General features: G+C 39.3%; 1 protein-coding gene and 1 pseudogene across 1 annotated transcript; one reads left to right on the top strand and one right to left on the bottom strand.

The window, feature by feature from the left end:
* The first annotated feature begins 27,169 nt into the window (after positions 1–27,169).
* LRRC58 (leucine rich repeat containing 58) lies at positions 27,170–50,759 on the top strand. The gene is made up of 4 exons (XM_023214322.3): positions 27,170–27,795; positions 40,180–40,308; positions 40,993–41,270; positions 44,282–50,759. The coding sequence occupies exons 1-4, from the start codon at positions 27,296–27,298 to the stop codon at positions 44,488–44,490; spliced, it is 1,116 nt and encodes a 371-aa protein (XP_023070090.2). The 5' UTR covers positions 27,170–27,295; the 3' UTR covers positions 44,491–50,759.
* Positions 50,760–58,190: 7,431 nt separating this feature from the next.
* LOC111542287 lies at positions 58,191–59,414 on the bottom strand (annotated as a pseudogene).
* Between the last annotated feature and the right edge of the window lie 12,675 nt (positions 59,415–72,089).

Raw genomic sequence — 72,089 nt, 5'->3', positions numbered from 1 at the left:
GGTGCTCCTGTATTGAGTGCGTATATATTTAGGATAGTTAGCTCTTCTTGTTGAATTGATCCCTTTACCATTATGTAATGGCCTTCTTTGTGTCTTCTGATCTTTTTTGGTTTAAAGTCTGTTTTATCAGAGACTAGGATTGCAACCCCTGCTTTTTTTGTTTTCCATATGCTTGGTAGATCTTCCTCCATCCCATTATTTTGAGCCTATGTGTGTCTCTGCATGTGAGATGGGCCTCCTGAATACAGCACACTGACAGGTCTTGACTCGTTATCCAATTTGCCAGTCTGTGTCTTTTAATTGGAGCATTTAGCCCATTTACATTTAAGGTTAATATTGTTTTATGTGAATTTGATCCCGTCATTATGATGTCAGCTGGTTATTTTGCTCGTTAGTTGATGCAGTTTCTTCCTAGCATTGATGGTCTTTACAATTTGGCATGTTTTTGCAGTGGCTGGTACTGGTTGTTCCTTTCCATGTTTAGTTCCTCCTTCAGGAGCTCTTGTAAGGCAGGCCTGGTGGTGACAAAATCTCTCAGCATTTGCTTGTCTGTAAAGGATTTTATTTCTCCTTCACTTACGAAGCTTAGTTTGGCTGGATATGAAATTCTGGGTTGAAAATTCTTTTCTTTAAAAGAGAAGGAAAAATGACACAGTATAACTTCTCCAGTTAATACACATTTCTCTGCGGCCCCTCTTGGAAGCAAATTGTCCTCAGTGTTAGCATTCCATTAATCTGTTCTCAGTGCCCAAAAGTTGCCTATATTCCTTCATTCAAATGATCTATTCTCAGTCTTCATCTTACTTGACCTATCAGTAGTCTTCAACACAGTCAAACACTCCTTCCTTCCTGAAATGCTCTCTTCATTTGCTTTCAGGTCATGACACTTCTCCTAGTTTTTCTTCTACTTTACGGTCAACTCCTCAATCTTCTTCACTGGTTTCTCTTTGTGTCTCTGACTATAAATGTTGAAGGGTCCCAGGGCTCAGTTCCTGAACCTCTACTCTTCTTCATCTATGTCTACTCTCTTGATAAGCCCATCTAGTCTCATAATTTGAAAAACCACCTATAGGTTGACATCTCCCAGGTTTATGTTTCAAGCTTAGACCTCTCTCCTAAACTCCAGTTTTATATCTAACTACCCACTCAGCATTTCCTCTCAAATGTTTCAAATGGGCATCTCTAATGTAATATGTCCCAAACCAAGTTCCAGGACTTCTTAATCAGAATAAATGGTGGTTCTATTCTTCCAGTGGCTCAGGGCAAAAGCTTTAGTCATCACTTGACTTCTCTCCCTTATACCCATCATCTAATTTGTCAGCAAATCATATTTGCTCTACCTTCAAAAATGTATACATAATCCAATCTCTTCTCACTAGTTCCACTACTAACACATTGAACCAAGACACCATCCTCTCAAAAGCACCCATTAGGATCCTTATAAAATATAAGTCACATCATTTCACTCCTCTGTTCAAAACCCTCCAATGGCTTTCTTCCATCTCTTCCCACAGTATGAGCAAAAGCCAAAACCCTTACAATGGCCTTTATGATGCCACGCAATCTAGCCTCCTGTTATCTTTCTGATCTGAACTCCTGTACTGTCTCATGAACTCTCTTCATTGCAGCCACTGGCCTCCTGGCTGTTCCTCAAATCCACCAGCCCTTGCCCAAAATCCACCAGCCATTGCCCACCTCAAGGCCCAGCTCCCTCACCTCCTTCAAATCTTTGTTAAAATTTAACCTCAATGAGCTTTCTCTGGACAGTCTATTTAAAATTACAACTCTCAGGCTGGGTGCAGTAGCTCATGCCTGTAATCCCAGCACTTTGGGAGATCAAGGCGGTGGATCACTTGAGGTCAGGAGTTCAAGGCCAGCCCGTCCAACATGGTGAAACCATGTCTCTACTGAAAATACAAAAATTAGCCAGGCATGGTAGCAGATACCTGTAATCCCAGCAACTTGGAAGGCTGAGGCATGAGAATCATTTAAATCCAGGAGGTGGATATTGCAGTAAGCCAAGATCATGCCACCACACTCCAGCCTGGGTGACAGAGCAAGACTCTGTCTCAAAAATAAAATAAAATAAAATAAAAATTACAACCCTCCCTACCCCACTCCCCTCTTTCTATTCTGCCTTCTGTGCTTTATTTTCCTCTGCATGACTATTCATCATCTGATATACGAAATATGTTTTACTTTATAATATACATGCAGAAAAGTATACTTAAGTGTCTAGCCCAATTAATTTTCACAAACTGAATACAACCATGTAACCAGCATCCAGATCAAGAAACAGAATATTACCATCACCCCAGGAGTCCCTTCGTGCTATCTTCCAGTTTCTGTCCTCCTCCCATACTCCAAGGGTAACCACCATCCTGACTTCTAACAGCATAGATTAATTTTTTCTGTTTTTCTATTTCATGTAAATGGATGCATACAGTGACATACTGTATATTTTAATTATCTTTTGATTGGCTGCCTATTTCTCCCCACTACTAGGATGTAAGCTTCTTGAGGGCAGAAATTTGTTTTGTTCGCTGCTGCATCTCCAGTGCCTAAGAGAGTATCTAGCACAGTTTGAGTATCATAAAAAAGTATTTGATGAGTGAATGAATGAAATATTGAATAAATGGAAATGTGACAGAGACGGAGTTAAGACACAACCTACCAAATAAATAGAAAGACATTACATGTTCATGGGTCAAAAGACTTAATATTGTTAGGATGACTAATATAGTTTGGATGTTTGTCCTCTCCAAATCTCACGTTGAACTGTGACCCCCAATGTTGAAGGTGGGCCTAATGGAAGGTGTTGGATCATGGAGGCAGATGTCTCATGAATGACTTGGTGCCCTCATGGCTATAATGAATGAGTTCTTGTTCTACTCATTAATGTGACCGCTGGTTTTTTAAAAGAGCATGGCACCCCTCCCTCTCATTCCTTCTCTCACCATGTGACATGCCTGCTCCCCCTTTGCCTTCTGCCACAAATAAAAGCTTCCTGAGGCCTCACCAGAGCTGAGCAAATGCTGGTGCCACGCTTGTACAGTCTACAAAACCTTGAGCCAAATAAACCTCTTTTCTTTATAAGTAATCCAGCCTCAGGTATTCCTTTATAACAATGCAAAACAGACTAACCCAATGACAGTACTATCTAAATTGGTCTGCAGATTCAACATGATACCTGTTAAAATCCCAGTTTGCTTTTGACCAGAAGTTGAAAAAGCTGACCATAAAATTCATCTGAAAATGCAAAAGATACAGAATATTCAGAAAATTTTTGAGAAATAACAAAGTTGAAGAATTCACACTTCCAATTTTCAAAAATGAGATGAAATTTGAAATTAATAACAATGAAATTTAGGAAATGCACAGATATGTGGAAGTTAAATAATACACTCCTAAGTAACCAATGGGCCAAAGAAGAAATCTCAAAAGAAATTAGAAAATATTTTGCAATGATTGAAAATGAAAACACAACATACCAACATACCAAAACTTATGGATACAACTAAACTAGTGCTCGGGGGAAATTTACAGCTGGAAATGGCTATATTAAAAAAGAAGAAAGATCTCAAAGCAATAACCTAATCTTTCAAATGAAATTACTAGAAAAAGAAAATAAAACTAAACCAAAGGCAAGTAGAAGGAAGGAAATAACAAAGGCTAGAATGGAAATAAATGAAATAGAGAATAGAAAAATAGGGAAAATAAAACCAAAAGTTAAAGAATTAAAAGAAAAATTAACACCAATCCTGCACAACCTTTTCCAAAAAACAGAAGATAAGGGACATATTTCAACTCACCCTATGAGGCCAATATTATCCTCATACCAAAACCAGACCAAGACATCACAAGAAAAGAAAACTACAGACCAATATCTCTTACAAATGAATACAGATGCAAAAAGCTTCAACAAAATACTACCAAACTGAATCTACCAACATAGAAAAAGGCTTACATACCATGACCAAGTAGGGTTTATCCCAGGAACACAAAGTTGGCTCAATATATAAAAATTAATTAGTGCAATATATCATATTAATAGAATAAAGGATAAAGCCCACATGATCATCTCAACAGACACAGAAAATGCATTTGGCAAAATCCTAAATTTATTCACGATAAAAACACTCAGAAAACAAGCAACAGAAGAGAACTTTCTCAACCTGATATTGTCCATTTACAGTAACAACAACCTACAGCTAACATCATACTTAATGATGAAAGATGAAATGCTTTCTCCCAGAGATCTACTCTTACTTTTTCTATTCAGCATTGTACTGGAGGTTCTAGCCAGGGCAATTAGAAAGAAAATTAAATACAAGCAACCAAGATTGGAAAGGAAGAAGTAAAACTATTTCTATTCATAGATAACATGGTCTTCTATATAGAAAATACGAAGGAATCCACAAAAATCTACATATTTCTTTATATTAGCAATAAACATTCTAAAATGAAATTAAGAAAACAATTACATTTCCAAAGCATGAAAAAGAATAAAATACTTAGGAATAAATTTAACAAAAGAATTATAAGACTTATGCATCAAAAACTGCCAAACATCACTGAAGATAAGTTAAAAAGACCTAAACAAATGGAAAAACATCTGTGTTCATAGATGGAAGACTTAAAATTATTAAAATGCCAATACTCCCAAAAGGAATCTACAGATTCCATACATTCCTTATTGAAACCCCAAATGCCTTTTCGGCAGAAATTGACAAGTTCATCCTAAAATTCATATGAAAATACCAAAATATGAATAGTCAAAGCAATCTTCAAAAAGAAGAACAAAGTTAAAAGAACACACTCCTCTGTGACAAAACTTACTAAAAAGCTATAGTAGTCAAGACAGTGTGGTACTGGCATAAGTACAGATACATAGATCAATGGAATACAATTGAAAGCCCAGAAATAAACCTTTACATTTATAGTAATTTGATTTTCAATAAGGCCATCAAGACAATTCCATGGGGGAAAGAATAGCCTTTTGAACAAATGGTCCTGGGATGTTGGACACCTATCTCATGCCACATAAAAAATTAATTTAAAGGGATCATAAGCCTGAAGGTAAGAACTAACATTATAAAACTCTTGGAAGAAAACATACAAGTAAATCTTTGTGACCTTAGATTAGGCAATAATTTTTTAGATATAACACCAAAAGCACAAGTGACAAAAAAAAGATAAATTGGACTTTATCAAAATCAGAAAATTTACTGCTTCAAATGACATCATCCAGAAGTGAAAAGACAACTCAAAAGGGGAGGAAATTTCTGCAAGTCAAATATTTGATAAGGGATTGGTATTCAAAATATATCAACTCTTACACCTCGATAATAAAAAGATAAATAATCAATTTTTAATGGACAAAGAATTTGAATAGACATTTCTCCAAAGAAGATGTTACTGGGAGATCCAGGATTGCAACAGTAATCATATTAAAAGATGCCCAAGATTAGCCACCAGAGAGATACAAATCAAAACCTCAAATGTCACTCACTAGAATGACTAGAATAAAAAAGATCATGAGTGCTGGCAAGGATGTTGACAAATCAGTAACCTCACACATTGCTGGTAGGAATGTAAAATTGTGCAGCCACTTTGGAAAATAGTCTGGTGGTTCCTCAAAGGGTTAAAAAATAGTTTCCATATGACCCAACAATTCCACTCCTAGGTATATACCCAAGATAAATGAAATTTAACATAGATTTCCACATAAAAACGTATGTGTGAATGTTCGCAGCAACATCATTCATCAGAGCCAAAAAGTGAAATCAACCCAAATCTTCATCAACTGATGAATGGATAAATAAAATGTGGTAATAGCCATACAATGGAATAAACTATTATCCAGAAATAAAAAGAAATGAAGTGCTGACATATGCTACAACATGGATGAACCTTTAAAACATTACGCCAAGTAAAAGAAGCCAGTTTAAAAAGACCACATATTGTATAATTTCAGTTATATGAAAGATGTAAAATAGGCAAATCAGAAAGTAGGTTAGTGGTTGCCTAGGACTGGGAGATACTGGGAATGAGCATGGGGTTTATTTTTAGGGCAATTAAAATGTTCTAAATGGGCCGGGCGCGGTGGCTCAAGCCTGTAATCCCAGCACTTTGGGAGGCCGAGACAGGCGGATCACGAGGTCAGGAGATCGAGACCATCCTGGCTAACACAGTGAAACCCCGCCTCTACTAAAAAAAAAATACAAAAACCTAGCTGGGTGAGGTGGCGGGCGCCTGTGGTCCCAGCTACTTCGGAGGCTGAGGCAAGAAAATGGCGTAAACCTGGGAGGCAGAGCTTGCAGTGAGCTGAGATCCGGCCACTGCACTCCAGCCTGGGCGACAGAGTGCAACTCCATCTCAACAAAAAAAAAAAAAAAAAAAAAAATGTTCTAAATGGTGATGATTTCACAATTTTATGAATATACTAAAACAATTAAATTGTACACTTCAAATGGGTGACTTTTATGGCATGTAAACCATTTTTCATAAAGACATTTTTTAAATATTTAAAAATATAGCTTTTTGGACTAAAAATAATGTATGTTCATTATAGAATGTTGCATAAAACACAAGTACAAAAGAGAAAACAAAAAATGCCTACAATCCTATCATGCAGAGGTTACCAGTAATTACTGTTCATATTATGATAATAATAATAATAATACATCCTATCATTTACATCTCCATATAGTTAAACAACTTGGGCTCATGCTACACATACAAGCTACTATTTTGCTTTTTAAAATTTTAACATAATAGTGTGGGTATTTTCCCAAGTCACTAAAAATTTAAATAAATACTCTTAATGGTTGTAAATATTTACGGCTAGTTACTGGGAGATCCAGGATTGCAATAGTGTTTTGAATGCTTAGATTAGTTGCCAGGCCCATACAGACTAGACCTGAAAGGTAACTGCCCTACCTTTGCATGAAGTCAGACTCCCTTAATACTTCTTGTATAGAGGCTGTATTACCTTGGCCAATTATTCACCTCTCTGGACTTCTGTTTCCTCACCCCTACATGCTGTGATTGGTAGATGATGGCTAAAGTCCCTGCCAGAGCTAACCCTCCAAAGAAGTCTTAGTAAGGGTCTCTAAGTCAGAGATACAGGTAAGTAGACACAATTAGCTCACCATGCAAGTTTATTCATCACCATCCCTTCCTTCTTGATGGAGAGGCAGGTGAGGTCACATGTGGCAGAATAAATCAATGACCTCTGCCTGAAGCTACGGATACTTTAACATGAGGAACTTAAGGCCCACGAGTCAACCACACAGTGGAATGTGCCCAAGCCTTTGTTAATAATTAGACCAGAGTTCAAGTCCTGGGTTCTAAGACTGCCAGCTGTGTAGCCTTTGGTAAATACTTTAACCTTCTCTCAGCCTTGGTTTCCTTCTCTGCTAAATAGTGTAATATTAGTATCTAACTCACAGGTCATTGTGGGGTTAAATACCTTATGCAAAAGTACCTGGGTCCCCCCAGCATATGGTATGTGTTCAGCTGTTCAGCAAGTACCTGTTCTTTTTTTAACATGCTTTTTTTTTTTTTTTTTTTTTGAAATTCCTGACTTGAAAAAGTTTAGCTGGTTTAGAAGTAACAGAATAGCTACACAAAAATGTATCCATCAGATTTTCTCTGGAGGACTCTATTAAGGTTCCCCAGAATGTAGATAGCCTTTGATATGGCAACTTAAAGACTGCCCAGGATTTATGAGTGGGAGCAGTGACTCCATTTCTTGCTTCCTTGCTTATTACACAGGGACTCCCTTTCTCTGAACTTACATGACTTAGATCTATTCATGCAGTCTATAGTCTGAGATCTGTAAGTGCAGTGTGGTATATGTATAAGAAAAATGAAGTGCATGAACTTTAGATTTAGAAAGAATGGGTTTGAATCCTGATACTTGTGCTTGTTATCTATGTCCTTAGTCAAATTATTTAACTTGTTGGTTTTCTCCTATAGAAGGGGGACAGTAATAATAATTAAAATGGAGGTAAAGATTAAAGTGACATGTGTAAAGTGCCAGGCACACAGTGAGAGGCTAATAAATGGGCACTATGACTACTCAGCCTGCCGTGTCATAAAGCTGATGCTCTGTGCAGAGGAAAAGAAGCCTCATCAATAGTAAGAGTGACATCTATCAGGAGAAAGCTGTCAGTCCCTGAAGCATGTTCTTTTTTCAAACCCAAAGAGACTCCACTTCACCACCTTATCTTGCCCAAGGCTCCAAGCGTATGTTCCTGATGCTTCTTTAAATCCCCAAAGTGCCAAGGCATGCCTGATATATTTGACATTCAGTAAATATTAATGAATGGTAACTTTTTTGTGGTGAAATGCACCCCACTTTCACTGTTCCTTTCAGATTTGCACTTACCTGGGTACTTGTGGATGATTCTGAGGAGCTGGTTGTTCACATCTGTCTCTGTTACGTGACAGACATATTTCTCATTTAACTTGACAGGGTATTTCAGGATGGGGAACACCCTGCAGAAGCCATTCATCTGCTCCTCCAGGATTTCCATGATGCTGTGGTTGCTCAGGTCCCTCCCTGCCCGGTCCAGCCATGTCACAATGGGCGTGAGGTACCAGTCCTTTTGAGATGCATGTGGCCACATCCTCATCATCAATCCTGTCAAACTGCACCTGGGGCATTTCAGAGTCTGATTGGAAAAAATAACAGAACAATTAGTTCCTCTTTTATTTCAGCCCCAAGAGGCTCAGGCTAGCAGAAAACGTGCTCTCGCGTTTTACATGAACCCCTTAAGTAGGCAACATACCTTGAGGTTCACTGTAGTTAAAATTTTGATCCAAGTATAGTAAGAGAAGAACAGGATACATGTATGCTCCTGCCTTTCAGTTCTTATCTATCAATGCTGTCTTTATTTTTTGGAAACTTCCCCTCTTTGAGTGGATTCATTCCAGATTCTCCACTGAACTCCAGATACCCTGCTGAGAAACACAGAAGATAACGAATTATTCTTACCACCACCACCTTCTCATGTCTTCCAACTCTTATCCTGGAGGAATTCTGCCATGCTTTCCCCAGTCCTCGAAAGTCTCTGGTGGGGAAAAAGCTCTTCATGCAATCCTGTGAAGGGTACTGACCCCTGGATCACTACGGAGATCCACTGATCCAGTCCAACCTACATTTTAATAGTGAGAAAAAGTGAAGCCTAGAAACGCTCAATAAGTTGCCCAAAGTCATCCAAAATTAGAATATGGGTCTCCTGACTCCCAAGGCAGGGCTCTTCTCACTAAACCACCTGTCATATCTCAGTGTTTTCATGTAAGACTGTTATGTTATATCATATTTTGATTTTTCAGTGTTACAACTTGTTTGTAGAGTTTTTGGTAGACCAGTGCTTCTTGTTGTTGTTGTAGTTGTTGTTGTTGTTAATGTTTTGTTTGTTTGTGTGAATGAATGATGTATATAGGTATAGATACGGCTCTTTTGCTCAGGGCAATATTTTTAGCTAAGATGAATTGACATGATAGGAATAAGAAGAGGTTATAATAATTTGAGTAAAAGGGGAAAAGTGAGGGAACTAGGTAAGTTGTTGCTGCTATAACTTATGAAGAGAAACAGAGCTTGAAATCAAGTTCATTCAATAAATTCCCTTACCTTCTACCATTAGCCTAACTGTACTTTCACCTCTTTCATCTGGTGTGATGGCTGAGCACTTGTAGATAGCTTCATCCATGAAATCCACATTTATTAGTAAAAGTGATAGAGCCCCCTCAGAAATTTCAGCCTGATCCACAGATACTCTTCCCTCATACAAGGAGTTTTGATCTTCCAGTTGCTCTGTGTTATTGTAAAACTGGTAAACCAACTTCGAGAAAACGTAAAAAAAACATAGTACTTGAAAAAGAGGTAATTTTCTTTATCATCCTCTACCTCATATTCCTCTTTGATGTCTTCTCTTTCTCAAGAAAACTCAAGATTTTCGGTGCCCTTCACAAAGGAGAAATGACAGGAGAGGGTAACATCAGTGAATGGATGGGCCTGCAGCTCCTCTGTAGACACTGAGAATGTCAAAGAAATGAAGTTAGTAAAGACCAATGAGCACTGCATCTGGTGAGATTTAGTAAGCGATAAAAGACATCACTCTAGCTATTTCATGCAGAAGGGATTTAGTACGGAGAACTAGACGTTTACAAAATCATTGGAAGGCTGAAGAAATGAGCCCAAAGAAGGGTATGGAAGGTGAGACGTGTAATATGTGTGTCTGTCCTCCCCGACATTATGCTAGACTCAACAACACTGCAGTACTGGTCTTCCAGAAGGACAGTTGCCTCTGCCTTAACAAGAAGCTGGTGATGCAGGAAGTCATCACCACAGGTGTTGCCTCCACAGCCAATCTGCACTGCTAGACTGCACTGGCCAAAGAAAGGATGCCTCATGCACTATCACCTTTCTCCCCACTTCAATCAGTTGCCATTTAATTCTTGAGAAAATGTATCTGATTGGCACACTCTAAGTCATTCCCGGAACCCTAACTGCAAAGGAATCTTGGAAATATGTTTTACTCTCCAGTATCAGCAATCCAGGAATGCACATTAGAAAGGCAGAAAAAGATGTTCAGTGAGTGAGTGTATTCTACCAGCCACAAATATCTGGGTAGAACTATCAATAGCAGGACCTAAGGGCTATAGGTAATATAGCCACGCACTATGTATATTCATAGAATAATGACATGGAATAGAATGCTGGTGTGTTATATTTGCAAGAAAGCTTACAAATTCTCTGATTCAATGTTTTTGAACTATTTTCCCCAAGCCCACCTCATAGGTTGCCACTGATGACCAGGTGAAGACCAAATCAGTGAGATCTCCATTCCCTTAACACTTCAATCAGAACAATCCCTCTCTAAATTACTTTATGAATTAGGCTTCCAAATCGAATTCTTCTGTAAAATGTCTCTGCTACTAAAAGACAAAACTGATTCCCAGGAAGCAAAATTGCTTAAGATCACAAAGTAAGATACTAGTACCACTGCAGAAAGAAATAAGACCTCTGAGAGTTTAAAAAGGACCATTAGGGTCATGGTTACCAAACCTTTGAACATAAAAGACTAATCAAATTTTCAGCTTGAGTAAGAGAGAATAATAAGACTTAAACATTGTGAAAATAGGGACTCCAATAAGAAGGTAATTTTTTTCCTCCTAGAGATACTATGCAGGTAACAAACAAGCAGTGGAAAGACAGAAGAGTTGGTCAGTGTGAGCCTAAATAAGAATACTGTTTGATATTTCATCTCACTTCATTACATTAAATGATATAATGATATAATTTCGTCAAGGTGAGATGAAATAGAAGACAAAATAGGTTATGCACCAAGAGCAAATTCAAAAGTTAGTAGACAAGGAAGCTTCCAAGCCATCAGCCCAGCAAAGAGCAGCCCAAGAGACATGTAGTGGGAACATTCCAGATGAATGATAGATACAATCTGCTCATTCCAGTAGTGACAACCACGTGGCTGTTGATGGAGGTGCCCAGATATTTGGTCAAACATTATTCTGAATGTGTCTATGAGGGTGTTTCTGGATAAGATTAACATTTGAATGGACAGACTGAGTAAAGCAGATTGTCTTCCCTAATGTAGGTGCCCTCATCTAATCAGGTGAAGTCCTATATAGAACAAAAAAGCCAACCCTCCTTCAAATAAGAGGGGAGTCCTGCTTTTACTGCTTGACCAGTCTTTTCTTGCCTTCAGATTCAGACTAGAACTGTACCATAGGCTGTTCTGCACCTCCAGCTCGCTGACTGCAGATCTTGGGACTTCTCAACCTCCACAGCAGAGCTGCATGACCCAATTCCTTAAAAAAAAAAATCAGGCTCTCTCTCTCTCTCTTTCTCTCTCTCTCTCTCCCCCCCCCCCCCCCCGCCCCGCTTTCTCCAGTTTGTTCTGTTTCTCTGGAGAACTCTGACTATATCAGGTAGCATTTATCAAGTATTTACAATGTTCTAAACATATTCTAGCTTTTCTGGCATTAATTCATTTATTCTGATACTAACACTGAGGCAGGTAGTGTTATTATCCCCAATTTACTACTGAAAAAACCAAGGCACAGTGGGTGAAGTAAGTTACTCAAGGATACACAGATAGTGAGTAGTAGAGCTATCATTCAATGCCAGGCAGTCTGACTCCAAAGCTCTCCACTTGAAATGTGCTCTTTTGTCTACTAATAGTAGGCACTGGTTCAAAGTTTGATGAATGGATCAGTGACAAATTAAATGAATGAATGACTACAAGACAGGATGGAAAGGAGGCAAAGAGAAATAACCTGCATAACCTTTAGAAGGATTGATTTGCAAGTAAAAACACGAAGTGCTTTCTTGCTCAAATTATTTTTCTGAAGTGGTAATCACCAAAAAGCGGTGTTTAATTATAGTTTTTGAGGGATTTTTTTTTTTTTTTTTGTAAAATCCTGGTCTGACCAATTGTAAATCCAAGTTCTAGTTCTAAGTATCCCCTTACTAATCATTTGGCATCAGGAAAGGCACTTAATCTCTCTGAGTTATAGTTTCCTTGTGTATAATTAGAATGATAACACCTGCCCCAGGTGTTAATGAAATACCATGGGATCTTAGGGACTGTTTTTATATGACATGGCTCAGTCATTTTCCAGAGGAACAGGAGTATGGTAGATGAGTGGACACTTTAGTAAGCTGTTCCCCCACCCCAGTGTCTCTCACAAGAATATGTAGTTTACCCATGAGTGGTCCTTGATTCTAGCTTCTCTGGTTATACTCAGGAGTTCTTGCTATAGCTGTACCCTTTCTGGCCCAGGGGAAGGGGTCTCAAACTCAGGAATTCAAAGGCTCTAGCCAATGCATCATGAAACACAACTTCCTGCTAATATGACTGGTATAAAAGACAATTTCTAACTGATATGTCTGCAGATGGCCCTGCTCGAATCTGAGTAACTCCTTTGTCTATTTCAATCTATGTTATTTCTAGACCATGTGTCTTTAGCTTCTCAAGGCTTAAGAGGTTGAGGCAAAAGCTCAGAAAAAGGCTAATAATGTGGGAAAACACTTACAAAAATGTAGAAAGATACTGTCTAAAGCACCTGCCATGGTACCTAGCACATAGTATTAAGTTCTTAATATTACTATAAAATGTGAGATTAGAACCAACAGATCGTTCCCTTTCTTGCCTACATACATACCTATTCCTTTATTTGGTTGAGTTTTTCATAACTATGAGTGGATTACTACCTTACTCTGCTTACTGCTCTCCCCTACCCGCGTGCACACACACACACACACACACACATCCAGGCACCCCTGCCCTCCTCCCCACCACATACACACACTCACACACACAGAATAATCAAACATCAAGAGAAAGCCAGCAAATGTAACCTGGGTTGACCAGGCCCTGTACTAACTCCTGAGTTGAACTCTGGAGCCTGAGGATGCCTTCAAGTTGCTGCCACCTTTAAGGGACTGACAGAACTGCTGCAGGTCTCTGGAAGATGGCATAAGCCTGAAGACTGTAAATGTGTTTGATCACTTTACGAAGTAGTTATACAGCCAGGTTTGGAATACACGGTATTTTTTTTTTTAAACTTTTGCTTATGGACTTTTGGTTAGCTGAAACATATTAACATTTCCAACATCTGTATATTGTTTGTCACCAAGAGATTTGAAGATTTGAGTACAAAAAGAGTTACATAAACCCTTTGTTGACTGCCCATCCAGATTTTTCAGGACAGACCTGATTTCAAGTATTTTGGATACTACACTTTATATAAATTGGCACTTGTCAGAGTCACTTGAAAGTGGGCGTCTAGCATTGTTTGGTTTGGTTTGGTTGGGAGGTTCATACTATAGATATGAATGAGATTCAGATACAGCTTCAAATGGACAAACCAAATTGGAGGGTGGGGTGGAAGTTTTTCTCATTAAAAAAAGAAAGCAGAGTAAACAATAATGATTTACAATATGTGTCTGTTATTTTCTCCCATCTGCTCTTAACCATTTCCTGTGAAGTAAATATAGATTTTTAAAATAAATACAATTTTTTCCTGTAAAAACTAAATTTGTTATTTTCATTTAACAAATGAAAAGAATGAGGTTCAGAGAGATTATGTCGTTTGTTTATCTCCAAACAACTGTTTTCCTCACTATCCCCAAAGCTATTTCATAAAAGCCCACCAAGTTTTTTGAAAAATGACTCACCTGCACTGTGAAGAAGTATGTTAGCAGTCACCAAAAGGAAGGACATTCTGTAAGGAACAAAATGAAAGGCAGAAAATTTGCTTCAGCCAAGAAAGTGTGGGGCAGCATAACCATGGAGCCACCTGCTGCTGGGACCCAGGATGGCCCTCACAGACACCCCTTTAGATTCCATGCCCACCAGTGCAACTTTAGTAGACAGGCTTCCAGCACCTCAGTACCCCATGTGGGAATGTCTGCTGAGTCAAGTTCACACAGGCTAATCCTGTGCAGGTTTGTTTGTTTTGCTGCATGAACCAGGAACTTTCTATAATATGAAAATCTGCCTCTCTAAGTGAGTCACAATTGAAGTCATTTGGATCTGAAGTCAGCCCTGAAGATATATGAGAGACAAAAGACCGTTTCCCATGCTTCCCAAGCCATGCTTACTGGCCTTTCTGGATGTTGCTGGTGCAAGTCCAAAGTGGAGGACATTTAACTAGCAGATATACAAGTGTATCTTAGAAGTCCTGGTGCAATGCTTCCCAAATGGAGAAAAATAACCAAGAGACAGCACTAAATGAGTCTGCCCAGCCAGGGCCGCAGTTTAATAGGAATGGCATTAACAAGCTTAGGATAGCTTTGGAAGGGGTGTAATAAAGGAATTAGGAACACTCAGCCCTTTCGAGAAACTCTGACATAAATGCACATCTACATACAGGTAAAGCCACTGATTCTCACAGACAGAATCCGGCCTCCCTTTCTGACCTCATCTCTCACTATTCCCCTGTACTTTACGTTCCACCTACTATCCCAAAGTTATGGCGCTGTCCAAATCCTCCGTGCTTGGCATATCCCTTATCACCACTGCCCTCATCCACTCCCCAACTACTCACTTATTCAAAACTCTGCCTAAGGCTGGGCTCAGTGGCTCATGCCTGTAATCCCAGCATTTTGGAAGGCCAAAGCAGGCAGATCACTTGAGGCCAGGAATCTGAGACCAGTCTAGCCAACATAGCAAAACCCCATCTCTAATAAAAATACAAAAAATTAGCTGGGCCGTGGTGGTGCACGCCTGTAATCCCAGCTACTCAGGAGGCTGAAGCATGAAAATCGCTGGAACCCAGTAGGCAGAGGTTGCAGTCAGCTGAGATCGCGCCACTGCACTCCATCGTGGGTGACACAGCGAGACCCTGTCTCAAAACAAAACAAAACAAAACAAAACAAAACAAAACAAAAAATCAACTCTGCCCAAGTAGCACTTCTCAAAGCCTTCCCGGACCCATATGCAGTTCATCATTTCTTCTTCATTTTGAACACTTTTATTGCTGCGTGATTTACACTGCATGGCAATTATTTCTTTACTTGTTCTTTGGCCCCTCACTATTTCCAAGAAAACAAAGATAACATAATTGTACTCGCTCAGCATATGTTCGTTTCTCCTCTTCTTCCTGTTATCTATTTAGTATAAAAAAATAAAATTCTACTACCGTCCTTCAAATCTATCTATGATACATCATCATCATCATAGCAACTTTACATCAAACGTTTACAAATGTCAAATTTAATCTATAAAATGAGCCTATAAAGTAGGTACTATTATTATCTTCATTTTATAAGTGAGAAACTAAGGCAGAGGGAAAATAAATAATTCATCCAGGTTACACAGAAACAAGACTCTCACTCTGTAGGTTAGCTGAGGCCTGTACATTCCACCTAAACTCTGATCTGACAAACCTCTGCTATGTCACCTGCACACCATGGGAAGCCACGTCACCCAGGGCATCCACCAAAACAGGATGCTCATGGGCTGATGAAGCAGATGACTTGCAGAATATTTAGGAACTCTTTCTAGAGCCTATTAGACACTGAAAAATATGCGCTCTGTGGGTTGAACAGTAACAGATACAGAAATCTGAAATACAGAAGAAAAGGAGGACAAAGGAGTAGCCATTCCAGCCAATGACCAAATAAAGCATTTCTGGGTTCAGTGGAACAAGTAGTAAGATTATTTGCCAATTCTATATACTCTATAAATCTGATTAGTGATTGACATCATCTTCTGATTTAGAAAATATCTCTTTATGGTACGTGGTAAAATATTTTAAAGACATATCTAAAATAATATAAATTTTAAAAGACACTATGGCAGATAGCACCTACTAGAGCTATAGGTTTTGTTGTTGTTGTTGTTGTTGTTGTTGTTTGAGACAGAGTCTTGCTCTGTTGCCCAGGCTGGAGTGCAGTGGCACAATTGTGGCTCACTGCAACCTCCACCTCCAGGATTCAAGCAATTCTCCTGCCTCGGCCTCCCCAGTAGCAGGGATTACAGGTGCATGCCACCACACCCAGCTAATTTTTGTAATTTTTAGTAGAGATGGGGTTTCACCATATTGTCCAGGCTGGTCTTGAACTCCTGGCTCAAGTGATCTGCCCACCTCAGCCTCCCAAAGTGCTGGGATTACAGGCATGAACCACCACACCCAGCCTATCATTAATGGAGACAGAGACTATAGCCAAATGTCATGGGAAAAAAATTGTAGAAATATAATGTCTTTTCAATTCAGTAAAACTTTATTACTATTTCTAAGATATAGAAGCTTTTCGGCCAGGCGCAGTGACTCACGCCTATAATCCCAACACTTCAGGAGGCCGAGGTGGGTGGATCACCCGATGTCAGGAGTTCGAGACCAGCCTGGTCAACATGGTGAAACCGCATCTCTACTAAAAATACAAAAAATTAGCCAGGCGTGGTGGCGCACGCCTGTAATCCCAGCTACTCAGGAGGCTGAGAGAGGAGAATCACTTGAACCCAGGAGGCAGAGGTTGCAGTGAGCCAAGATCATGCCATTGCACTTCCGCCTGGGCAACAAGAGCAAAACTCTGTCTCAAAAAAAGAAAACAAACAAGCGAAAAAAAACAGGCCATGCGTGGTGGCTCACGCCTGTAATCCCAGCACTTTGGGAGGCCAAGGCAGGTGGATCACGAGGTCAAGAGATCGAGACCATCCTGGCCAACATGGTAAAACCCCATCTCTACTAAAAACGCAAAAATTAGCTGGGAGTGGTGGCACGTGCCTGTAATCCCAGCTACTTGGGAAGCTGAGGCAGGAGAATCACTTGAACCAGGGAGGCGGAGGTTGCAGTGAGCTGAGATCCGTGCCACTGCACTCCAGCCTGGTGACAGAGGGAGACTAAAAAAAAAAAAAAAAAAAAAGTTTCTCATCATTATGAGATATAAATCCTAAAGCCTTTCTAATTCCGCCACCCCAGTCAGTTATAATCTTTGCTCCTCAGCACTTGCACTATATTTTCTACTGTTACATAACACTCTCACTTAGTAAAGCTTATTTTTAATTATCCTAATAGTAGCACAGTTTCCCTGTAAATGATTTTTTGAAAAAATAGAAAAGAATAAAGAACATTAACATCACTTTTAATTCATCACCCAGACAGCCACTACTACCATTTTAGAGTATTTCAGTTTTTTATATGTGTAGTTTTTCAGAAAACTCAATTTGCATATACAGTTTAGTGACTAGTTTAATTTTCCTCATGACACTATTTTGTGAGTATTTCTCCTTCATTAAATATTCTTATAGCCTGGTCTTCTTTGTCTTGCAGTTATTTATATGCCTATCTAATCAGCCCTGCTAGACTGTAAGTTTCCTAAGCGCATGGCTCGTCCTCTTTGTCTTTCATATATCCATCATGGTGTTCTACAAGTTGTAGGCACTCAGTAAGTATTTGTTGAATTAACTGAATTGAATTGAATTTGGTGTAAGATTCTTACAAAGTTTCACTTTATAACAGGAACAAGAGTCCGGGCATGGTGGCTCACGCCTGTAATCCCAGCACTTTGGGAGGCCGAGGCAGATGGATCTCCTGAGGTCAGGAGTTTGAGACCAGCCTGGCCAACATAGTGAAACTCCATCTCTACTAAAAATACAAAAAATTAGCCAGGTGTGCATGGTGGCGGGCACCTGTAATACCAACTACTCAGGAGGCTGAGGCAGGAGAATTGCTTGAACCCGGGAGGTGGAGGTTGCAGTAAGCCGAGATTGCACCATTGCACTCCAGCCGGGGCAACAAGAATGAAACTCCATCTAAAAAAACCAAACAAACTAATAAGACAAAATAAAACAAAACAAAAACCAGGAAGAAGAAAAAAGAAAAACAAAGACAGAAAAAAAAAAAATCATATACTACTAAAGACAAATATAAACTATCCCAAAACAGAAAATTCTAACAGTGCACACAGATTTTGCATTGTACCCTTTTCACCTCTGGTTTGTAGAAGAACAATGAGAACTCTAATGAAGCAGCTCTAGGTGTCAACAAAGTGTCAAGGGAATGTAGATACCTCAACACTTCAGTCACATTATCCGTCATTTGACTCTGCAGTTTACAAACACAGTCAACAATTTCTCCCAAATAGTCTCTTTATCAAAAGAGCTTACCTGTATTACAGCTGGTTCCTCTGATCAACCAGGTGAGAAGCAAGTGAGGTGGAGTCAGCATGTCTTTGAAGCAACACTTGTTGCTGTCCCCAGGGAACATGCTTGGTGATACTGTTATTACCAAACTGTTGCTACAAAAGCTCAGCAAAGAGCTCCATGAGACTTAATATTTCAATGGCTGTATTTGTTAGCTAAAAAAAAAACTGTTTGCAAGCTATTATTGTAGAAGAGTGGATCAAAAGGAACTTCATAATTTTTCAATGTTGGGGAATTATTCTGCAACCTATTTGTTCCAAGTAACATGTTTGAAGAATAATTAAATAACATGGGAATAATGCTTACTATTCAACTGTTGGTAAAAAATAAAAATAAAAATATAAAACTTAATATACATATACATATATGTATGATTTCAACTTTCTGGGAAGAAATATGTACATATAGGAAAAGAAAGAAATACACCAAAATGTAAACCATAGTTGTTTCTGGATGATGAGATTGTGTGTGATTTCAGTTGTTTTCCTTTCATATCTCTGAATTTTCTAAAGTGACCTTTTACATTACAATAAATACTTTATAATTGAAAAAATTAAGAAATGAAGAGACTGACTTTATACACACAATGTGGTACAGTGAGTGACAGTACAGGAAGGAGAGAGTGAGATTTGTTCTTTACTCTCCACCTCTTAGGCATAAGCATGGTTTGTATCTCCTGTTTGAAGCCTTTTCCATTACCCTTGAGGCTCAAGTTCAGTACTGGCCAATTCTTTGTTAGGGAACCCTTATCTCTCCAACCCCACAGCACATGGGTTACATCTGGGTCTGAGCTGGGTTGACCTAGTCCTGACATTCAGCACAGTCCAGGTAAACGATAGAGAAGGGTTTGAAGGAACACTTCCCTTGGTAAATATACTTATTACAACAGGGTAAATAAGAAGAAGACAAGAATAGGAGGCCTGTTGCTGGGAATGGGTGCAAGAGGCAGCTTCTCCCTAAGTTCCTCGCCCCATCAGACTATGAATGAAGCAGTTAGTTCCTGGTTTTGCGTCTCCAGAACCTCTCACTTTCTCTAATCAGTTGCTGAGTGAAGGAAACACCTATGCAGTTTCAAAATAAAGCTATATCCATTAACACAAACTGTTGAGGAATTTTTGTTTCGGTTTTGTTTTTGTTTAGCCCCAACAGCATCTACTACATTTTTTTTTAACATAGTAGGCTCTCAAGAAAACAACTGGAATGTAATGGAATGAAATAATTATGATCAGTTTGTGTCACTTCTCGAATTCATGCTATGGGGGCTGAGGCTTGACTTACATTTGACTTTCACCTGAAGCAGAGGAGGAATATCTTGATTCCTCCTCTGTAGCACAGTATTGAGAAACCATGAGGAATACTTTGTATTCAGATATAAGACCATTTCTACAGGTGCCACAATCCACAGACTCTCCAAAGACTGCAAGGCTAATAAGGAAACATGAGCTAATAAGGAAATGGGATCTGGAGCTTCCAGTGAGGACAGAATCAGAGGTGATCTCCTACCTAGTATTCATACCTCTTTCTCCAAGGCCTAGACAAACCTATCATTTCAAAGTCTACTACTCTTCCTCTGTACTGTATCTTGACAACACACCTTAGATTTTGAGGGGCAAAGTTAAAATTTTAAATATTTTCTTCCATAATTATCTAAAGCATATCAATACTTGTCTATTCTAACCACCAGCACTAAGCATGCCAGCCAAACCAGACCCCTTACCATTTCCCAAATATATGCTGTAATTTTTTTCCTTCTTTTTGCTGTGCTTTTAAGAAATATTTTTCTTCTTTCCTTCAATTTTGTATATTTCATCCCAGCTCCATCCAAATCCCATTGTCTTCTGAAGGCTACCCTAACTGTGGTAGCCTAAATGGTCTTTTTCCTCTGAACTTTGATAGCTTTTGGTTATGTTTCCGTATAAGTTACTAAATGCTACTTTATATTTTAGTTACTTTGGGTTCATGTTTTTAAAAATAACTTTATTGATATATACTTCATATATTTTCCTATCATTCAATTTACTGACTTAAAGTGTATAGTTCAATGGCTTTTTAGTAGTATATTCATAGTTGTACAACCATCATCACAATGAATTTTAGAACGATTTCATCCTGCCAAAAAGAAACCCTGTACTCATTAGCAACCACTACCCATTCCCCCTTCCCTCTAGCTCTTGGCAACCACAAATCTACTTTCTATTTCTACAGATTTGCCTATTTTGGAGGATTTCATAGCAATAGAATCATACAGTAGGTGTTCTTTTATGACTGGTTTCCTTCACTTATGTGTCAGAATAACTTTTCCAAGATTCAGCCATGTCGTAACATGTATCAGCACTTCATTTCTTTTTGTTGCTGAATAATGTTCTATTGTATGTAAATATTACATTTTATTTATCCTTTGTCAGTTGGTAGAGATTTGGTTTGATTCTACTTTTTGGTTATGATGTTAAGAACAGTCATGTGTAAGTTTTCATGAGGACGTATGTTTTCATTTCTCTTGGGTGTATACCTGGGAGTAGAACTGCTGGGTCATATGTTAACTATTTTTTTTAACCTTTTGAAGAACAGCCAGACTATTTTCCAAAGTGGCTGCACCACTTTTTCATCACCAGTGTTGGTCTATAAGGGTTCCCATTTCTCTACATCTGCACCATCACTTATTAGCTGTCTTTTATATTTTAGCCGTCTTAGTGGGTATGCCACAGTAGCTCACTGTGATTTTAATTTGTATTTCCCTGGATGGCTAATGATGTTGATCATCTTTTCATGTGCTTATCAGTGATTTTTATATCTTTTTTGAAGAAATGTCTACTCAGATCTTTTGCCCTTTTTAACTTGGATTTTTTATAGGTTCATGTTTAATCTCTGTTACCATACAGTAAATCTCTTGAAGGCAGTGATTGCATGTGAACAAAATCATGAACATTCTACTATGTTGTTATCCAGCACACCATAAATACGTGACTTGGCAAGTTAATTTTCCCACATCTCAGTTTTCTTGTCTGAAGAATGATGATAACAATATGTACCTTATAGAAGGGATGTGAGGATTAAATAAAAATAATGACTACAGAGCCCCTAGGACAGTGCCTGGCACTTATAAAATAACCAATAAACATTATCTATTATTCTTACTAATTTTTATGCCTTGCAATATATAGTACAGTTTCTTACATACAGTAGGGACTCAGTGTCTATTTGTGAATGAATTAACTAGGGATTAAAATTATTTTAGCTCATTTATAGTTGTAGTTATGACTAGCTATCTATGAAAAGGTCAAACAAGCCAATATGGAACCAACATAGGCTGAGCAAGTGGAAAAAATTTAAAAGGTAGTCACTCCAACTCCCAAAACAATCAATAAGGAAAACACCGCACCAGGTCTAAGATAAACCCCTGAATGGAGTGAATTCAATGGGATGCTTTTGAAGATGCTTTTATAGCTCTAAAAATGCTTAGTCAAAGACTCCAAAGATGTCATGTCATTATTTGAATCTTCAAAATAAAAGGGCCTAAACTTCAATAAAGAAGCCTGGAGACATATTTAAGGAGGCATTTTAATCTATCAATTCTACAGCAAGAGCAAACTGTGGCAGAGGAAGAACTGCTGAAAATCAAACTGCTAGAACTTATACCACAAAACTGGCTGAAGACTTACTCTTGGCTCCTATAAATATAGAAGCCAACTCCTCCTCAGGATCGACTGAAAGACTATAGCTCCCTCTACTTTCAATGCTGCCCTAAACATAGAGTAACTGGTTTTTTGAGATTCGGACAACTGGCAGGAAGATGGCAGAACTTTAAACCATCCTAGGCCAATATGGATAAACCAGACTGAGAGGGATTTAGCAGTGGAAATAAATCAAAACCTTGCATGCTAGCCTAAGCAACTGGCCTTCATCTGATAAGCAATGAGGAAACATGGGGTAAAGGCAGGAGGAGAAGAGATGGATTGAAATCATGAGAGCAGTGCTTTAGAAAGGATAGTCTGAATCATAGGTGGCTAAAATAAAGGTAGGAGTGGGTTTAGGAGGCATGAGGTCCTGATATACCTTGAAGACAAAAAAGACAATAAGCATAAATCTTGGGCAATAGAGTTCAGACCAACCTCCCAAATCCTAATCCCTAAGACATGGAATGGCCCAGAGCAGAGGACCATGGTTTATGTAGGAAATTGTGAAATCATGAGTAAAGACCGTTCTCAATTTTGTTTTTCTACCCTAATTATGATATAACAAGTGGCAGAGAGCAATAGTTATAATAACAACTATTACAGCTAATAATAATAATTGCCACTACTTACAGAGTATTGACTTTGTGCTAGGTACTATGCTAAGCACTTTAGATTTACACCTTACAAAGACCCTATGAAACAGACAATATACTTTATAACACAGATGATAAAATCAAGCCTTACAGAAATTAAGTAACAAAATCAAGATTAAGTAAGAGAAATCTGATTTCTAGAGGTGGGTTTTGAAACCTATATCTGATAAAAACCAAAGCCCACTCTTTTAACTGCATCAGTATGCTGCCTCCTAAGTGGAATGGCTTATGAAAGGATTCTCTACTTAGACTATTTGTTTTTTTCTGCAGTCAGTAGGTCAACAGGGCCTATCTAAGTCAGGTATGTCAAAAACTATTCATGCATTTATTTCATTCACTCACTATTTACTACCTATGATGTCTTGGGGGATACCATGGTAAACAGATGCAATGCAGTTCCTACCTTCAGGAAGCCTAGACAAGGAAGCTGAAGGAGGAGGACAAGTCATTTGGTCTCCTAAATGTCCAATACTATTCCAGTCAAGAGACTCATCCTGAAATGTATTCAATTTGACCAAGCATGACATAATGGTGAAGTTCTGGTAAGTGGACAAACAGGCCATGTACTTTCCCAGTTCCCTGTAACCCATGTTCCTTTCCCTATGTAACATATTCTGTTGTCTCCTCTGTCCTTTACTTTCTCCAGTGCCCCCACTCCTCTCTCAGGCATCTCTTTCAGCTAGCCACAGATGAACCCCATCACTGTGGGGGGCTCACAAGCCACCATAGCTCTTTTACCTCCCAGAAAGTTTTCGGTATTCTCCAGGCTGATTGGATGGTTTCAAGAGCCACTGTAGGATTGGGGGATGCTGCTTCATTTAAACTCATCTGGCTGCAGTGAAAAGAGATACATCCACATCATCTAAGATAGAGAAGGGTTATTATACTGGGCAGTAATGAGATGCTCACATTTAATCCAGCTGTTAACAAGTTGGCCTCAGTGAAGCTGCACCTGGTGCGTTACTCTGGATAAAAGGCGGTCCTAGATTTCAGCAGCAGTATTTTATGAATCTTTGCACTTATGTTCCACAATTGACAAAAAATTAGCAACACTCCCCATGTCTGCTTCTTTCTGATTCAACTGTGATTTCTTTCTCATCTGCCACCAACTGCAATTCCCCTCTGGGTTCTTTGGATTAAATTCCTGGGAGAGTGAGAAAAAAAATCTTGTCTGCTTCTGTTTGGGCAGTGCCTTATAAGTGATAGGCCACCAGGTAGTCTGTTGATGGGCTTACCTTGGTCAGATGTCCACTTTGGCTCTAATCAACATAGGTTCTGAAGCAAGGTCATATGATACAAGGATGGCAACCCAAATTATGTTTGGTTCAGGTGCTTCTGCTCCAGTTTTGTGTATGAAGCCCACTAAACCCCCAACCCTTAAGACAAGCGCCGTATAATTCCAATAATCACAATATTTCAAAGTACCATCAATGGATAAATGCCACTTGTAATACTGACACTATTTGCAAGATCTTATTGCTTTGAATCATTAAAAAAAAAAAAAAAAAAAAAGCTAAACTAAGCTCAAGAGAGCAGTGTAGTGTAATGGAAAGAATGTGGACTTTGGAGCCACACAGCGCTAAGGCTGACTGATTTCTAATTAGTCTTTCACTCTCTGTGCTAGCAAACTTTACTCATCATTTTTGAGCTTGAGTTCCCTCATTTCTAAAATGAGGATAAACATTATTTTTTATAAATGTGACCATAAGTAGAATTACATTTTTTAAGGTTTGTGATAAAAGTAGGTGTTTGATAAATAAAAGTTCCTTTTCAACTAAAACTTAATATTTACAAATATATTCAGTGTTTCAAAAGATACAGAGTACCTGTACCTACTATGGACCAGGCACTGTTAGGGGATGAGTATATAATAATAAGATAGTTTTTTTCAAGGACTTTACAATTTAATCTAATTATTCAAAAAATAAGTCCACTAACTAAGAGATATATCCAACTCAATCAATCCAAATTATTTGCAAGAAATCATGCTAGGCAATGGGGGATGGTGGTGGTGTGAGGGAGAATCCAAAGATGAATAAAGATAGTCATTCTATGTAAGTAGGAACCTACTCTAATTGGACATGAGATATGCATTTTACACTGAAATTTACAGTTTCCTTGCCAATAGCTTCAAGGAGGCAGAAACACAATTTTCAACTTTTAGAAAACAGTTTCTCAGTTATCTCAGCTGCTCAATGGTCTGGTTACATTTATCCTAAATTCAACTACCAAGTATTTGGAGACTTTATTAAATTAAAATAGCCCCCAGTACAGCATTGCAAGCAGGTTTTCAAAATTTGTCAGGTTACTCATTTCTTTACCTACACCACTGTTTTTCTACTTCCTTTCCTTTATTCTATACAATGTGGAGTTCCCATCCTAAGTATTTTTTTCCCAAACTTTCTACTAGGAAGCCTCATTTGCTATTATTGAGGGAAAGTCTTTTTCCCTTTAATTCCACTGATTTGTAATCTTACCTCTTATTTTATTTTTCTTGAGACCAAAAAAAAAAAAAAAAGTGCAGGGCAGTGGCACAATCATGGCTCTCTGCAACGTCTACCACTTATGCTGCAGCAATCCTCCCAGTAGCCTGTGCAGTAGTTGGGAACACAGGTGAGCGCCACTAGGCCCGGCTAATTTTTGTATTTTTTGTGGAGATGGGGTTTCCCCATGTTGGCCAGGCTGGTCTGGAACTCTGACCTCAGCGATCTGCTGATCTGGGCCGAAGCGCTGGGATTACAGGCATGAGCCATGGCACCTGGCCAACTCTTATTTCTGAATTATGTTTGCATCCTTTCTTTTTCCCATTTTACATTACATTCTTATCACTTTTTAAACTCCCAGATAAATATTTTAAAGCAAAAAAACCTATTATTTTAAATATTTGTAATTTTCAGATATTAGGACTACTGTTAGAATGCTGGCTTGACCCAAAATAAGGTCTGTTCTTAAAAGGCCTCTTTCAAAACATATGACTCATCAGTTTTACAAAACATTCCACCATCGGGTTAAACATACAAAGTACGTCCTTCTATAATTACAACTCAATCAGAAATTACAGTTTGACTGCAGAGTAAAGGCATAGTTTCTCATACAGATAAATGGCAAGAAAAAAACGACTTTCCTCTTTTTCAAAGGAGGAAAGCAATTTAATGTCGTTGGTTATACATGACCACTTAACTTTCTTATGTATAAGCTTTGTTAAAAAAAAAAAAGCTAAGCATTTCTTCTCATTTCTATTCATAACTTTTCAAAATCATAAAAAGTAATTTCAGAAGATTGAGTTTGGGACAAGGATGAAAAATATGTTAATTAGAATTACTAAATTAGTACCAGATCAGGATTTTCCCAAACTGTAGTTTTGACCTGCAGTACAAACTCAATGCTTTCTGAGTTTTTAAACTAACTCATTAATTTGAGCTATCTCAAGTCATGGATCCCCCTCCACGACTTCCAACTTCACTCCTAGACACAACTTAGACCAAAAACCACGTATGTGCTTCTGTAATTAAAACCGGCAAAACGTCCTTACTTGATATACATTTATGCTTTAAAAAAGAAAAAAATAATTCTGTGGGGCAAGTAGTGCAGGTATTACCCATATTTTATGCATGGGGCAACTGAAATCAAATCCCTGCCCTAGGCTATTTAACAGCGGAACCCCCAGTAAGGATCGGAGGTTCTGATGTCTAGTCCAGCTGCTTTCACACTTCGAAGTCGGTTTTGTTAATTCTCGGACTTTAAATTCCTGGGGTTTTCTGTAATGGACATAAATCATCACTAAATTACTGTGTGCTCACAGAGTCCTGCAGACACTGGCACCACTTTTAAACTGAAAAACAAGCGGGGGGCGGGGAGGGGGCACGTGACGCGCGAACCCTCAAGGCCAGATAACCGAACATCCTTGAGCTGTTGCCGAGGCAGTCTTGGAGCCCTGGAATAGGTCACCAGGCTCCAGCGACTAAAGCGCGGCCGCCGAAACCCGACCCGGCTCTGATGACAATTTGGCAGCCTCTGGGTCTCGGCCTCAGCTCCGCGCAGCCCACGCTACGCTCTCGCCACTCCGCGCCCCGCGCCTCGTGAGGCGGAGCCCGTCCCGGAGCGGCGCGCGCACCCTAGGGCCTCGCGTCGCGTGACTCGGCCGAAGCGCGCAGGGTTAGCGCCGGCCCGCGCCACTTCCGACTCAGCTCTTAGTTCAGGTTCCGGGGCGCCGCGGAGCTGCCGGCCTGTGGACGGCGTGCGGCGCTCTGGGGAATCCAGCGCCAAGCGCCGTGTGGTGGCTAGGATGGAGGAGGCCGGAGCGTCGGTGGTCACGGCTGGGGAGGCCGAACTGAACTGGTCCCGCCTCAGCGTGTCCACCGAGACGCTGGAGTCTGAGCTGGAAGCGCGGGGCGAAGAGCGGCGCGGCGCGCGGGAGGCACTGCTGCGACTGCTGCTGCCTCACAATCGTCTGGTGTCGCTGCCGCGGGCGCTGGGCAGCGGCTTTCCGCACCTACAGCTGCTGGACGTGAGCGGCAACGCGTTGACCGCGCTCGGCCCGGAGCTGCTCGCGCTGCGCGGCCTGCGCACGCTGCTGGCCAAAAACAACCGGCTCGGCGGGCCCAGTGCGCTGCCCAAGGGCCTGGCCCAGTCGCCGCTCTGCCGCAGCCTCCAGGTACTCAACCTCAGCGGCAACTGTTTCCAGGAGGTGCCTGCCTCGCTCTTAGAGCTGCGTGCGCTGCAGACCCTGAGCCTGGGCGGCAACCAGCTGCAAAGCATCCCGGCTGAGATCGAGAACTTGCAGAGGTGAGCGGGTGTGTGCCGAAGGGTGGGGAGGCCTCGGGCGGTGTCCGGGAACCCTGGGGCGCCGGGCCTGGGCGCCTCACGTTTGTCACGTAACTATTTCCAAGTTTTGTCTTTAACTGTGCGGTAGTGAGTTCTGCCCAACCATCTTAGCAAGTTTTTGTAAATATCTAGCATGATCGCTTGTGTGACCGTTTGGTATGTTGTGTTTGGCCTATGCGGATTCTCGAGGCATTTTTTCTGTCTTCCTTATTGAATCTGGGGCGTGATCGGAACTGAGTGGGAACTCAAAACAGATGTAAATCAGAGGTTGTCACTTCTTTGCTCAAAAGTCTTCCGTGGTTTTCCATCTCTGTAGATCAAAGTACATGCCTTTGAGCATGGCATACAAGGTGCTCTGAGCTGACCCTTGCTTTCCACTACATTTGCAGCTTCGTCTTCTCTGTGGCAGTACCAACTACCATTTGTGGAGTTCAGTGACCTATCCATTTTCCCCATAGAGAAAGCAGCTTGGAGTTGCTGGTAGGCACTCAGTATGTGTTGAATGGATGCAGTGCCTCTGTACACTTGCTGTTTCCCTTGCTTGGAATGTTTCCTTCACCTGGCAAACGCCTATCATCCTTCAAAAGCGATCTCAAGTTATCATCTCTGTGATTCCTTTTTTACTACTCCCTGCACAAAAAAGTACAGCCTATACTATACTTTCTCTGTGCTTCATTCGTCCTGCCGTTGCATTTACCTTACTGGATATAATTCCTTGTTTACAGGAATTATCTGCTTCGCCTACTAGATTATGTAGTAAGTATGTTAAATTTAACTTTAGGAGGAAGCAGAGAAACAGGATAATAAAAGTGTCCGGTGGGGGAGTGGGAAATAGAGCGAAATGTATTGTACAAAATGAAAAAGAGGTATTTTCCATCTGTAAGATATTTTCACACTTTATTGTATTTTCAGAGATAATAGAATGTTAAAGGTAGAAGGGACCTCAGAGTTAAGTGTAGCAAAAGAATATTGGCCTGGGAAAAAAGAACTCTTGGTGCCTCAGCCTTAGGCAAGTCACTTGTATCCTAACTGTAGCATATCCTAACTGTAGCTTTCTAATCTATAAAATGAAGCATTTGGGTAAGATGTCTCTTTGTTTACTCTTAAATAGATATTTACTGAATACCTGCCCTGTGTCAGGCACTGTCCCAAGTATTGGGGATACAATGGTGAACATGATCCAGGAGACAGACATTAAACAACTAACTGTGAACCTCATTATTTAATTACAGTGGTTATGAGTTCTATGAAGACCTACAGAATGCCTTGAGACAAAATGACAGAGGCACATGGGAAAGCCCGGAGGCAAGGAGGGTAACTACTAAAATTCTGAAAGAAGGACATTGTACTGGGAAGTGAGCAAGAGGGAAAGTGGCAAATATAAATTCAGGCAAGTCAGCCCATGTCAGGTCTTGAAGGCTACGATAAAGTTTGGATTTTATTCTAAGTGCACGTGAGAGAGTTTTAAGCATGTGTCTTGTTGCTGTGCAGGAATGGAGTGAGGAGAGGGTGAAGAGATAGAGATTTTGAGGGCTGGTTTGAAGGAGGTCATTGTAGTAGGATGAGAGATGATGGTAGCTTATACCAGGGTGATACTAGGGTAAATGATAAGAAATGGAAGATATGGAGAAAAGGTTAGAGGTAAAATTGATAGCCCTTGGTTCCTTCTAATTTTAATGTTACATAATTCCAGCTTTGGAATTTTCTTAATATACTAACAGGAACCTAGGGAAAGTATTATTTCCATCGTATGGAGAGAAAAGTAGGCAAAAATCCCATTTATTTAATACTTACAATGCAGTAGATCCTGTCATAGGTGCTAAATATGCTTTTTAATTCTCACAATGATCCCATGAGATAATGTGCTCCCATTTTTCAGAGGCAGAAACTGAGGCTCAGAGAAATTAAGTCACAAGATTACAAGGCTAGTAAGGGTTGGAACTGTATTTGACCTCTGTGGTCTATGACTCCAGACCCTTGAATTCTGCACAGTGGCAGAGTACTAGAACCTGAATCTTTGTCGAGGGGTTGGAGGGTCGTGGGTGTTTTTTTTTTGTTTTGTTTTGTTTTTGTTTTTTGTTTTTTTTTGAGGCGTAGTTTCAGTCTGTTGCCCAGGCTGGAGTGCAGTGGCATGATCTGGGCTCACTGTAATCTCTGCTTCCTGGGTTCAAGTGATTCTCTTGCCTCCGCCTCCCAAGTATCTGCGACTACAGGAGCGTGCCATCACGCCAGCTAATTTTTGTATTTTTAGTAGAGACAGTTTCACCATATTGGCCAGGCTGTTCTCAAAATTCTGACTTCAAGTGATCCACCCATCTGCCTCTCAAAGTGTTGGGATTACAGGTGTGAGCCACTGCACCCACCCTAGAACTTGAATCTTTGGACTTCTGTACTGTTGGATTTGTGATCAGGAGGATTTGTCAGTGTCATTCACGTAGTTGACTGATTTTCTGACTCAGTTTTCTGGGCTAGCAACTGTGCTATCTGTGTTTATTGTTCATTGTGTCTTTGACTCCAGTAATGTCTGATATCTTTAACGTCACTGTTTTCATTTTTCAGTTGCATGCTTTATTTCTCTTTACTGCTAAGAATTGGTAAAGGTTTAGGCTATGCTCCAAATATAAACTCTGATTGAGTGTAGGTTAAAAGGGTTGTGTAGAAATATACTCTGAGCTCGAAAAAGCCTTGGCAATGACCCAATTCGTCCCCTTCTATTTACAGATGAGGAGACTGAGATTTATTATCAGTGACTTTGCTTGAGGCCAGATAGTGACAAGTAAGAGTTATGTGGTTCAGCCCTCAAACACTGCTAACTATTCACTACTAATATGATGCATTAAAGCTTCAAAAATGTAGAGGTGGAGGTTTAGTCTCTTAAACTACCTGTCCAAGAACACCATCTTCTCCTAGAAAATCTGTGGATTCTCTAGACTTCATTGGTTACCCTGATTTATATTGTATACTATGTATGCCATGCTGCTTTGTAAACCAGATCTAGTGTTTTGGCACATTAAGAAGATACGTGTCCTCTGTAAGAGCAATTATTAAAATAGTACAGACTATATAATCCATGAAAACTCCCCCACTCCTTCCACTCTTCATCATTTGAGGCAAGAATAACAAATGAATACTCATGGCTAAATTGGTGTCATTGACCTCTCCAGATTTAGCAGGGTATCTATGTTTTCTATATCCTATCGATTCTTTCCCCTAGTGGCAAAATCTTTTTTTTTTTTTTTTTTAACATTTTCTGAAGGATCACTTTCAAAGTATAACAAGTAGATATTGAAAATCTTACTTATTTTTATGATTAACTTCATTCTCCTGGAGTAAATTAGGCTATCAGTGTGAACCATGCAGTTGTGGATGTAGATACTTTCCATCAAAATGTGTTTAATCTTCAGCAAATAAATATAATTGTTTGGCTATAGTATATATAGGCAAATTTGTTTTTGTTACATAATGCTGAAAAAGTAGGTATAATTCATATTTTGACTTATTTTTCTGAATCATACCTTTTATTCTTCTCAGCTTAGACATTAATTGAAGAAGAGCTTAATAGCTTATCACTCAATGGCCAATAGACTTTATTTAAGTAAACAAAACTTCAGGATTGTTTGGCAAATCCAGTATGCTAGATATTTGGAGAGTAGGTTTGAGCACAACTGAGTTTCATTGGTACTCTTCTACAATCTTTTCTTCTTAAGTAATGCCTTCCTTTTTCTGTTCATGATGCTTCTCACCATCTGTTTGATGTGGTTTTGAAAGATTGAAATAGGAAGGTGTGACAAAACGAAAGCTAAAAGTTAATGCTCTGGAATGTTTTGAAGTTAGTGTACAATAGGTTGATATCTTAGGAAAGAGAGAGATGACTCAGCCAGATGATAGAATGCAGTAAAGTTTAAATGAAAACACTTTTCCACATTTAGAGTCACATACTGAGGTTTTCACTGGCTCTCAACATCATCCCTCTGACTTTTTTTATTGCCTTAATTTGGGGCAAGTATCAAGAGATGATGCATCTGGGATGGGGGAGGGATAGCATTAGGATATATACCTAATGTAAATGACGAGTTAATGGGCACAGCACACCATTATGGCACATGTATACATATGTAACAAACCTACATGTTGTGCACATGTACCCTAGAACTTAAAGTATAAAAAAAAAAAAAAAGAGATGATGCATCTATTTGTGTGTCTACTTTTGAACATATAGGTACCTTAAAATCCTGTGGTGTTAGTATTTGAAAATCATTTACTACAAAGATGCTACTTCAAGAAAACATTCTTTATCTACAGATATTCTTATCTTTCTGCTTCTTTTCCTTTCTGTTTTCTACCTCTTTGTACTTTCCTATCTTACTTTAAGTCCATCTCTCTTTAACCAACCATATAAGATAGGATTAATGTATATTTTTATTTTTTTGTTTTTTGGGTTTTTGTTGTTGTTGTTTATTTGGTTGTTTTTTGTTGTTGTTGTTGTTTCTCTCTTTTTTTTTTTTTTAGAGTCAGAGTCTCACCCTGTCCACCAAGCTGGAGTGCAGTGGCGCAACCTCACCCACTGCAGCCTCTGCCTCCCAGGTTCAAGTGATTCTCCTGCCTCAGCCTCCCAGGTAGCTGGGATTACAGGCACCTGCCACTACACCCGGCTAATTTTGTTTTGTTTTGTTTTGTTTTTAGTAGAGACGGGGTTTCACCATGTTGGCCAGGCTGGTCTCGAACTCCTGACCTCAAGAGATCTGCCTGCCTCAACTTCCAAAAGTGCTGGGATTAGAGACGTGAACCATTGTGCCCAGCTTAATGTATATTTTTGTGATGTTCGGTGTCATTTTTATTTGATTGGAGAAGCAGAAAGCATTTTCTAATTTTACCTGTGCTAGCCTGTTTTTTTCAGTGGGTCATTGTACTTCATAGAGAAAAGGCATCCACTGCAGTATCCCTAAGGATTGGAAATGTGACTTATTTTTCAAGAGACAATTTTAAGGTCAATACATTAATGCTAAACAGGAAAGGAATAATTCGTTCCATAAATTCAGTGAGTACTTTTCTTGTTTTCTGTATTCCTCAAGTACTGAAAGAATAGAATTGTTCCAACCCTAATTAACAGAGTTGCAGTGTTGATAACCACAAGAACTTAAACCCTACAGTTTTGCTACAAATTCAACAACAGTTTCCTTTCTTCTTACAGAAAAGTGTATTTGGAAACAGTAGAGTATGTTACAGAAATTTGATTCCCACAAATCATCAAAAGGTGTCAAGTCCCTAGAAATTTGGAAATTATTTGAGTTAGAAAGTAAAAAATAAGCCTGAAACTGTAAATTTAATATGATGGTTATGTAATTTGATTAGTGTTATTCATCAGTTGCAAAAGAGAATTTCAGTAATTGCAAAATCATGGCTTCAGTTACATTTTAGAACATCAAATCCTTTTCTGCCAAAGTTAAGGTAACTACTAATGTTTGGCATCCTTTCCCTCTGCCTTCCCCGTCCACTTCCAAAGCATTGAAAGAAGACATTGAGTAGCAAAAGCATTGAAAGAAGACATTGAGTAGCAAATAACCACCAGAGACTAGTTTTTCTTGGTTCCTGACTGTCTTAATAAGTTCAGGCTACTATAAGAAGACATAAACTGAGTGACTTATAAACAACACAAATTTATGTATCACCGTTCTGGAGGCTGGGAATTCCAAGATCAAGGTGGTGGCAGATTTGATGTCTGGTGAGGGCTTTCTTCCTGGTTCATAGACTGCAGTCTTCTGACTGTGGCCTCACATAGTTATGGGATCTCTGGGGTGTTGATTTTTCTGGCCGGAAACCTCTGTGGCCATGGCACTTTTGCCCAAGTTCTTGTCCTACATCCGGAAAGAATGAGATACACAGACAAGTGAAGGGTGAAGAAGAGTATTATTTGGTGTTAGAACAGCTCAGAGGAGTGAGTAGCTCCTCTCTGTAGGCAGGCCGTCCCTTCAAGTGTTCACCTCTCAGCAGAGAAGAGGCGCGGGAGAGGGTGGCCCCTCTCCTCAGGCAAGTCATTTGAATGTCTCTGCATGTCTCTGAAGCTCTCAGCAGAGAGGGCAGTTCCTCTCTCCTGACAGGTCGTCTCTGCAGTGCTCAGCTGAGAGGATACTTCTCTCTGCAGTTGGTCACCCCATCCCATCTTCTCTCTGTTCTCTTCCTCTTCTGCCCTGTTCTGGCTGAGCCCAGGGCTTTTGTGTACCTCAGAGGGGAGAAAGTACATGCTGATTAGTCCATGGGTGACCATGGGTGGGCGGGAAGAGGCACCAGGAGTCCCCACGCCTGTCTGCCCAACTGGCAGCTTGGCCACCAGCCTTCAGGCCCTCCCTGGCCCAAAGGTGGGGCCTTACTGGGGACCCACCCTCTTCTGCCCAGGAATCAGTCTGCATCCTGCTGCCATTCATGGCACCCCTGGCTCAGGCCCAGCTCCCACTCCCATCTTGGAGCAGGGGCTGGAGAGAGGCCAGGCAGCCGGAGAAGACACCCTTTAGTCTGCAGGGATGAGGGGGGGATCCTTCCTGGGGCCCCCAAGGGGGCAGGCTGCAGAGATACCCAGCTCCTGCACCTGGGAGGACAGCTGCAGCTGCTCGCAGGAAGGCAGATTCTGCCTGCTCCTAGCCCTCCCCCAAGAGCACAGGGAGGCTCGGATCCACAGCTGCAGTTTAGGTGGCTGTAGCCCCACCCAGGAGGGCGGGGCTTCTCCCTGCTCTGTAGAGCAGGAGGCCTGAGTCTGCAGCTGCAGGTTGGGCTGCCACAGTTGCACAGTTGGCAGGTCGCCCCCCAACTCCATGGAATGTGCAGCCCCAGCTGTGCCTCCCTGCTACATCAACATGATGGAGAGAGGAAGCAAGTTCCCTTGGGACTCTTTGAAGGACACTAATCCTATTAATGAGGGCTCCACCCTCTTGACCTTATCTAATCCTTTAGTTACCACCCAAAGACCCCACTTTTTAAATACCCTAACATTAAGGAGTTAGGGTTTCAACATGAATTTTGGGAGGGCACAGGCATTCAATCCATAATACTGACCTAAGCAAATAGAAAGGATAACATTTACACTTGCCCTCAGACTCACTCTTCCTTTTTTTCACTTTTTTCTTTTCTCCCTCTCTAAACTATATTGCAAGTTATTATTTAGCTAGCAAATCCTTTGTAAAAAGAACTTTGAAGTTTGCTCAGTTTTTTTCCCTCATAGTCTTCTCATTGAAATAGTTCCTTTTCCAGGAACCTAGTAGTTTCTGTTATTTGAACTCCAAATATTCTATTCCATTCTGTTCTGTTCTATTCTATTCGAGTAGCTATCGTCATTGAAAAATAGGGATATCTGAGTAACTGGTCAGTAACTTATGCCATACTTGGTAGAATTTTTAAAACCCTGCTTAGGAACGTTTTTCACCAATGCTTAAGCACTTGCAGTAGGAGAATTCAATTTTGTAACCAGTTGACTTTTGCTGCAAGATAATCTTAGAAAGAAAATAACATAAAATCAAAGTTATCAGCTTACTTTTTCTAAACATTTTAAGTCTAAAGAGGGAAATGGAATTTTGAAAAGCTTTACATGATCAGAAATGTGTTTTTTTTGAAGTGTCATTAATACATATATGTGTTTGTTTGTTTGTTTGAGACACAGTCTCACTTTGTCACCCAGGCTGGAGTGCAGTGGTGCGACCTCAGCTCACTGCAACCTCTGCCTCCCAGATTCAAGTGATTCTCCTGCCTCAGCCTCCTGAGTAGCTGGGATTACAGGTGCCTACCACCTCGCCTGGCTAATTTTTTTTTTGTTTTTTGTTTTTTGTTTTGAGTAGAGATGGTATTTTACCAGTTAGCCAAGCTGGTCTCGAACTCCTGACCTCAAGTAATCTGCCTGCCTCAGCCTCCCAAAGTGCTGGGATTAGGTGTAAGCCACCGCACCTGGCCTAATGTATTTTTTAAAAAGGCAAAATGTTTGATTCAAGTTGGCATTTTGAATAACCACACATCAAGGAAGGCTGAGATTATGAAAGACAGAAAAATTATATTTGAGAAAATATCTGTAATAAGGCAATCTGCAACAAATTTTTAAGTACATTTACTAATTACAGAGAGATAAAGGAAGGAACTTCATCAGTGAAGCAAGAATAGGGAGTTTTAAAACTGACAATTAGGAAAACCGCAATTGGAGTTTCTAGAAATGAAAAAATATAATTATTAACTAACTAACTAGACTAAAAGGTGAACAGAAGACAGCTGAAGAATAAATCCATAAGCTGAATGATTTTACTGAGTTATTTTCCTGGAATTCAGCTTAAAGAGATAAAGAAATAAAAAGTATGAAAGAAATATTAAGACATAGAGGATAGATCCTGAAGTTAAAACTGCTAAGAGCAGCTGGGTGCGGTGGCCCATGCCTGTAATCCCAGCACTTTGGGAGGCTGAGGCAGGCAGATCGTGAGGTCAGGAGTTTGAGACCAGCTTGGCCAACATGGTGAAACCCTGTCTCTACTAAAAATACAAAAATTAGCCAGGCCTGGTGGCAGGCGCCTGTAATCCCAACTACTCGGGAGGCTGACGCGGGAGAATTGCTTGAACCCGGGAGGCAGAGGTTGCAGTGAGTCGAGATCGTGCCACTGCACTCTAGCCTAGGTGACAGAGCAAGACTCCATCTCAAAAAATAAAAAGAAAAAAATAATAAAAGATAAACTGCCAAGAGCAATTCTAGAAAGACAATGTGTGAAGTAATAGTGACTGAAATTTCCCACAAAGAAAGGGAGCTCTCTATACTGATATCTTAACATATCATAGTAAAACTTTAGAACATTAAAGATGAATAAGAAAAAATCCTTACTCCTATTGAAGAAAGAAAAAATAAAAGATTACCTAGAAAGGAACAATAGTAATATTGGCTGTAATAAGATAATGGAGCAGCATCTTCGTAGTGCCGAGGAAAAGTAACTGCCAACCTAGAATTTTATGCCCAGCTAAACTATTACTCAAGAGTGAGGGAAAAAATTAAAATGCCAGAGACAAAGGACTCAAAGATTAACAACCGTGAGTTCTTGCTGAAAGAACTTCTAAAGGGTGCACTCCAAGAAAAACCTTAAAAGAAATAAGCCTCCAAAAAAAAAAAAAAAAGATTAACAAATTGGTAAAAACATATTGATAAATCTGAATCAATTACTGATTGGAAATAAAATAAATTGGTAGAAAATCAGGGTAGAACTGATTCTAGAAGATGATATGAAGAGAAGGACAGAAGAGAGCATGGGTATGTGTTTGAGAGTGAGAGAGAGTACAAAGAAAATTGAAGGGGGTAACTCCTAGCAAAATAGAAATAGCATATACAGTTCAAAACAGTAGAAGTAGAGGGAAAAGAACAAAAAGAAACTTGAGGAGCACAATAAGAAGCAGAACTAAAGGGTAAAAGTATGTGGAGATGCACCATGATAATAGAAAACACAAGTCTGAACATCAATCATCAAGTTATGCTCCATTTATAAAGATTTACACTTAAAATAAAAATACACCAATAAGTTATAAAGAAAGGGATAGGAAATGATGTACCAGGCAAATCTGTCATTTCTCATCTGAAGTACTGGATTAGGCTCCAATCTGCTTTTCCTCCTTCTACTCCTGCCCACAGTGCCCCCCTAACCACTTCTCCAGTTGTTTGTCACTCAAAAGCCAAAGTGATCCTTCTAAAAAGTCAAGTTAAATGACTAGGCTTTGTTCAGAACTGTTTTTTCAAAATGCTCTTACAGAGGCCCAAAGCGCATTCTGTGATGTGGCCTTCCTAGGCTACCTCTCTGATCTCTTTGATGACCACAGTCCCACCTCAGTCACTCTGATCTACTCGTCTACTCAAACTGGCTGTGTTGCTGTTTCACAACACACCAATCACTTTTCCATTGGGATTTGTACTCAGTCATTTCATTTAGATCTCGTTCAGATGTCATCTCCTAAGAGAAACTTTTTCTGACCACCCTCTCTAGAGTGTCACTTCTATCACTATCTGATTGTTCCCCCTTTTACTTTGTGACACTGAAAACTATCTGGCATAATAGACATGTTATTGATTTATTGTCTGTCTTCTAACTAAAATATAAACTTATTCAAGTCAAGAACTTGAACTTATTTGCATTCTATTCCCTAGAATGGTGCCTGGCACATTGTAGGTGTTAGTTCATATTTGTTAACTGGGCATTTTATATGATAGATAATATTATTCCATTTTTAAAAGGAAGAAACTGCAAGATTAAGTAACTGGTCCAAATTTTTATACTGGTAAGTTGTGGAGCTGGGATTGAATGAAATAAATACCAATAAAAATAAAACTAGTAAGCAGTGTTGATAATCAGAGGACATAGATTTCAGGGCAAAATGTATTTAAAAGAACAAATAGAGGCCGGGCACGGTGAATCACGCCTGTAATCCCAGCACTTTGGGAGGCTGAGATGAGCAGATCACCTAAGGTCAGGAATTCGAGACCAGCCTGGCTAACATGGCGAAACCCCGTCTCTACTAAAAATACAAAAATTAGTCAGGCGTGGTGAAAATTAGTCAGGTGTGGTGGCAGGGACCTGTAATCCCAGCTCCTCGAGAGGCTGAGGCAGGAGAATTGCTTGACCTAACTTGGGAGACGGAGGTTGCAGTGAGCTGAGATCATGCCAGTGCTATCCAGCCTGGGCGACAGAGTGAGAGTCTGTCTCAAAAAAAAAAAAAAAAAAGAACAAATAGAAATGCTTCATATGAATTAAGGCTCACTTCAGGAAGTTTTTAGCAGTCATGAGCTTGAATGTATCTGTAGTATAATTTCTGTATATTAATGGGAAAGAAAGCAAAGATTGACAGGACTCTAAGGGAAGAAGGAAAATCATGTTTATAGTAGGAGACTAACCACCAGAGCAAGAAGGCAAAATAATAAGAGAAAAAAATTTGCTCAGTTAAGAGCTCAATCATAATAGCTACATGTTCTTTTTGTACGTATAATACATGAATGAAAATAGACCATGCTCGAGGCCACAAAGGAACAAAGTTATGCAGAATATGTGTATTTAACAACAGCAGAGCTCCCAACAAATCAGTGAGATAAAGCTGTATAATTCATGAGAAAAATAGGTAAATGATATGAATAGGTAATTCTCTAAAGATATACAAATGTCTAAAACTATAAAAAGATGCTAAACTTCACTAATAGTTAGGGACCTACAGATTTGCGATTAAAAACACAGAATGGTACCGTTTTTTATACCATCAAATAGTAAATAAATAAATAAATGCTGGTGATAATACTAGGTGTTGGCAAAGTTGTAGGTTAAGGAGTGCTCTTAAATGCCAATTATGGATTTGTAAATAGCCATGACTGCACAAGGTAACTTGGCTTTATCTGTTAAAATTACACCTTATATTCTAAAATCTGCCACTTCACAGGCAATTCAATGTGTATATATACATATATATACACACACACACACACGCACATATATAGAACTGATGCTGCTACCCCCTGCAAAAATCTTTTGAAGGAAGCCTTTCAACAGTAATCATCAACGAGTACTTTTTTTCTATTTTTGGTGCAATATATGCCATGTCTAAAATGTTAACCTATTGTTAGAAAACAGTATAATTACCTGGAACTTTGATTTTATAGTAGTGGGCAATTTACACAGCCTCTGAAGTATGTAATTGCTATAATAAAAGCAAAGAAGAAATGTAGAGACTTCATAGTTTTAAAGACTGTTCAAAAACAAGGTAGTGGTTTTCCCGTTGCCTGTCAGGACATCAATCAAATCCAAGCATATTAGCATAGAATTCAGGGTTCTTGTAATTTGGTCTCTCTACAACCTTAATCTTTGATCCCTCAAGATGAATTCTCTTCTATTAAAAGGTATATTAACTGTGCCTAACAAGCCCTCTGCTCCAACCTGAAGTGTACTCTTTCTTCTCATCTAAATGGGCTAAGTCCATAGCCCAGCTGAAGTCACAGCCCTTTGGGGAAGCCTATTCCATTCAGAACTACTGTGGCCTTTTAAAAACTTTTATCTTCCTTTTCATTCAACTCCTGATGCCATTTATGGTTTGTCCTCTTATTTTGGTATTGTAATGCCTATTTTTGGCCTTGTTTTGTGTTTCATTGTAAAGTTATCTAACATTGGTCTGTCTCGTCTGCTTAGCTATAGTATAAGCTCCCGGAAAATTGCATTGTTTCTCTAGAGACTGGATAGCACATAGCAAATCTTAAGTAAAACATTTGCTGAATGAATAGGTGAAACGTGTTTATTGTAGTAGACACAATGAGGTATCTTTTTCAACTTTATTAACTTTTTTGGTTTTGTTCATTTATTTTTGCAGTTTAGAGTGCTTATATCTTGGAGGAAATTTCATTAAAGAAATCCCACCAGAATTAGGAAATCTGCCTTCTCTGAATTACTTGGTATTATGTGACAACAAAATCCAAAGTGTACCTCCTCAGCTTTCACAGTGAGTAGTTCCAGGCATTTGTATATACACAGACATCTGTGCTTAGTAATTATTGTCTTGCATTCACTCACATGTTTTATATGTAAAAAAGAATTAGATATTCTCAAAGTAAGTGATACATGTTAATTATAGTTCTGAGGTTTGCTGCGAGCTGGGTTTTTTAAATTTCACTTTTAAATGCTCTGGTTTATTCCTCAAAATATTTATTCAGTCTATTTTCTGTAATCAAAGAATTGAGCATTAGCATATATTTCCCTAGGTTTTATGGGACTTTTAGTGATTTTATATTTGATATGAAACATTTATATCCTAATTAGGCTTTATAATGTGAAGGATCTTAATTTCTGTTGCATTTGAAATCTTTCCTTTTTTAGTTATCTGAATGAAAAAGCGTGCCCACTGCCCACCCCCAATCTTCAAATCTAGCTTTTATAGCAGTTAGCACATCAGAACACTCTCTAAGTATTCTAAATTCACCAAGATTCCAAGGACAAAAGTCCTTCATGACATTTACAAATCTGCACTTTGATCTAGTTTCAGCACCTTTTTGTTTTACTTCAGTTGACCCTAATATTAATTGCTCATTCTTAAGGGGAAATCAAGTTCTGTATACACACATATATTCAATATTTTTGATAGTTATGTTGCTTACTGCCATTGGTTTTTATACTGCATTTATTCTAGGTTGCATTCACTTCGTTCCCTAAGTCTTCACAATAACTTGCTGACGTATCTGCCACGAGAGATCCTCAACCTTATTCATTTGGAAGAGTTGAGTTTACGAGGAAATCCATTGGTTGTTCGTTTTGTTAGAGATCTAACCTATGATCCTCCAACTCTCCTGGAATTAGCTGCACGGACCATTAAGATCCGAAATATTTCCTACACTCCCTATGATCTTCCTGGGAATCTTCTTAGATACTTGGGTTCAGCCAGCAATTGCCCAAACCCAAAGTGTGGAGGTAAGTTAATTCAGTATTCATGTTTCCCACTTATTTAGCTCTTTTTAAAATTAATTAAGTCTGTCAGACAAAAGCTGTCTCTATTTCTGTTCCCTTTATTTTTTCACTCATTTATGAGAAAGACATTTCACTCTGGATTTTTTTTAAGAATTATTTTTCATAATATTTTAGGATTCATACATAAGGAACATACCCAGGAAGTCTCATCCTGTCTTGTCACAAGATAATAAATCAAGATGGTAAAATGAGAGGAAACTCAAGGAAGTATAAACAGTTCTAATTGTTTAAAAACTGTTTCGAAAATGTTTGGACACCTTTTATATTTATTTGAAGGATATTTTCTTAGACTCACCATTCCCTGTATCAGATTTAATAGGGTATGATTCAAGATGTATAAGAATGGGCTGAATGTGTGCCAGTTACAGATAGTACACAAAACTTTATGTTACTTTAAGTCCATGGTTCAAAATGTCTTGAGTTCAGAGCATTTGGAGAGAATTATGCAAATGATATAAGGCAGAGTCAGGTAAGTATCCCAAGGAATTCAAAATGCTTCTAGAAATCAAAGGAGGGGGAGAGTACACTTTATTAGATCTGGAAACAATGAGCTAATTATTGAGGTATGAATTAGATTTTGACAGGGTAAGATTGAGGATAGGAAATTTTTCAGATGGAGAATACAAAGTGGAGACGGAAGAGTATGGGGCAGACTGTTGGATGAGTAGTAATTTGCCCCAAATGTAAGGTTAGGGGAGTAATGAGAGTGGAAAGCTACGTTGAGTCCAGGTTGTGAAGAGCCTGAAGTGCCAGGGTGTGTGGGTGAGAATTACTGACTGATAGTAGGTCATTTTTTATGTTGGCTCCTTCATAAAAGACTACTTTTAAAAAATCCAGTAGGTACTGAGGAAATGCTGTATAATGATGTTCAAAACCAGGTGAGACTTTCTCTGGCAGTCCGATGTTGTCTTGAAGCTATTACAACATTAAAAGGGAGAAAATTATCAAATTATTCAAAGATTGTTAAAAGATAAAAAAGACACTTTGAGTTTAAAAAAGATAATGCTCTGGGTCATTTCTGGCCACCCACTCTTAGAAGTAGAGATTGCAGCACTGTGCCAAGTTCAAAGTGCTTACACTTTTCTCTGTGATTCTCCATTCCTGAATTCGCTTTCACAGTGACAGAGGAAAACACATAGGGCAGCATTCACACCAGACCCTCAGGCCTGAAAGTCTCAATCTCTTTGAATTCATGCTTTTCTGGAAATGGACCTCTACAGGAATTCTCTTTTCTCTCTTAAATATTTCCTTAATGACTTCTTTAGTATACTAGTGTGCCATTTATCCTAAGAACAAAAATGCTTTCAAAATTACCAGCTTAAGGCCGAGTGTGGTGGCTCGTGCCTGTCCGTAATTCCATCACTTTGGGAGGCTGAGGCAGGAGGATCTCCTAAGCCCAGGAGTTTGAGACCAGCCTAGGCAGCATAACGAGACCCCGTCTCTACAAAAAATAGAAACATTAGTTGGGCATAGTGGCATGTACCTGTGGTCCCAGCTACTCAGGAGGCTAAGGTAAGAGGACGGCGTGGGTCTAGGAATTCAAGGCTCCCATGAGCTGTGATCATGTCACTGCACTCTAGCCTGGGTGACAGAGTGGAACCCTGTCTCTTAAAAAAAAAAAAAATTATCAGTTTAAAATTTGAGATAATCTGTTAGACATTTTCCCCCTCAAATTTGTTAGTTATTAAACTAACTTAAAAGTACTTTTATATTCTCAGAGATATTTTTCTCTTTGTGTAATCTGAAATCTTGTAAATCACAAGATAGTATTATACTGCTTTAGTTCATCATACCTCCCATAATGCTTTATTTTATTTCTTTCATCTGTTTTCCAGAAGCTAACACATTTTGGGGGATTTATTATCGGTTTTCGATTGACCACCTTACTGAATGTATCTCCTTTCCTAAATCATCCCAAGTAATATACCACAAATTTCCCCTTTTTTATATTTACTACAAGATCAGAAAACTACATGGTTAGTTGAGATACCAGGAAAAAAATAGAAGTAGAATTCATTGTTTTTCCTTTGCTTGGACCACATCTTTTAATTTTGGTCCCTTATGTGATAAACACAGAGTATTTGGTGCCAGAAGAAACTTAGGCAGAGTATAGAGCTTGAGATTCCTCTCCAGAGAGGGGATTGGACCAAAATTCTAGATGTTCTGGTTATACTGCAACCATTATGACAGTCTTTGTCTGTTAGATATTTGCAGTATCATTTTAAGGACCAACTAGAATCCAGAGGCACAGCAACATCTGCTTTCCTCTCGGCTCTAGCTCTGTTTTTACTTAACTGAAGGGCCACAGTCGAGGAGCACTAACCTAGGAATCAAAAGGGCCAGATATTACTTTCAGTTTACCTGAAGGTGTGTAATTGTATGAGAATCAAGTGAGATCATCAGTGAAACAGATCTGAGGCCTGAAGATTTACAGTCTTTGGAAATGTAAAATGGCATTTTATTTCTTTCAATTTTGCCTTCCCAGTACATAAGAACAGGAGTACCAAAAGTCATCCCCTTTCTGAAAAGTTTTTGTATACTAATTCTTTAAGATAATTATTAAAGGACTTTTTATGTTGTTTTGTTTTAGTCTGTGACTGTAGGGTAGTACCAAGGGGGTGGCTTGGGTAATAGAGAAAAGGCACCTCAGGTATCCTAAAATCTCCATCAGCCATTGCCCCAAGTCTCCCAGAGAAAAGAAGCTAAATACACAGTGTCCTTTCTGTACCTGCTCCCTTTAAGATAAATTTCCTGGTTACCTCTTTACACCCAGATTCTACCTTTAAGACCTTCCAGGAGGCTTGTAGACAGCTATACGAGCAAGTACTATATCTGCTTAAGATTCATAACAGAAAATGATATATGACGTTTCTCCAGAATACTGGAGAAAGGGCTGAAAAAGAAATTGGTTCCTTGCTTTGTAATGATTACTTTGTATTCCTTTTTCTCTTTAGGAGTCTACTTTGACTGCTGTGTCAGACAAATTAAATTTGTGGACTTCTGTGGGAAGTATCGCCTCCCACTGATGCACTACTTGTGTTCCCCAGAATGCTCTTCCCCTTGCAGTTCTGCCTCTCACAGCTCCACATCCCAGAGTGAATCTGACTCAGAAGATGAAGCTAGTGTTGCTGCACGCAGAATGCAGAAAGTTCTTCTTGGTTGAATAGGAGTGCACACTGGTGTGAAATACTTTAAAAACTGAGCAAAGGTGGTTAGATAAGAAAATAGAGCTTGAAGTTCACTAGAAACCTCATCTTCATCTTAAGTGTTCATGAAAGAGTCTGGGATGATATAAAACATTTTGTGTTTCATCTACCCATTCAGCAGGAATGAGTCCAGTCCCATGTTTAGATTCTTTTAACATAATTTATTGTGAATGATAGTTCCACATTTGGCTGATGGTTTGCAGTTTTCACTCAAGTTTTGCCTGAATCACAAAGCAGAATGGTACCTTTTGAAGAGCAGTTCTACAATAAACCATAAGTAGTATACCTTTTGGCAGTTGAGATGGAGAAAGTGAGAAATAATCAAAGCTATAATTGCCAGAGTTGCCCTTGGGTTTAGGTAGAACACTATATACCATATATACTATATGTGCGATATATATATGTATTATATGCCATAAACAGGATTCACCCTCCCTTTTTTATTGCCCGTATGTCTGGATTAGTTCAGAGAAGCTCACAAATGGTTACATAGGACGTAAACCTTTCTGACAAACTAACTGGTGACATAAGGCATATAACGGTTAAGTGGGATCTTAAAACTTTTTCGTTCTTTTCATTTGTTCTATAGGATTGCTATTAACCTTATGTAATCTAGCAATGATTGTTATAGTGCCTTAATCCAGCAAGGATATAAAAATGTATTCAAGAAATAATACCAGAGCAACATATAACCTGACATACCATGCAGAACATTTTAAAATATTCTTTAGCAGAACTAGGTAAATAACTGTATATCTGATATCCATGGCCCTCTTAATTTTTTTTTTGTTTAAATGTGCACTCATCCCTTATAAGCACATTACTTTTATACTTAATGGTAGGCCATAGTCTTGATCAATCTGTTCATCATAAGACAGAGTAAGAATTTTTAACAAAAAATTCTAAAAGAGATATAAGCTAGGAAAGCTTCTTTAGGGAAAAAATATGACTCTTGCCCATGTCACGTACTGGACCATCTTTCTCTACTTTTTAAAGAAAAACTAATAAAACTAGAAAAACATCACAACAAGCCAAACAAAAATGGGGAAAAGGTGTCATTGTCCTTATACCTAATAAAACAGTTTCCAGAGCTACTTTAACTATGGAAGCATTTTCAAAAATAAAGTATTAATAAAATAGAAAAAACTTATTAATATATCCTTAATGTATAGCAGGAAAATAGTTTCACAAATTAATTGCTATTAGAAATTACCAAATTTTTAACTAGTTTAACATGCAATACAAATTGAATTTTAAGTACAATATAAGTTGATATAAAGTAAATGCTTACTGGTAATCATTAAATAACTAATAACATCACTTGTTAAATGTTAAACATGCAGTAAGAAATGTCAAATATACAGGTCAGATAGGCGTTAGAACATCAGGTGATACCTTTTCTGATTTCTGGCATTCATGGCACAGCATTTCTTAAAAGCAGATTGTTGTATAATAACATATACATGTATTAGAGTTTTTTTCATATATATATATATTTTTTATTTTAGAAGAAACTAGCATAATTCAGGATTTATGTGTTTATTTGTATATTAATTCATGAAACATGAGAGTTTCATGAACTGCAGATGTGAAACGCTGCTATAGAATGAATCCCTTCACCTTTACCCTGTTATAATGTAGTAAGATTTTGTTTACCTTTTGATTGATAAATTTTCTGTGTCTATAGAAGTAATCTAATATGTTCCTACTGGCTAGAAGAGTAATACATGGGTGATTATATCATAAAATAGAGGCATAAAGTCTTTGCTTACTTCTCCATGTGAGCCACAGCAAACTGCAGAGTGTACAATTATGAAAGGTAAAGATGACTTAGACTGTGCCTAAGTGACAAATGTAAAATGTTTTGTAAATAAGTGACTTAGCTAAGATACATAAGATATTTTCATAGAAAATCACGTATTCATAGTAAAATACTCAAATTGATAGGACCAATTTTTTTTGGCCTGAATGCTTATGCCTACTTCCTAATCAATTACCAGCTTGACTTGAGCAACTGCTTGAGTAGTCTTCTAAGAGTTAGTCTTCGTAAAATAAATGGATAGGTATGTAAATACATAATCTTACGTAGCCTTTCCAACTTCCTAGAAAGAAGGTCTACTGCTTCATCTTTTACAGATGTAAATAGGTCCAACCAGAGAGTTTCTGGCCTTTGCATATAAGAATATAGATGTATATCACAGTATTATTTCAACAAAATGTTATGGTTCTATGTATAGTTGAAAAATCTATGATCAGTGTACCGTTGTCTTTTGGTAATTTTTAATGAAGTATATACATTTAGCTGTCGGTTTTATCTTTCATAAGTCTTTGACCTAACGTTTTATAAGAGCAGCTAATAATTTCTAAGATTCTCCCTGTTTCTTTATCCTACCTTTCCTTTTCTCGTAACTGATTAGGGAAATTAACCACAAGTCAGATACAAGGGACTTGATAATCTAGAAACCAGATAATCAGCTCCCAAGTCATATAGCTAACTATGTATTTAAAATAACAGTCTGTCGCTTTAGTTCCTAAGTCATATACTTATGTTTAATTACAATAAATAATCTTTAATTGGGGTTTTTAAAAGACAGAATTAGCGAAGTCTGATTTTTATAATGAAATAAGTTTTTGACATTGCTCTACTTGGACAATTTTAGTGACCAAATCTACAGATAAAACTGCTTAAGCATAACATTAACATATTTAGAATGGCATTCTTCAATGCTAGTATTTTAAATTGGAATTAGTACACTGTGCGTTCTTAGTAGTCTTTATCCCTAGAATCAATTGTCTCAGCATCACCAAACTGAGTTGGTGAAATAAGTGCTAAGATTCTGGGCAATAGGAAGATTAGTGAATGTGATACATGGATTCCAGGGTGCCAGGGATTGGCTGACTAATATTAAGGACCAGCTGGCCAGGGTCCTCAGTATTCTAATATTTGAGTAGTGGAGGTAAATCCAAAGGCGACTGGTCATATTTTACTTCTGAGTGTGTGCTGAAGTGTCTTTTGTTCAAAAATTCTTGATATTTAGGACTTCAGGTTACCACATTTAAAAGTAAAGACTTGGCTGGACACAGTGGCACACACCTGTAATCTTAGCACTTTGGGAGGCTGAAGTGGGTGGATCATATGCAGTCAGGAATTTGAGACCAGCCTGACCAGCATGGTGAAACCTCATCTTTACTAAAAATACAAAAATTAGCCGGGCATGGTGACGCATGCCCATAGTCCCAGCTAACTCTGGAGGCTAATGCAAGAGAATCACTTGAACTTGGAAGACAGAGGTTGCAGTGATCTGAGATCACTCTGCTGCACTCCAGCCTGGGTGAGAGTGAGACTCTGTCTCAAACAAACAAAAAACAAGATTTGCATTGTAAATTGTACCTCAATTTGAGAAGTTTTTGTGTTTGTGTAAATAAAAGTAAAAAGGAATCCACAATAATGTTTTGTAATAGTGCACACCAGTTTTACCAGATTTTGTAACTATCAGATTTAAACAAAAAAAGAGAAGAAAGAGGCTGATTGCTGGAGTGTTTTAGAAGCCACAGGGCTAGAAGAGAAGTCACCACACACCTAGGGACAGTCCTAGGCCAAGAAAGCCCTTTAAAGTAATAGTGAATTGTTTTAAAATGAAGTTATTGAGTGGCCTACTGACTACCATCCAAAAACCTTTATCACCAAATTTGTTCAGTGTTTGCTATTGGGAGATCATCCATATCCCTCCATAATTAAGGGCCAGCAAGTAATAGGATCTTCTTAAAGCCAACCTTGCTGTTCCCAAAGGGAGAAAGTAATATGTCATTAACCTGGAATTGTGGTATAACAGGTAGCCTTGGTTAATGTTTTACCTTTTCACTATGTAAAAAAGAAAAAACAGTAAGCAAATAGTGCAAATAAAACTTGACCTTTTAAAGCATTTTAGCAGTTGCTATTTATGTAAAAAGTTAATGGTTATTATTCCTAAATTTTCATAAGACCCTTGGTAGACAAAACTATCAGTTTTAGTATGTATATATAAGGTTAGTTAAGCTGCATTTAGTTAGGAACATTTAGTTTTTACCTAAATGATTCTTTTTTTATCCAAAAGTAGAGATTTTATTATGTCATTATAAATATTACTCTCCATTTAGTCCAAAATAGTGGGCTTTTTAAGTTGTGCCAGGTACTTAACAATAGTAAAAGCTACTGTATAGATTTTTATGCAGTGTGACCTATAAGGCATAGTTCTGATTCCTTCTATATTGAATGTCCCTGTTTCCATATTAAGTGTTATGCCCTGTATAACATTAATGAATTTAATAGTGTACAATTTGGGGCCAGGCGTGGTGGCTCACACCTGTAATCCTGGCACTTTGGGAGGCAGAGGCAGGCAGATCACCTGAAGTCAGGAGTTTGAGATCAGCCTGGCCAACATGGCAAAATCATGTCTCTACTAAAAATACAAAAATTAGCCGGGTGTGGTGGCGCATGCCTCTAGTCACAGCTACTCAGGAGCCTGAGGCAGGAGAATTGCTTGAACCCAGGAGGCGGAGGTTGCGGTGAGCCAAGATTGCGCCATTGCACTCCAGCCTGGGTGACAGAGCAAGACTCGATATCCAAAAAAAATAAAAAATAAAAAATTATGTGCAATTTTGTATTTTCATAGTCATATCTTTTTAAAGGTATCAGTGATTTCAGTTGTGGTCAGGAAGTATGTGCCTTAAATCCTCTACTCTAGACCCAAAGTTTGGAGATCTATATTATTTGATAAGTTGTTTGTGACAACATTGTTACCTTTTTCATTTGACTTGAGGGAAAAAGACTGTGATCCTGAAAGATTCCTTCTCATAAAATGGCCTAATGTGTATCAGTCTAGGATTTCTGGGGAGGGAACCTCTACCATGCATTCTGTCCCAGAATGTCAAAGCCATAAGAATCAGTGTCCCCTGAAAGAAAATCACTGAAAAGATACGTTCTCTTATATATTATTTTAAAAATTTATCTGGTGCCACCAAAGAATGACAGCAGTTTCCAACCAACTTCATATTTATAGCATCATATGAAGATACTGTAAGGCTTAGCATATTTTGCCACTGGTTTTCTTTGTAATATAGGTTGAAAGTGAGACATGTTTGAATACTTTTGTATGTGAATATCTCCCATTCTTTTTCTATCTCCCTTGGTCTATATTTACTAGTAATTGTTACTAAAAAAACAGTTCACTAATGAACTCTTTATATTATTGAACACTCATAGGGCAATATTGATTTGGGTGCTACCAGACTTTTACCTAACATTAGTCTTTCTCAATAGTTGTTGTAAAGGACAGTATTCAGTCTAGTAAATATTAAAGTGTATTATATTAGTTTAATGAAGGTTATTTATATACTGTCATACCACAAAACTATGGTGGAAAGAGCATCTGCATTCACCAGAATGTACTTGTTCCTTTGACTGTCAATAAATTGGATAAGACTTTTTTATTGTAAGTTCCAGCTATTGGTAGATGTGGGGATAAGATTGACATTGCTGTTCAGTATTGCAAAAACGACTAAATTGGTTAATTATGTCTACCACTTATGTTTAAGAGAATCCTTTCACTAACTTAAATTGTTAACATTGTGATATTGAGAAAGAATATTAACCTAAACAGTCACTTCACAACAATCATGTAAAGACGTGTGTGCTTGCAGTTGAGGTTTTTTTGCATTTCTGAGCCCACTTTGTATTCATGAGAAACAAACATAACGGGAGAAAAGTTTTTAATAACCAGCATTGTAAGTTTTTGTAAAGTTTGGGATGTCAAAGTATTAATGAAGGATACTGAAAACATACTTTTACTTTGGTCAAATTACTTTTTATGATCTGATTTCTTAATTTTCTGTATTTGAAATCTTGCAAATTTGGAGTATCTACATCTATAGATAAATAGATAACTAAAACTTAATGGTAGAAATAAGTGTAATTCAGCAACATGATTCAACAGTTTTTATTTTTAGGATAAGTTACCGTTTATTATATTAATATCAAATTTGTGTATTGCCTTGTAATGCTAAATGTTCTTAAAAGAATATTTGCGCTACTTCAGTTCTACCACCTACTTTCCCCTCCCCCAGGACATACAAAAGATCTTATATTAGCCAATCCTCTGTGTGAATTTTGCCATATCAAGCATTGTGCCTTATTTTAATAAAACTGTTTTGTTGAAATCCATTTCTATATTAAAGTCTCTATATTGTTGATATTTGCCTGATTACGTGTTATATCATTGAATACATACATTAAGTATGTACTAACATTGACTCTGTGTTCTAGATGCAATGGATAAGATAAATTAGACTTGTCTACTAGTCTTCCTTCTGCTTCCACAGTCTCAATAGACTTACGGATGCATGCTCTAATAAGAAATTGGTGAGATCATCCTGCTAAGGCCAGTTATTTCTTGCATTTAGTACAGAATCACACAGTCTTAACCCAGAGTAATATAGTTCTAACTGAGCACATTGACGTAGCACTTCATATCAGTATTTTATAGTGCCATTATTTTGGTGACATTAGAACACCTAACATTTTTCTAGATTCCAGGATATGGAAAAATGCTGTGGTTATGAGTTGGTGTAAATAGAGTGGATAGCAAGGACATGTACTTTGTAAAATAGCTAATGTTTCAAATGTGCTAAGATGGAAGAAACTCAGCATTTCCCTGGTTAATACATAGGATGGTTTGGCTGTGCCACCACCCAAATCTCATCTTGAATTGTAGCTTCCATAATCCCACATGTGGTGGGAGGGACCCAGTGGGAGGTAATGAATCATGGGGTGGGTTTTCCCATGCTATTCTTGTATGGTGAAGAAGTCTCATGAGACCTGATGGTTGTAAAAAGGGCAGTTCTCCAGCACAAGCCTGCTGCCACATAAGACATGCCTTTCCTCCTCCTCTGCTTTCCACCGTGATTGTGAGGCCTCCCCAGCCATGTGGAACTGTGAGTCCATGAAACCTCTTTTTCTTTATAAATTACTCAGTCTTGGGTATTTCTTCATAGCAGTATGAAAATGGACTAACACAGATGACTTCTGGGCAAAGACAGGCCCAAGAAATTTGAGGGAGAAGAGAAAACACATAGAATGTAATTCTGATCTCTTTCCTTTTTTTTTTTTTTTTGAGACGGAGTTTAGCTCTTGTTGCCCAGGCTGGAGTGCAATCGTCTGATCTTGGCTCACTGCAACCTCTGCCTCCCAGGTTCAAGTGATTCTTCTGCCTCAGCCTCCTGAGCAGCTGGGATTAGAGGCATGCACCACCACGTCCAGCTACTTTTGTATTTTTAGTAGAGATGGGGTTTCTCCATGTTGGTCAGGCTGGTGTTGGACTCCTGACCTCAGGTGATCCACCCACCTCAGCCGCCAGGCTGAGTGCAGTGGTGCAATCTGCCACCTCGGCCTCCCAAAGTGCTAGGATTACAGGCATGAGCCACCATGCCCAGCTGAAGGAAGTATTTTCTAAGGTTCTGGTGATTTGTGCTAGCCATATTAGACGTGCAGATAACTTTTAAATTGTTTATGTCAGCAGAGAAACATAGTGACATTAAGACATGTACGCTCATTACCCATTATATTATTTTTGTACCTTGGTCTGGCTCTAAAATCTTGCTGCTCTCACTTTCTCCCAATCCACAGTTCTTCCCACGACTATAAACATCAAGGCACACAGGAGTTGTTAGGGACAAACTTCCCCAAGAAAGCTTCTTGGTGCTGCCCACCCTTCCCCGCAAGTCTCTTTACATTTCTAAGCCCTTGTCTAGGTGCCACGGTGAAGCCAGCAGACTTCACTTATCAGACCTTGCTGCAATAAGCAAATCCCAATTACAAACCATCTGGACCGCACAGGGCGAAGTCGTGGGAAGCATAAGTTATGTACACCCTCCTGTAATAAACGTCACAAGGTGATATGTGGCAAAATTAACCAGCAAACAACCCCAGGATGTGGCTGTAGCAAAGAGCTCCCTCAAACTCCCCTCCCCAATATAAACCCCTCATTCTGTAAGCTTGGGGCTGCCTCCTCTGTCTGTGGTGGAGCAGCCAGCAGGTTAATAAACTTCCTTGCCTGACTTTAAGTCTCTCTCTCATCCTTTCTCTCGGCTAACCTTACAGGAGTCACACTTCCAATAGTTCCTACCTTTTAAGTGTTTGTGCAACAACCATGAAGAGAAAGTGAGAGAACAACAGAATCAGCTTTATGTAATTGAAACATAAATCCAATAATATAAGGAATGGATATTAAGCTGTGATAAGTTGGGAAAATGGAATTCTTGACTTTCAACTTTGTGAAGCTTTCAACTTCAACACTAAGAAGCAGCCAGACCAGTGTAGTTGATGTATCCCAGAGGTGGAAAGAAAGGGTGCTTCCCAGCCATTCTTGGCTGAGTGTACCATGGTTGCCCCAGCGAGGAAGGTTGGTGACTAATACCTGAACCACAGTGAAGTTATATATGTATATGATTGTAAATTGCCACATAAATGTATGCATACATGTTAATTATAAACTTACCCAAAGAGAAGATTCACTCTTTTATTTATTCTTTGTGATCTTTATGAATTCTCAGGTAATATAATCTTTTCAAGGTACTACTAAGGAAAGGAACTTGAACTGGGTCAAATCAATATTTACATTAAGATAAAACCAAATCATTTATGCAGTCCATGAGCACATACTACACACATACATACTACACACAGAAAGTATGACCAAAGATTGATGTTTGGTCATTGTACATAAAATTAATGAGCCTGTTACCCTGATGGGGATGATTTTCTGTACATGTCCTTTAGCCCCAGGTAGCCAGCATCTAATCTCTTTTGTTATGTAACAGTGAGCACCAAGACAAGATGAAGTAATCATATGCTAACAGATCCAGAAATACCAGCCCTACAGGTGCACAACCCAATAAAACTAGGCTGTTAGAAAGGTTAGAAGGTCATGTTAGATGCAGATGCTGATTAAAGGAAATCCTTTGGTACTAAAAACCAATCTTTAAAAGACAGCAGCATCACTGAAGATTTTTGGTACTGTTCTCTTGATTTCCTGCATTTTCTTCTTCTTCTCTTATTTTCTGTCCCCTCTCACTCTGCCTTTTTTTAATCTTCTTTTCCTCTTACTTCTTTATTATGATAATGATGTATAAGTGACAGAATCAAACATAGAGGACACAAGAAGCAGTCTTGTCTTCCAAGGGCTTAGTAAGTAGTTGAGAACTTGAACACTAAGAAGACAGCAATTTAAGCATAGTTTCCTTCCCTCCAACTAGTGACTCCAATCTTTAATCAAAAGACAGCTAAGACCTGTGGATTTATGAATAAATATAAGGCTGTGGGCTTTCAATGAGTCCTGGAGGAAAGGGTACCAGGATCCCCCACCAAAGCCTACAACATACACCATCATTGGAAATCAGGGCAAGAACAAACCAATAAATCCAGGGAAAACTTGGCTCTCTAAGATCTTACGGATTCTAAGGGTAAAGGTTGATTTCACCCCCACATGAATATGTGACTTCTGGTTCTAAAAAGACAAAAGGAACTGAATGGTGGCCCTTGTTCTCCCTACCTCTGAGAGGATTTACGAAGAGCAGGGAGCAGGATGTCTTCCTCCCAGCTTCAGTAGAAGACTGAAGCTTATCTCCGCACAATGAGTTCAAACAGGAGACCACTTTGCCTTCCATCACATCTATTGTAGTAGGACGAGCAGCAGACAAAACCCCTCAGACACTGAGTTGAGGAAGGAAAGGGCTTTATTCAGCTGGGAGTGTCAGCAGACTTACATCTCAAAAAACCAAGCTCCCCAAATGAGCAATTCCTGTCCCTTTTAAGGGCTTACAACTCTAAAGGGGTCTGAGTGAGAAGGTCGTGATCGATTGAGCAAGCAGAGCGTATGTGACTGGGGGCTACATGCACCAGGAATCAGAATGGAACGGAACAGAACAGTACAGGGATTTTCACGATGCTTTTCCATACAATGTCTGGAATCTGTAGATAACACAAGCAGTTAAGTCAGGAGTTGATTTTTAACTACTAGGTCCAGGGCGTGGTGCTGGGCTGTCTGCCTGTGGATTTCATTTCTGCCTTTTAGTTTTTACTTCTTTTTTCTTTGGAGGCAGAAATTAGGCATAAGACAATATGAAGGGTGGTCTCCTCCCTTACTATGACTCCTGCTTCTCAGGATACTCCACAACGAATCCTGAGCCCGACTGAGTCAACAAAGGATAAAACAATATATTAATATCTAAAGGAAAAAAAAAAGAAATAAAATATTTTCCAACTTAAAATTCCTTACATCAGTGAAGGGAGATGATCACTGTTGAGACCCAAATCAGTGGGCTAGACGATCAAATGGGGAAAATAGCTTAGAACAAGGAGGAAAGATATAAAGTATAAAAGGAAAATATCTTGGGCCCCCAAAATCACTAAGGAAAACTCAAGCTGGAAACTGCTTAGGGCAAACCTGCCTCCCATTTTATTCAAAGTCACTCATCTGCTCACTGAGATAGATGCATATCTGACTTACCTCCTTTGGAAAGGCTAATCAGAAACTCAGAAAAATGTAACTATTTGTGCATCACCTATCTGTGACCTGGAAGCTCCCTTCCCTGCTTCCTGCCTTTAGTTCAAGTTGTCCTGCCTTTCCAGACTGAACCAATGTATTTCTTACCTACATTGATTGATGTCTCATGTCTCCCCAAATGTATGAAACCAACCTTTACCCTGACCACTGTGGGCACGTGTCACCAGGACTTCCTGAGGCTGTGTCATGGCACATCCTCAACTTTGGCAAAGTAAATTTTCTAAATTAACTGAGACCTGTCTCAGATTTTCTGGGTTCACAAAAGCAATTAAAATTGTGAGAGAAAGGATATGACATTTTGAGGATAGATCCAAGAAGTTTAGTATATTATATTGGGAGATCCAGATGGGGAAAAAGGCACATAGAAGGAAAGGCAACATAAGAAAGGAGAAAAATTTTTGGACCAAGAAATACTTGAATCTACAGATTGAATGGATTCACCAAGTTCCAGGCTTGATTGATAAATTCACACATACACATACCCTTAGCAATACCCTTGAAAGATTCTGGAACTCCAAGGAAAAAAAGAAGTCTTTACAAACTTTTCCACTCAGAAAAAGTAAATTGCCTTATTAATTATAATGCAAACAGAATCAGACCTCTTGTGCATCAGCAGCAGCTGGAAGTTAGTGGAATATCCGCAGACTTCTGAAATGCATGGACTCCAACTCAAGAATTTCTTGACCAGCCAAAGAATCATTTGGTTGTCAGAGTGAGGAAGAAATTATTTGTAGGTATGTAAGAAGTCAAAGACTAATGCCTACATTTTCCCACCTTAAGAAAATACTTAAGAAGTGACTCCAGATGATAGATTAACCATAAGAGAAACTACAAGATGATAAAGAAGGGAAGAAATGGTAGTGATACAGGAGCTGAAAAGAAATTATTTAGGCAGTTAGTGAGGGTAAGAGAGTCCTTGGTGAGGCTTCACTTTTAATAAAAAACAGCCCCCAAACCATTTCTTTTCTAACAAACAGCAGCCAGTAAAATCGAGCTGCAGACGTAGATAAGCAAGCTGGAAGCTTGCACAGGTGAATGATGGCAGCTGTGTCAATAGGAAAAGGCTACCTGGGGGCCAGGCATGTTCAACATGGAAGCTCCATCTTCCATTTTCTTTGTCACCACATGTACAGTAAAGAAACAGGGAACATGGTGCCAGCCAGGTAGATAACTCATTTGCATAATAAAAGATTAGGGTGCAGTGGCCACCCTCTTCAGATGCTATGCAAATGGCACACTGGTCCAACCAATTCTCTGCACCCTATGTAAATCAGACACCACCTTCTCAAGCCCATCTGTAAAACCAGCCGCATCTTGCCAGGTACCAGGAGATCCATTTGGAACCCCCTCCTGCTGCACAAGGGAGCTTTTCTCTTTTGCCTATTAAACTTTCACTCTTAAACTCACTCCTTGTTAGTCTGTTTCCTTGATTTCCTTGGTGTGAGGCAATGAACCTGGGGTATTACCCCAGACAAACAACACTGCTTCAGTAGTGAGCAACAAAATGTAGAACAAATAAGTCAATATAAAGACATATATAGATGACATATGTCTAGATAATCACAGACTGAGAATGTATAAGTGCAGATATGAAACAGCATAATAGCTAAATATATGAAGCAAAACCTGTAAGAAATACAAGAAGAATTTTATTAAATAAAATTATATTGGAAAACTTAAATTTTTTTTCAGAACTGGATAAATTTGGTATATAGCAAATGTGGAATGGCATAGGAATTAAGTAATACAATTAATAAATGATGTGGTATCTATGTGTAAGGTCTAACATCCCTCAAACAACAAGAAATATGTTCTTGTACTGATAGAATATTTACAAAAGTCAGTCATATTTGACCAAGAAGAAAACCTTAACAGACTCTAAAAACCACATTCCTTGATTTCAAGCCAACAGATTGAAAACAAATAATGTAAAGATAGCAAGAAACCATACACAGAAAAAAATGTTTTAAGTTATAAAATATCTATAAAGCAATGAAAAAGAGAACACTTTTTACCAAAATCCAAATGACACAGTGGAAACTACTCAGAAGAAAATGTGTACCTTAATGTTTTCATAAAATAATATAAAAATAATGTTAGATTTCATTTCAAGAAATTAAAAAAAAAAAAAGAGCAACAAAGTCAATTTTTAAAAATTAGAAAGACGGCCGGGCACAGTGGCTCATGCCTGTTATCCCAGCACTTTGAGAGGCCAAGGTGGGCAGATCACGAGGTCAAGAGTTTGAGGCCACCCTGGCCAACATGGTGAAACCCCATCTCTACTAAAAAAAAATACAAAAATTAGCTGGGCATGGTGGCGGGTGCTTGTAGTCCCAGCTACTCTGGAGGCTGAGGCAGAAGAATCACTTGAACCTGGGAGGTGCAGGTTGCAGTGAGCCGAGATCGCGCCACTGCACTCCAGCCTGGGCGACAGTGAGACTCTGTCTCAAAAAAAATAAAAATAAAAATAAAAATAAAAATTAGAAAGAGGATTTATAAAGACAAAAGCTAAAATTAATTTAATAGAAAACAGTAGACAAATAAATACAAAATCCTTTGCAAAAGATGAAAAAGATCTATTCTGATTAAGAAAAAAGACTGAGCAAAAGGAAAAAAATTAAGAAATCTGTAGAAAACTACAAATGAGGAGAAATTAAAATTATAATAAGAGAAACCCATGGCAACAAACTGGAATCCTAAAGAAAACAGCTGATTTCCTAGTAAAAATACAAATTACCAAAATTGACTCTGAAATAAGGATGGTATAAATAGATCAATTAGCACAGAAAAGTTTGGAATTGTCCTTAAAAGTCTTGCATTGGGAAAGATCCCACGATTACATGGGTTCACAGCTGAGTGTTAGTTGACTTTTTACTGAATTCTTTTTTTCTTGGTTTTTAAAAGGCTTTATTGGAGAAACGTACAGGGGTGAAGACCGTCCTTGGAGGCCTCAGGATGCCATCCTCCATGTTGCTGGGCAGTCGAAGTCCCCCGGGGCTCCTGCTCAGAAGCGTGTCACCAGTCTCTGCGGGAGCCTAGTCTGTGACTCCTGAAGGGGTTCATCCAGGGTAGCCACTACCCCCCATTCCTTGCTGCTGCTGCTCCTGCTCCAGGTTCCACTGCAGGACCTGCGCTGGTTGGCAATGACTTGCAGTATGCCGTTGAGGAAGTTGCCCTGGGGGATGAGGCCGATGAAGATTTTCTTCTCAGAGGAGTACAGGAGCATGAGCACACGGATCTTGCACAACGCTTTGTAGGAAAAGTGCACTCAGCCGGTGAAGCCATTGTCCATGATCCGGCACAGGCTCTTCAGCGTCTCCAGGTCCTTGGTGAAGTGGAACTGCACCAGGCGCTAGTTCTGCAACAGCAGCACCAGGGTGGTCAGCAGCTGCTGCGGAATGAGCTGCATGTACAGCTTCCTCGGCCACTGCTCGGTCCTCAGGATCTCCCCTGGTTCACGTAGACGTGGGACCGCAGCCACCTCTTGGACCGACTGTTGGGATCAGGCCTGGGTTCCTGCCACTCCATGACGCCGCTCCACGCCAGGAACTTGTTGACGATCTGGACTGGGCCTAAGTTGACATCACCAGGTCCCATTGCCTGCTTGCGGGTAGTGATGACCTGCCGGATGGCGCTGACGAAGCCGCTCTTCGTCCTGGAAGAGTACAGGAACATGAGCACGCACTTCTCGCAGGGGCAGATGTGGCGAAACGGCATGCAGCCCGCGAAGCCGTTGCTCATGATGCTGCAGAGCCTGTTGAGCAAGCCGCAGTCTCTGTTGGTGAAGTGGAACTGTGCCAGCTGGGAGTTGCGGAACAGGGGTCTCAGCATGGCCATCAGCTGCTGCGGGATCAGCAGCATGATCAGCTTCAGCTGCCACTGGTTGGTCTCCAGGTTCTCGCCTTGGTTCACGTAGGCTTGGCAGAGCAGGGCGCGCTTCAACTTTATAGTGGAGTCGGAGTAGAGTCTGCGCTTCTCCTGTCACTCGAGGACGCCGCTCCAGGCCAGCAGCTTGTTGCTGAGCCGGTGCTCGCTCACAGTCAGACCCCCGAGGGTGAGCCCAGGTGAGGAGGGACCGATGGGACCCAGCGCCCCGAAGACCCGAGCACCTTTCATGGGAGGGGCCGAGCAGGCCCGGAGTTGCAGAGGCTGTGGGCTTCGGGGGCTGGCCGGCCAGGAGCGCTAGCGGACAGCGCGCACTGCGAGGGGCCGCGCGGGCGGCCGTGACCCCCTAGGGGGCCCCTGGCTCCGGAGCGGTACGGGACCCGGCGCGGACTGACCATGGCCGGCGCGGGCGCGGGCCGAGCCGGCGGGGAGCTGCCGCGGGCCACACAGGGGGCTGCGGGCTTGCGGCTTGGGGGAGACGGGCTGAGCTGTACCAAACGCGGGAGATGAGCCGCCGGAGAGGGGTAGCTGCGACCCAACCACTGCAACTTTTACTGAATTATAATGTTATTTTAAATGGTCAAGGCCTACAAAAAGAAAAGGGACTTTCCTCGATTCATTTCATAGTTTAAAATTAATATAGTTAACATAGTTCATCTAATCTGCCAATGATTATAACATTCACATTATGTACCATTACACTTCTTAGCACTTAGAATATTTATTTTAAGTTTACCGAAAGCACTGCTTTGGGCTTTTTTTGAGACAAAGTCTCTTTCTGTTGCCCAGGCTGGAGTGCAGTGGTGCGATCTCAGCTCACTGCAAGCTCCGCCTCCCGGGTTCACGCCATTCTCCTGCCTCAGCCTCCTGAGTAGCTGGGACTACAGGCACCCGCCACCATGCCTGGCTAATTTTTTGTATTTTTAGTGAAGACGGGATTTCACTGTGTTAGACAGGATGGTCTCGATCTCCTGACCTCATGATCCGCCTGCCTGGGATTACAGGCGTGAGCCACCGCGCCCGGCCTGCTTTGGGCTTATTTTAAGAGATTTTTGAACATCTATCATTCCTCAGCATTTTTTATTTTTTTATTTTTTTGAGACAGAGTCTCACTCCAGTCATCCAGGCTGGAGTGCAGTGGCATGGTCTCGGCTTACTGCAACCTCTGCCTCCCGGTTCAAGCAATTCTCTTGCCTCAGCTGGGATTACAGGAATGTGCCACCATGTCTGGCTAATTTTTTTTTATTTTTATATTTTTATTTTAAGCAGAGACGGGGTTTCATCATGTTGGCCAGGCTGGTCTCGAACTCCTGGCCTTGGGTGATGCGCCCGCCTCGGCCTCCCAAAGTGCTGGGATTACAGGTGTGAGCCACCACGCCCGGCCTCATTCTTCTGCATTTATAAAAAAGGAAATAGCTTCATGCTCAGAGTTTTGTTCTTTTGGATCACTTTTCAAGTCAAAGCTGCTGATGTCAGCGTTTCTCTATGTAATACTGTCCTCTGCACCAAAAAGCATGAGTAATATGACCTTTTCCAAAAGAAGCGTCCCTTATTGTCTCTGTGATTTTTTCCAAACTTCTGACATTCTGTTGGCAAGTTTTGATGCCATAGCTTTCTTGTTATTGCCAGCAGGTGTCAATGGAAGGTTCCAGGCAAGTTCACACAGGCACAGGTACAGGCACAGTTGATGATAACTGTCATGACGGCCCTGGCCAACGGCAATCATCCACCTTTTCCTGATTTCAGAGATGTTAAAATGTGAAAAAAATATGCATCATGGAATCAGTGAAATATAGTAGTACACTACCAGGAAATTATAGATTAACCTCACACATAGAATACAGGCACAATCATCCTAGATAAGATGTTAGCAACTGGAACCCTGCAATGTGTCTAAAAAATAATGACCAAATACCCAGACCTTGGTATCTGAGAAGCAGTTGGACAGTTAACAGGAAGAGAAATTGAGTGAAAGTAATGAAGCCATGCCTAGAACATTGCTGGTGGTGTCACCTTTTTTTTTTTTTTTTTTTTTTTTAAGAAAACAGTATTTGCCTGGAGACCTGAGTTACAATCCTGGCTTAGTCAGGTACCATCCATGTGACTTGGACCAGTACAAGTCATTCCTTGGTCCTGTGTCTTCAAGTAAAAGGAGAGCCTCCCCAAGGTTCTTTTCAGCTCTGATATTCAAGGAGTCCATGAGTCTAGGACAGTTTCTCAGCTACCAAGAAGAATCCATCTCAGGTTTTATATAGGATCTGTACAAGTCAAACCTTGGTTACTCAGGTAGAAAACTGGTCACACTGCCCAATAAATCCTCCTGCTCTCTAATTTCACACAGTGCAGAGTCTAATCAACAGCTTGAATAGAAATAAAACATTACCAGGTTCCCCTCCCCAACCTATTCAGACAAATATGCATGTCCCAGCTCCTTTCTGAACCCAAGCCTAGGTAGGCCTCCTACGCAAATCGCCTTCAGGGAGTCAACAGGCAGAGCCTTGAGCCTGTTTCTACTGCCACCCCAGCTTCTCACGCACTCAGACACTCTGTTCCCGTGACTTCTTGATTCCCCTCTTGATATTTCTTTTATTTAAAATAAATTTACATATATTTGTTTACTAAAAAAATTAAATGGAAAAATATACATAACCTCAAATTTACCATTTTAACCATTTTTAAGTGTCCAGTTCAGTGGCATTAAGCACTTTCACATTGGTGTGCAACCTATTTACTTTTCCCATTAAAAAAATTATATGCCCTTAGTAACAAATGCAAATATTTTCTAAAGGTATCAAATGAAAACTGAAGGTCTCCCAGTCGTTCTTTCCTAAGGAAATTATTCAAGTTTCTTGTGGATCCTTCCAGCAATTAATATATATGTGTGTGCTGTTTTGTATTTACACAGGCAGTTTTCATTTTTAAAGATTTATACACATTGTGTTGCCTCTTGCTTTTTACGTTTAATAAAATATTTTGGAGCTGTTTCTATGTCAACATACACGGCTCTATCTCATTCTTTTTGTTGTTTTTAAATGTGTGATTATGAGATAATTTAACAGGTATCCTATTGTGTTATGTTGTTTCCAGTTTTTCTGTGGCTATTTTTTTTTTTTTTTTGCTACATTTGATTTTGCTATTACAAATACCATCCTTGAAAATACAATTTGTCATATATTAGCTATTACATTTGCAGTCTCAATTCTTAACTGTGGGATTGCAAGAATAAAGGAGACGTGCATTTGTGTCCTTTTGCTATAATACAACTGTAATTGTAAGTAGAGTGCTTTCCTGAATTCTTTGTAGCCAACTGGTCAGAGGTGATGGATACTGCCTGAAGTGAGGGCAGTTTGGCCTAACTCTGGTAGTTGGTGTTAGAACTCATAGGGAAGGAGAATCTCTAGGCAGAAGTTGGGACTGTGAGGTCTAGTCACCCCTACCTTTGGGGAGAGTCTAGTTCTATAACACAAAGGGTTAAGAAAATTAATTTCCATTCATGCTCATTACTAAAGACTTGAGCAACTCTGTGAATTAGCAAATGGACTGTTCTTCTGGAATGTTCTTTGATATCTCTGTTCTAAAGACTTGGCCTGATAGGCTACTTCTATAGGCCAAGGGAAGATAATAGTTTCATCAAGGGTTGTAAGTTATTCAACTTTTTGTCCCTCTCTGAGAACCTACAAGAGTGCTTCCCTATGATAGATAATTAAAATAATAATAGTAGTAGTAATAATTATTTTATTTTATTTTCTTACAGAGATGGTGTCTCACTTTGTCACCCAGCCTGGAGTGCAGTGGTGCAATCTCAGCTCTCTGCAGCAATGACCCCCCAGGCTCAAGTTATCCTCCTGCCTCAGCCCCCCAAGTAGCTGGGACTACAGGCATGCACCACCACACCCAGCTGTTGTTTTTTGTTTTGTTTTGCTTTGTTTTGTTTCAGAGATTGGGTTTTGCCATGTTGCCCAGGCTGGTCTCAAACTCCTGAGCTCAGGCCATCTGCCCTCCTTGGCCTCCGAAAGTGTTGAGATTACAAGCGTGAGCCACCACGCCTGGCCAGTAACAATAATTTAATAGAACTCAGGAAGGTCCACTTATGGTCAAAGGGCTTGAGAATCACCTATCTTATGGGTTAAAAAAGAAAAGGTAAAGCCAAAGCAATAAAGATGGAAAGGAAATGTGATGACAGTTTATGAAATCATGGAAAGTGTAACGGAGGCAACACAGAGAATGCTCAAATTCCCAAATATTTAAACATTGAAGCTGGAAAATTTAACGCAAGCAGTATACACAGTGGATAACAGACTGTGAAATAGTGCAAACAGCAAATATCAAAAGGGTTTAAAGGAAACTCAAGAAATACAAACTAAAATAGATAATTTATTAAGGAAAAATAAAGATTCAGGAAATTTATCATAACTTTCTGAGGTCATGGAGCAGAATCAAGCATTTGTACAATATGTGCTTAGGATTCACTCCAGAAGTAGAGGCCTCAGAGGAGATAAATGGCAATGACTCAGTCTCATCTCCTAAAAGGAGATTACATCAGACTTGGCTCAGCCTGCTTAGGATACGCTGAGGCTCATTCAGTTGCCCAGTCATGTTGGAACTCTTTGACCTGCCCTCAGTTGTCAGTTTACACACCCCAAAAGAAATCATTTTAGTCTTTTCTCTGGGATCCCTGACACATTTCCATTTCTACTGGCACTGTTGTGTACTGTGGTAGGGAGGGAGACTGAACAAGTCTTGGCAATTTGTTATTATTTATTAAGGAGTCCAGCTCCAGGTCAAAATCCTATGTGTGATCTTTCAGGCCTGATCATAAGCAATTACTGGGCTTTGTCTGGCAGGCCTGATTGAGGAGAAGCTGCCTCCCCATACCACACTTGCACTGTCAGTGCATTGTAACTTTCTGAAGGGAGTTGCAGTCAAGAACTCAGCCCTTCTTCTCCCCACCCCAACCAGCCATGCATATTCACAATCCTGGCCCTGGTGCCTTCATTCACTGGCCTCCTTACTGGGGGCCTTGCTGAGGCACTTTTTCCCACTTTGACTCAGTACCTTTCTACTCCTAGACCTTTTCCCCCTGTCTCTCAGGTCTATAAAGAGGCAGGAGCCTTTTGTTCTGGGTTCCTTAACAGTGAGACGATTCCCTCCATGTGTACAGCACTCACCTGAAAAGTTTTCAAAGTACGTACATTAACAACCTGGGAAGTTTTCAAAGTACGTACATTAACAAACTAAATGCTCAGCAATAAGGATTGTGCAAGTAAATTTTGGTACATTTATAAGATATAAGACTATGCAGATATTTTAAATGATAACACATAAAAATACATTGATTACAGGCAGTTTAAAGCAACATGTGTTCTGTATTTGCATTCATGTAAAAATAGTATGCAAACAGTATAGGTTATGAATGATCACCTACACAATATTACCAGTGGTTATCTCTGGGTGGTAAAGTAATGCACGTTTCATTTTCTTGCCTATCTATATTTTCTAATCTAGGATTACTCAACCATGTATTATTTCTGTAATAAGAAGAAAACAATAAAAGTTATTATTTTTAATATACATGCTCCTTGAAGGGGCAATTTGATATCTAGGAATTCATCTTAAGGAAAAAATTGTAAGCATGCATGCAAGATTTAGCTATAGTAATGTTTATTGCAAGATTGTTTCTAATAGTGAAAAATTTAGAAATAACTCAATTTCTAGTGTTAGGGGATTGGGAAAATAAATTTTAATATATTCATAGATTATACAACCAGCTAGCTAAATTAAATATTTAATGATCTTGAAAATGTTCATAATATCTTAATAGGTTAAACAAAACAAACAGGTTACATAACACTGTATTTTCATACCCTTTGACCCAGCAAATTCCACTTCTACGAAATACCAACACAAAGAATCAAGTGACACAATCTTGATTGTGTCATTTCAGTGAAAAAAAATAGAAGCTACACAAATTTTATCAATGGAGAATGCCAAAACAAACAATGGCAGATTCCTATAGTGAACTACTAACAACTGTTGGAAAGAATGAAATAGATCTCTACGAGTGAACGTGGAAAATGTTTTGATATATTCTTAAGTGAAGACACATAGAAGGATTCTGAAGGACATTCTATCCTAAATTTTATATTTCTATACCATTTTAATAGCCATTCACAAGCATCTATAACTTTTAAAATCAGGGAAAAAATTTTAAATACATGTAGTATGATATATGTATGTGTGTGTGTTTATAATATGCCTAGCTCTGAAAGAATATTTACCAAAATGTTGACAGTGGTTATTTCTGGGTGGTGGGATTCGAACCGATTTTTATTTTATTATTTTTGTTAATTTTATATCCTTTGATATTTTTGCAATACATATATTACTTTTATAACAAGAAAACTTAAAACTGCTACTATACATGGAAAAACTTTAAAATTTCTAAACCTGTAGGCTTGTTCAGAGCTACTGGGTTCTCACAGCTTCTCACAGGCAGAGGCAGCTTAGTTAAAAGCAAAACAGACAAAGAAGCCCAGTCACAGAACACCATGTATTTTATGATCCCATTTATATGAACAGGGAAATCTACAGAGATAGAAAGTAGATTAGAGGTTGCTTGGGGCTGAGAGTCTGAGGTGATGGCATGGTGGGGGCGGCAAAATGGGGACTAGAAGTTGATAGCTAAATGGTGTGGGATTTATTTTTCCTTTTAAAAACGTATTTCCTTTACGCCTGTAATCCCAGCAGTTTGGGAGGCCGAGGCAGGCGGATCACCTGAGGTTAGGAGTTCAAGACTAACCTGGTCAACATGGTGAAACCGGGTCTCTACTAAAAATACAAAAATTAGGCCAGGCATCTGTAATCTCAGCTCTTTGGGAGGCCAAGGCGGGCAGATTACCTGAGGTAAGAGGTTCAAGACCAGCCTCACCAACATGGCGAAACACTGTCTCTACTAAAAATACAAAAATTAGCCAGGCATGGCGACGCATGCCTGTAATTCCAACTACAAGGGAGGCTGAGGCAGGAGAATTGCTTGAACACAGGAACCGGAGGTTGCAGTGAGCTGAGATCGCGCCATTGCACTCCAGCTGGCTCGGCAGTGCAAGACTCTGTCTCAAAAAACAAAGAAACAAACAAACAAAAATTAGCCGGACGCAGTTCCAGCTACTCAGGAGGCTGAGGCTGAGGCAGGAGAATTGCTTGAACCCGGGAGCCGGAGGTTGCATTGAGCCGAGATTGCGCCACTGCTCTCCAGTCTGGGCAACACAGCGAGACCCCATCTCAAAAAAACAAAAAATTTATTTCCTTTTATGCTTTATGCCATTCTGTATTGGCAAGTATATGCTACAGTGGTCTAACAGAATTTTAGATTTCAAGAAAGCTCCACAGCATCAGAGCCATGCTGCTTTGTTATTCCTATTGAGGAAACAGAGGTTAGAGAGAAGCAGAATAGAGGGTGTTGGTGGCATGGCTCACAAGTGGAGGCAAGAAGCTTGTCTGCCTTGGCAGTGCATGCCCATTCTGCCCCGCTGCTATGACCATTAAGTATAAGCCCATGGAGATGGGCTACAAACAATCTTTCCAAAGGCCTCTTATAATGTCCTGCTTTTTGGTAAATTGCGGTAAATATATGTATATTACCATTTTGACCATTTTTACAGTTCTGTGGCATTAAGTACATTCACATTGTTATGCAACCATCACCATCATCCACTAAGAAAATAACTAACTATGTACATGAAGACAAGCAGGGTTGATCTGGGGATTTTAGTGGCTGCAATTAAATTCAATTCTTTTAAGACACTGGCATCCTAAAATTCAAGATTCAAATTCCTGGGACAGGAACTCTATTTGTTTTAGTGTGGGTTGTGCCCACTATTGTGGTCAGGAGAGTGGGGTTTCAAGATTGGCAGACCACTAGAATTGCATGGGAGTGACAGTGGGAGGCAGACATTTTCCAAAGGAGCGAATTTGGGGCAGAAACAAAATACATGATGACCACTAAATGGTAACCATATTTAGTGGTCATCATGTATTTGTTAAGTAGAATTTTGTTTAATCAAAATAGTTTATATAATGTGATTATGCCAGATAATAATATACAAAAAAATTGTACTACACTATAAACACAACTATGTTTGTGGATGTGGCAATGTGAACTAATATTAACTAAGCATGGAATTAGGGCATCAGATGATGTGTCATATTCCAGAATAAGTTGTGAAATACTGAAATAGAAGATCAGTTTCCCTAGGAAGTTTGAAACTGCAAAGCCTATTTTTCATTTCCTAAGTGCTATATTGATTCTAGTTACAAAATAAATGTTACATGAGCTTCATGTCAACCTATAAAAGTTGTAATGGCTTAAAAAATTACAAGCATAGTTAAAAGATAAATGAGAGATTGGGGAAAGTACTTCCCATATATAACAACATATTAAAGAGTTACTATCTATAATACACAAAAAATTCCTGCGGGTTGAACAGAAAAAGACCAGTAGCTCAAAAGAAAAATGAGCTAAGTATATGAATAAGCAATTTACAGAACAAAAAGTCCTTAGGGGGAAAAAAACAAAACATGAGCAACTTCAGTAGTAGTCAGTGAAATACAAATTAAAGGAACAACAAACTATCACTATTCACTTATCAGAATGGCTAAAATTATGCAGAGCACATTGTTACAGCCTTTTATTTTATATACTTATTTATTTATTTTTATTTTATGTATTTTTTTTTTTTTTTTGAGACGGGGTCTCGCTCTGCTGCCCAGGCTAGAGTGCAGTGGCACAATCTCGGTTCACTGCAACATCTGCCTCCCGAGTTCAAGCGATTCTTTTGCCTCAGCCTCCTGAGTAGCTGAGATTATAGGTGTCTGCCACTACACCCAGGTAATTTTTTTTGTTTTTAGTAGAGATGGGGTTTCACCATGTTGGCCAGGTTGGTCTTGAACTCCAGTCTCAGATGATCAACCAGCCTCTGCCTTCCAAAGTGTTGGGATTACAGGCAGGAACCACTGTGCCTGGCCTGTTACAGCCTTTTAGATGGCAATCTATTAACATTTTAAATAGTCCAGTCTCATATCTGGTCATCAATCCCTCAGAAATTAAAGTATCAGGGAATTTGGATATACATGTAAGAACGATTATTGAAGCTTTGATGGCAATAGCTATTTTTTCAAAAAAAGAAGTTGAATGTCATAGCTAGGGGATCTCTTGAATAAATTTTGGTACATCCATACCATGGAACATTGCACAAGGTCTAAAATAAAAGAATGAATTAGAACTTATACCAGTTGAATTGGAAAAATTGTTATGACTTTTTTTTTTTAATAAGAAAAGCAAGAAGCAGAGAAGTGTATATACCATGATAAAACATTTTGTAAAATAAGCAAGAACAAAAAACTGATACAGATATTCGCATGGAAAAATTAAGAAAAGCTATACATTGCTTAGCCTGTTAAACAGCTGTGAGTTGGGGAAAGCAGTGAGGGGGAGAGTCAGGTAAGGAAAGACTAGAAAAGAGGAGGTCCAAAAGAAAACCAAGCACACACAAAATGATTCCATTTGTGCATATATGCATGGACGTGCACATAAAGAGATGCATGAAAATTTGATTACTGAAACATTACCTGTGATTAATGAAGGAGGTGGAGGTTTATTCCCTTTCTTATATGTTTATGTATTTGAATTTTTAATAAGTACATGATTTATATACAATCAAAGCATGTTATTTATTTATTTTATTTTGTTGTTGTTTTGTTTTTTGAGGTGCAGTCTGGCTCTTTCACCAGGCTGGAGTGCAGTGATACGATCTCAGCTCACTGCAACCTCTGCCTCCCAGGTTCAAGCGATCCTCCTGCCTCAGCTTCCCGAGTAGCTGGGACTACACGTGCGTGCCACCATGCCCAGCTAATTTTTGTAATTTTAGTAGAAATGGGGTTTCACCATGTTGGCCAGGACGGTCTCGATCTCTTGACCTCATGATCTGCCCTCCTCGGCCTCCCAAAGTGCTGGGATTCCAGACATGAGCCACCGCACCTGGCTGGATGTTATTTATTTTTAAAGGTATGTGTGGCCAATTGCCTTGGGGGTTGAAGATGAAACAGAAACACACCCTGCCTTGCAGATCCTGTGGGGAGATAGGAGGACACAGCTGGCTGTAACATATATCTGTACTTAGTGAGGGCTAGAACTGAGGCACAGTGCTGGGAAGGAAACATGAACTGATACCAAGGATCTGACTGGAAAGATCTGGAAGAACATCATTATAGGAGAAGGTATTGGAGCTGGATCTTGGAGGCTCAGGAGCAATTCAATGGGCAAAGATGGAAATAAAGAGAAATTGAGGACAGGGTGAGCAAAATCATCAGAGGCGTTAAAAACACAGGGTGTATCCAAAGATTGGGAATTGGCCCAGCTTGGTACAAGTGGAACACAGGTGTTGAGTGGACAGAAGATTGGGAAGGTAAGCTGATTCCCAGTTGTGAAAGGTTTTCTCTTTTTTTTTTAAGTTATTTTTTGAATTTTTATTTTAGTTTTGGGGGTACATGTGAAGGTTTGTTACATAGATAAACACATCATGGGGGTCTGTTGTACATCACCCAGGTATTAAGCTCAGCACCCAATAGTTACCTTTTCTGCTCCTCTCCCTCCTCCCATCCTCCCTGCTGAAGTAAACTCCAGTGTTTGTTATTTCCTTCTTTATGTTCATAAATTCTTATCATTTAGCTCCCACTTATAAGTGAGAACATGTGGTATTTGGTTTTCTGTTCCTGTGCTAGTTTGCTAAGGATGATAGACCCCAGCTCCATCACGTTCCTGCAAAAGACATGATCTCCTTCTTTCTTATGGCTGCATAAGATTTCATAGTGTATATGTACTACATTTTCTTTATCCAGTCTGTCATTGGTGGACATTTAGGTTCATTCTATGTCTTGGCTATTGTGAATAGTGCTGCAATGAACATTCACATACATATATCTTTATGGTAAAATGCTTTATATGCCTCTGGGTATATACCCAGTAATGGGATTGCTGGGTTGAATGGTAGTCCTGCCTTTAGCTCTTTGAGGAATCTCCATACTGCTTTCCACAACAGTTGAACTAATTTACATTCCCACCAATAGTGTAAAGCGTTTCTATTTCTCCACAGCCTCACCAGCATCTTTTTCTTGACTTTTTAATAATCGCGTGAGATGGTATCTCATTACGGTTTTGATTTGCATTTCTCTAATGATCAGTGATGTTGATCTTTTTTTTCACGTTTTTTGGCCACATAAATGTCTTCTTCTGAGAAGTGTTTGTTCATGTCCTTTGCTCGTTTTTTAATGGAGTTGCTTGTATTTTTCTTGCAAGTTTGTTTTAAGTTCCATGGAGATGCTGGATATTAGACCTTTATCAGATGGATAGACTGCAAAAATGTTCTCCCAGTCTGTAGGTTGTTCACTCTGATGATTATTTATTTTACTGTGCAGAAGCTCTTAATTAGATCCCATGTCAATTTTTGCTTTTGTTGCAGTTGCTTTGGTGTCTTTGTCATGGTATCTTTGTCCATCCCTAGGTCCAGGATGATATTGCCTAGGTTGTCTTCCAGGACTTTTATAGTTTTGGGCTTTATATTTAAGTCTTTAACCCATCTTTTAAAAATTATTATTATAATTTAAGTTCTAGGGTACATGTGCACAATGTGCAGGTTTGTTACATATGTACACATGTGCCATGTTGGTTCGCTGCACCCATTAACTCGTCATTTAATCCATCTTGAGTTGATTTTTGTATATGGTTTAAGGAAGGGGTCCAGCTTCAATCTTCTACATATGGCTAGTCAGTTATCCCAGCACCATTTATTAAATAGGGAGTCTTCCCCATTGCTGGTTTTTGTCAGCTTTGTAAAAGATCAGATGGGCAGCCTTATTTCTGGGCTCTCTTTTCTGTCCATTGGTCTATTTGGCCGTTTTTGTACCAGTACCATGCTGTTTTGGTCACTGTAGCCTCGCAGTATAGTTTGAAGTTGGGTAGTATGATTCCTCCAGCTTTGCTCTTTTTGCTTAGGATTGCCTTGGCTATTTGGGCTCTTTTTTGGTTCCATATACATTTTAAAATAATTTTTTCTAGTTCCGTGAAGAATGTCATTGGTAGTTTAATAGGGATAGCATTGAATCTATAAGTTGCTTTAGGCATTATAGCCATTTTAATGATACTGATTCTTCCTATGCATGAGCATGGAATGTTTTTCTACTTGTTCATGTCATCTCTGATTTCTTTGAGCAGTGTTTTATAATTCTCATTGTAGAGATGTTTCACCTCTCTGGTTAGCCATATTCCTAGGTATTTTATTTTTTTTATGTGAGGCAATTGTGAATGGAACTGCCTTTCTGATTTGGTTCTCAGTTTGGTTGTTGGTGGTGTATAGGAATGCTAGTAAGTTTTGTACATTAGTTTTACATCCTGCAACTTTTCTGAAGCTGTTTATCAGCTGAAGGAGCTTTTGGGTCAAGACTATGGGGTTTTCTAGATATAGAATCATGTCATCTGCAGATAGTTTGACTTCCTCTCTTCCTATTTGGATGCTCTTTGCTTTGTTTTGCAATTTGTTGAGAGTTTTTAACACAAAGGGATGTTAAATTTTATTGAAAGCTTTTTCTGCATCTATTGAGATGATCATGTGGTTTTTGTCTTTAGTTCTATTTATGAGATGAATCACATTTATGGATTTTCTTGCGTTGAACCAACCTTGCATCCTGGGGATGAAGCCTATTTGGTCATGGTGGATTAGCTTTTTGATGTGCTGCTGGATTCAGTTTGCCAGTATTTTATTGAGGATTTTTACATTAATGTTCATCAGGGATATTGGCCTCAAGTCTTCTTTTTTTGTTGTATCTCTGACAGATTTTGGTAGCAAGATGATGCTAGCCTCATGGAATGAGTTGGGGAGAAGCCCCTCCTCCTCATTTCTTTTGGAATAGTTTCTGTAGGAATGGTCTCAAACTCCTGACCTCAAACGATCCACCTTTCTTGGCTTCCTAAAGTACTGGCATTACAGGTATTAGCCACCGAGCTCTGTCTGATTTTTGTT

This window comes from Piliocolobus tephrosceles, chromosome 2 (genome assembly GCF_002776525.5).
Source record: "Piliocolobus tephrosceles isolate RC106 chromosome 2, ASM277652v3, whole genome shotgun sequence".
In the NCBI taxonomy this organism is placed as follows: Eukaryota; Metazoa; Chordata; class Mammalia; order Primates; family Cercopithecidae; genus Piliocolobus; species Piliocolobus tephrosceles.
This window is presented reverse-complemented; position numbering and strand designations above follow the sequence as displayed.

What these genes read in the sequence shown, in the direction of transcription:
- LRRC58 (XM_023214322.3), top strand. Translation starts at nt 27,296, where the DNA reads ATGGAGGAGGCCGGAGCGTCGGTGGTCACGGCTGGGGAGGCCGAACTG. An exon ending in GTACCTCCTCAGCTTTCACA is followed by an intron (nt 40,309 to 40,992) that starts GTGAGTAGTTCC and finishes CATTTATTCTAG; the next exon opens with GTTGCATTCACTTCGTTCCC. An exon ending in CCCAAACCCAAAGTGTGGAG is followed by an intron (nt 41,271 to 44,281) that starts GTAAGTTAATTC and finishes TTTTCTCTTTAG; the next exon opens with GAGTCTACTTTGACTGCTGT.